This window comes from Acipenser ruthenus, chromosome 6 (genome assembly GCF_902713425.1).
Source record: "Acipenser ruthenus chromosome 6, fAciRut3.2 maternal haplotype, whole genome shotgun sequence".
NCBI lineage: Eukaryota > Metazoa > Chordata > Actinopteri > Acipenseriformes > Acipenseridae > Acipenser > Acipenser ruthenus.
In genome coordinates, this window is record NC_081194.1 from 31,613,791 (window position 1) to 31,674,738 (window position 60,948).

The following is a 60,948-nucleotide window of genomic DNA, read 5'->3' on the forward strand; positions in this document are numbered from 1 at the left end:
TAACCATTACAAAAGGAATCCCTCTGTCCCCCTTTGTATCATCTATCATGACCCTTGGTTAACGAGTGCAACAGCTCCTCCAATCCGCGACTGCCACATCGTTAACTTTCTGGGTCGATGATTTAGTGTACCGGAGCTCCGCCCCCTTTCTAGATGACCACCTTCCTCTTAACCCTGGGAATGAATTGTCTGGCCATCTAGTCCAGGGTACTCTGTTCCCTTTACACAGTGCCTTCACAGGTCAGGAGGGAGATGTATCACCAAGAATCACTTTGTCTCTGTCACAGTTTGATATACATATCTGTTTGAATTCTGTTACTGTGAATGGTAAACAGAACATCAAGAAATGGAATATAGGAGTCTTCAATGTTATTATTACATGTGAATTTGATAGTGGGGTGAAGGGTGTTAACATAGTTAGTAAACTATTTTAAAGATTCCTACCCTTTTGTCCAAATCATAAAGATATAATCAATGTATCACCACCAAACCAAGGGTTTATGTCTTGATTCAAGAAGGATGTGTTTTTTCTATTTTTTCATGAATAAGTTCACAAAACATGAATAATTTGCAAAACAAATTAGTGAAAAACAATGTTGTTGACTATTATTTGATAAGCCATGGAGGAATTTAGTTAACTGACACAAAGGAATATATTGTAAAATGTCTTTAGTTTAAAATCCCACCTACAGTAAATGTATTTGAGGGCATGTCAATGCAGGACCTTCTTGATAGTGGAAGCCGCACTTGGACACTTTTTGGCAAACTATACGCGTGTGTGTATTTCCTCTCATGCACTGTACCATAGTTGATACAGTCACATTGCTTGTCCCTGTTTAACATTGTCCTGTTGATACCATTACCCTAGCAGCGGCTGTCTGCCACTACAACTTTATCTGTAAATATTGTTAATAAACCTTGGATGCCTGTGTGGTGTTGCAACATCACTTCCTGTGTCTCTTACGTCTATCACTGGATACCCATACCTCCTTTCATAGGAACACACATAAGAACAACAATGAGTAACTGGATTGAAAATTAGCTCTATTCCAGCAATGAGCATTTCATAAACATATGCATAGACAAAAGACATAAATAAAACCTTGAATTGTAATGTTGACAAAAGACCAACCAGGTCCACCTAATAGTCACTTATATCCTGTTTTATAAGGATGCAGATATCCCCAGAGAAAGTCTAAGAAAGATTGCAAACACATGTTTAAAAATAATCTAGTGAATTTAAATGGCCTGAGGTATCACTTGCAAGAGAAGCAGAAAATACAAGTGATCAGCTGTTTGTTGACTGCATGTTTGCAAAGATTTTTAGTTAATGCAAAAACTATATATGTTTTGTGATGTGCACCAAATCATCAATATGCCTCTTCAGGTTAGTGATGCAGTAAGGACTGATTTACCGGCACTGGGCAGTTTCAGGCAATCTGATATATTGTTTTAGATATGTATACAGTGAATGTTTGTGCTATGATTGCTTACTTTTTTTGTTCTCAGTACATGCTTTTAAGCAATTGTATGACAAGTGGAACGAACTGCTTCATTGAGTTGCATTAAGATTCATTGAGTTGCAGATTATTCTGCGATAACCAGACATTTGATAAAATGTATTGCTGCCACAAGGGCTCACCACAGCCCAGAATGAGATATTGACAGTCAGCTAGGCTTTCTAAAAGGCAACCAATAGAAATGTTAATAGATTTGTCTGACTCTGTAAAACTATGTAATATAAACATAAGTATATATAACCTAAATGCACTGGTCATTTTATTAGGTTCCCACATTAGATACCCCATTCCTTTGCATATGCAAGGAGCTGGGTTCTTTAATTTCCCAGGAAGGCCAAATAGTGTCCAGTTTGCACCTTAACATGTTGCTGATCAGTTCCACTTCACAATGCTCAATGTCTACCCTGACAGAAAGGACACCCTTCAAGATGCTAACCCTACCATTCACATGCTGGTATTGTACATAAATGGGGCATGAGACTGACTTCAATACAAACTTCCATTCAGTTCATCCATTCAGAATACAATTATGTTATTGCTTATATACCTTTAGTAATTACCATAGATTACATTTTTTGTCAGGCATCCATAATCAACACACCTGTTTGACAAGTATCATAGATGGTGCCAAAGTAGCCTTGAGTGCAGAGACAGATTTAATCAGTTAACCAATGCAACACAACTTGAAAACAAGATGTGTTAATGGGCTGTGTAAATACTCACTCGCCACTTTACAGCGTGCCCCAGGCTTGAACTTGTATCACTTGACACCAGGATTAAGTGGCTTCAAGTGGTATTTAAATATTCCAAGGGATGGATGCACAATTATCCATCAATGGTGATAATTTGACCTAATTCTTCATTCAACTAATGTTCTCTGACAGAGACTGTTGTGATTCTCCATAACTTAAAAAGGAGGAAAACCTCTTTTGAGACTTACATGTTGCCCTAAGTTAGCATTCTTTTGCCATTTGAATTCCACGTGTAGTTAGACTTTGTATTGTTTATTATTATATTTGGGTAGCATTGTACAGCGTGTTCTGTATTACTCTGTTTAGTGTTCTTTCTTATTTTGTTGTATAGGAATGCTAGTTGAAAATAGTTGAGAAAACGTGACAGTTAATTAGCAGCTCATCAGGATTAATATGCTACAATCCCGATTAAGGCTAACTCACAAGCATCTGGATATAAATAAAAAAAGTGCGCTATTGCAAATATGGAACTTATTTTTTTCATTTCTCAGAAACAGTTTTCGCTGTGCACCGTTATAGCCTGATAACGGAAATCCTGCTATGTAAAAACAATATATAAATTTAGTAAATTATGATGTTTCTTCCTTGTGCAAATCTGCACAGGGATGTTGCAAACAATGGGGGGGTTCACAAACCAACACACATCATGACCCACAGACTTATTAGCACAGTTACCAGCACTAAGCACTCAACTGGAAACATACAGAACGAAAACCCTAGAAGCACTACAGCTTTAAGTTATTTATCTTTTACATAAATAACTGAAGGGATGTACTGCCATGTGAGTCATTCCTTAATGCTTTCAAAAACATTGTGTTGAAGCACCTGCTCTTGTTCATGCAAGCAGCTTGGCAGATGTTTATTCACATGTGCAAAACAACACCATCCGTGCGTGAAAGGGGGGAGTTGAAGGCCCTGTTGAACCCACCTGCCAATCATGGTGATGACACAGAGAGGTTGGGTGAGGGTGTGTCGCCTGGCTCTCTCTGAGTGGTCGGGAGGCATTTCTTGGGCGGGCAATCACAGCAATAATGTGCTGTGATTCCCTCTGTCTTGACTGTCAGGAGAAAAAAAATCCAGAGCCTGGTTCGGGGAAACTGAGTAAGAGAACCGAGGGAAAACAACAGGCAAGACGGGACACAGAGAATAAAAAAAAGAAAACAAATACAATTCCGCGTACACAGACTGACAAGAGGATGGTAGCCGGGATGGATACAAATATCTAGCTCTGGGGGAAAAACGTGGGCACCCTGGTATAAGTCTAGTGAGGGAAAACCGGACTGTAATTAAGTTTTGCGCTTTGCGGCATAGAGGAGGCTGCGAGCCAAACTTTTAGTTGTAGTTTTGAATTAAAAAAAAATGTTTTCTAGTGTTGTTTTGCCCTTTGAATTGTAAATATTGTTTAAACTACAGAGACTGTTTCTACATCTGGGCTGGGATACCATTGTTGGTAGACCTCCCAGGCATCTCCACTGAGGTACAGAACAAAATAAATCTGGTGCACCTGAGCGCCATTTTCAATTACAACTCTCTGTCTCGTGTGTTTAGTGAATTTCCCACACCCAGATCAATCAAAGGATCTATAATATTTCAAAGTAAAAAAAAAAGATAATCTAAAGCACATGAGTTGAGAAACACTGACATCCATTATTATTATTATTATTATTTATTTCTTAGCAGACGCCCTTATCCAGGGCGACTTACAATCGCAAGCAAATACAAATACATTCAAGTGTTACAATATAAGTCATACAATAAGAACAAGAAATACAATAATTCTCAAGTGTGACAAACCACAATTCAATAATACAGCAGATAATAGTGAAAGTTACATCAGGATATGATTAAATAGTGATAGTTACATCAGGATATGATTAAGTACAAAATACTACAGATTAAACACTTGGCAGATTACAATATTCTGAGGTACAGGATTAAATGCAGTAAAATAGGGGGCAGATAAGAGCAAAATAAAGCATATTTAAATGAAGGGTGATAGTGATCCATCTTTTGCTGACTTTTTTTTTTTTATTGAAGACTGAAATGGACCCCCACAAAATACTGTAATAAAATTGTCTCTTTAAAACCTTCATTGTTTGCTGCCTCTTATTTAGATGGTTCACTGTACTGTCCACTGCTGGATGTCTTTTGGGATGTGGACCAGGTAAAATGTTTAATATTTTGTATTGACTTCTGGATGTATTCAGAGTACTATTAGCCATCACTGGATGTTTTTCAGTGAAACTGACCCAACACACATATACTTCCTAATACCCATGGCAATACAATGAATTTAAAACAATTATTACACAGTGGTTTTCTTATGGCAGCACACTGGTACTTAATGGGTCATAACTAATGATATGCAAAATATGAAAATGATAGCATTCTTAGTACAGAAGCATTGAACTGGAATTTAAGTGAAAAACAATGTTGTTGACTATTATTTGATAAGCCATGGAGGAATTTAGTTAACTGACACAAAGGAATATATTGTAAAATGTAAAATGTTAATAATTGGGCATATTTCAGGGGTCTGTCAACCACCAAATACATTGTGGCTAAATGTTTTGGACCGATATTGTATGTATTAGATAAGACCACTAACAGTGTAGCAATAATTGGGGGATTAGGTGATGATTTAAGAAAAGTGTAATGGCTTTCCAGTTCCTTTAACAAATAAAGTGGAGGTGCCAATTACCCTTTTGATCCAAAATCCAGGACTTTATTGATGTGCTGATGGAATATTCCCTAAAGGCGAGCTTGTGGGTTTGTCTCCATTAGTGGTTTCATTCACAGTGCCTCTGTGTGGTAGGTTTTACTCCCAATGAATTAATTAATTTGGTTTTAACAAGAGGTTTAACTACCGTACAGCAAATAACATCTTAGATCTCTCATAGAGGAATATTCACACACTAGCAGCCTGAACAGAAGAAAACAACCTCCCCCGCCTAAAAAAACAACTACAAAAAAAAAATCCTAAACAATGTGCATAGAAAACATGAAGCAACTTTTTAGATTTATGATGCCTGTGTGGAGACCACAGCAACTGGGTTTGTTAATGTAGGCCCATAAAGATGTGTGCCTGCAGGACATGACAAAAAAAGAAAAACAGTGCCCTCTGGTGGTTTATTATGATAACATCAGGAAATACGCAATCGGAAAAAGTAGGAATCTTTACCTAATGTTCTTTAACAGTGCTGCAGTGGTTCAACACTAATGGTAGCACATGAAGAACTGAAAATGTATGAACCACCGGTACAGTAGAATAATATTACAGTGGAAACAATTTCAGAATTGACAGCTCGCTTGTTTTCTAATAGTAATACTGTTTTTGTTTTCCTTGGAAAAAAGATGAGATCACTACATAATGTATTTTTGGGTTTGATCATACTGTAAACGGTTGGTATTTTATATTTGTATTTTTTTTTTTTATATAATACTTTATTAACAATTAAATCTGCAACCAGGTATGTATTATTATTTTAGAAAGAAGTGTGATAGATATATACCATGCCTGGGGTGGTGATAAGGCCCGAGGTGTTAGCTGACTGCAATAAGTTATTTTGAACATTAAAATAAATAAATACACTGGTTTGCATTTTTTTTTATTCCAAAATAGAAGTCAGCATTTCTATTGAAGTTTATCCTCTTATTTCATTCGTTCATTTGTTAACTCTGCCGTCTGAATGTATGGAAATACGCAAATGAACCAGAGGAAATAAAACAAGAACTCAAATCTTGAAAAGCAAATCATGCTGTGGGGAATGTTATCAATGATTTCCATTACATGAGAGTAGATGTTAAAACTTCATGCTGATTTGAACTCGGCTCTCGCCAAGATAAGCACCAACTAAGACGTAGCCACAGTGCGGTCTCCCCAGCGCATCAGCATGACAACCATCTGGATTGAGCTAAGTAGGGTACATCTCTGGGGTCTTCAAGTGGGCACCTTCCATCCTCGGTGTTTCGTCGACTAGCCCACGACACCTCAAGCGGGCTCGACGGTGATTCTGGCATCCCAGCATCACCCCCCTCCATAACGGAGAACTTAAATGAGCTAAACTAGGGAGCTGCCCATAAAACATACTATTTATGGGATACCATTAAACCTTGTGTACCAAGATACCAAAATGGTACCAAACACAATGGATTGGAACAAATGGTTCTGTTACTGGTATCGATATAGTAGCACGGTACAGCTGTATTACATACCATTGTGATGTTATTGTTTGGTCAGAATATGTATGTCTTTATTTATATAAAACAGTTATACTTCCTTGTTAAATTATAATGTCAAATGTAGTTTGCATAGGAAGTAACCCTTTAAATAACTACTCTTTTATTACACAGGTTTTATAAGTAAAGCATTCCAGAGTGAAAAGGCATTCTAACAAGAAGGGCTAGGTGTTGAAAACTAGTTACATCCTATTAAAAGAATATGATTCCTTTAAACACATGATCACAATTTTAAATGCCTTTCTTCCAAGGCCACAACCTGGCACTCTAACAGAGAAACTGTATGCTGTTTGAGGTCAGATATGTGCAGGTTTAATGCTCTATTCACTGATAAATCTTTTTGTGTCACAATGGGTTGTCATTTAAGCAAATAACCTGCTTACTATGCCATATAATGTGCTTTTACAGCAACTTTCAGTACTGTAGCTAAGCACCTAGCCTCTCTGTTCACACAGTATTTTTACAGACAGCTTAAATGTCTGATGCAAAACTAGTCTAGAAGCCTATTTCAAATCTCTGTTTTCACAGACAGTCAGTAATGTTCCAACTATTTTTAATAACTAGCGTCAAAATCTTATGCAGTGAATAAATATATTATATAAAACTGGAATTGTCAAACTTTTTCCCCAAAGTCCTGGTACAAAACTGGACCAGACAGAATCTTTGTATAAAGGTTTGCCTAGAATTCTATTTCAGATATCCATATACCGTTATGTTCACCATAGCAACCCACTTACTGATCACAAGGACTGAAGATCAATGGGCAACCTCCATTCCTGCAGTCAAGCAAATTGCCTCATTTCACCCGCTGAACCCAAGCAATCGATGTTACAAAGCAACTGGATCCTGGAGATGAGGACCTGGCTAGTCTCTGCAGGACCTCATTAGGTACATGACCAGCAGGGGTTGCTGAAGATTAACTATCCGCAGAGGATTTTTTTCCCCTAACCTACAGGTGCACAAAGGCTAATGCATCAATCCCTGTGAGACCAGCCAAGACCATTCAAACCATGCTTCCATGACTCACCCTGCACTCCAAGCAGTGGTGCTTCTACTACGTAGGTCACCCTGCTGAAAATTCCGGCAACTCCTGGTGCCCAGCTAAGTTGGAATTGGAATATTTACTGACTTCTTACTGGGCACCCCCTAGTTATATAATATTCCAGAAAGGATTTACAGCAAATAGCTTCAGTGACTGTAGAATGTTACCGTACAGGGATTTCTAATGGACCTACTTTTTCTTGGACCAGCTTAACTATCACCAGGTGAAGGGTTAACACTACAGTGTACGCCAGTGATTGTAGACTTCCAATTGAAGTTGCCTGGCATGCATCTGGGCTCCATTGGGAGGTCTGGAGGGACAGATCTGGCCTTTGGGCCTGGATATCTGGCCACCCCCAGTCAACAGCCTTAGGTGCCGCAACTGTGGACTAGTTTTACAAATGTTTAAATCATAATGAACATAATCCATTTAGGAATGGGGTCAGGTGGGAGTTTCAAATATGTTATGGCAACATGTGCCGGCACAGAAAGGGTTACTGTATAATACCATGGTAAAGGCAAGTTTAGTACAGTAGGAATGCATGGTAATACAGACGAGCTTTGTGAAGATATGAAAAAATTGCATAATTACTGTGCCAATACACCATGGTAAACTTTTATGCAGATGTTATATGAAGCCATCGTTCAAAATTAAGATAGTATTATTACTGGTTCTCCATATTCTTCAAATACTATTCTATAGATGAATTGCATAAACTGCTTGTTGCTCCATTGGTCTAGCTGCAATCAGACTTACAGCACAGAAAGTGATTACCTACTTGTATGTAAGTAACAGTTTAAACTTCAATATATTATTGAAAAAGAGCTAAACTAGGATATCAGTGACAATGTTGCAAATGATAACAAGAGAAAACATTCTGAAACTTTGGTTATGTTTCTTTTCAGGTCTGTAAATCCTTTATGCATGAAAATGTCCAGACCTGGAGAAACAATTAGCAAGACATGACCTTTGCTCTTTTTTAAATGATTATTTTGTCTTTTTTTTTTTTTTTACTTAGTCGCCCTTTTACATATCAGCATTTATCAAAAAGAGACCTTCTGTGTATTTTGAAAAAATGCCCAAACAAGTATTAAAAATAAGAGCAGCGACACTGGCACTTCCACTTTCTGTAGCGTGTCCTGTGGCGTTGACAGATTTCTGTTCTGCTTAATCATGCAAGACATTAGGCAGCTGGACGTCTCTCTGACTCCATTTGATTTTCCAGACCGCTTGACAAGACAAGCTGAAAATTGCTCAAATGGTAAAGAAAATACTGTGTGTTCAATGAAGTATACATTTTTGTTAGAATTAAACAACAAGCTTATGTACACACATTATCTATAGCAGTATGTCTTACTTTAATGTTAGACTACTAAGAATATAAGATGTTTATATATACACATACTGCCTATTATTCATATGCATTACATTTAGAACATTTCAAAGTCTATTAAACCATGAACCTTGCTAAAAACAAAAGGCTGTAGACAAAAAAACACTTGAAATCAAAATGTGAATATTCATCTTCCACCCTGATTTTCTGTAATTTATATATTTTGTGAACAATTATATTTATTTTTTATGTTTTACACAGAAAAAAAACAGACAAACTACATATATAAATGCAAATCAAAATACAATACAGTACTAGAAATGAAAAATGAAAATAAAGTATATAAAAAAAAAACAATAACAAATTGCAGTAATATAAAGTAACATAGACATACAGTAATGAATGAAAATAAAAATACATGTCATAATGCAGTGTGTGTGTGTGGAGCAAGTGGCCTAATGGGGAGTCCCATTAATAAGCTGGTCAGCGATAATATTAGCTGCCGCCGACCAAGAAGTTAACATGGCCTAGCTGTGGACCTTTCAAATATAATAATTTTGTGAAAGAAAATGTAACCCTGTGTTTAGAAACGGTATACCAGGCTCCACCCATCCCCTCAAGATCACTTTTTTTGGCTGCAGTCAACCCAGCAAGAAACAGATGCTTTGACATTCTAAGAATATTGAGTTGGGAGTCATGTGCCAAAAGGAGCTCTCCAGAACACAGTGGCACCTGAACAGCAATCGTCCCAGACATCACTGAAACTACAAATTTCCAAAGGGCCTGGACCCTGGGGCGTTCCCAAAACATATGAAGATAGGTGCCAACTACACTGGGTGCACCCCTGGCAGAGTGGGTCTTCCACAATTCTCATTTGGTATTTTCTATGTGGGGTCGCATAAGCTCTATGGGTGAAATTAAAATGTGCCAAATTTTTGGAGGCTGTAAAAATATTGTCCCAGATTTGTTCCCAGTCCAGAGTAAAATCAAATGTGTCTAATTCTATATTCCATATGCTGGTGATTATAAAATGATTATAAAGTGCGGAGCCCAATCCCCTATTTGGGCGTATCAGGAAAAAGAGGGTGAGTGAGCAAAACTGAATATGTATGAAAAAAATGTGATACATATTTCATTTATTTATTAAAGAAAGCAATGCAACACCCAATGCCCCGTGTGAAAAAGTAATCGCCCCCTTAGACTCAATAACTGGTTACGCCACCTTTAGCAGCAATAACTGCAACCAAACGCTTCCTGTAGTTATTGATTAGTCTCTCACAGCGCCATGGAGGAATTTTGGCCCACTCCTTCATGCAGAACTGCTTCAAATCAGTGACATTTGTGGGTTTTCGAGCATGAACTGCTTGTTTCAGGTCCTGCCACAACATCTCAATGGGGTTTAGGTCTGGACTTTGACTAGGCCATTCCAAAACTTTAAATTTCTTGTTCTTCAACCATTCTGATGTAGACTTGCTTGTGTGTTTCGGATCATTGTCTTGTTGCATGACCCAGCTGCGCTTCAGCTTCAGCTCACGGACGGATGGCCTGACATTCTCCTGTAGAATTCTCTGATACAGAGCAGAACTCATGGTTCCTTCAATGATGGCAAGGCGTCCAGGTCCTGATGCAGCAAAGCATCCCCAAACCATGACACTACCACCACCATGCTTGACTGTTGGTATGATGTTCTTACTGTGGAATGCAGTGTTTGGTTTTTGCCAGAAATAATGAGGCCCGTTCCACTTTTGACTCATCTGTCCATAGAACATTGTTCCAGAATTCTTGAGGATCATCCAGGTGCTTTTTGACAAACCTGAGACGAGCATTCATGTTCTTCTTAGTGAGCAATGGTTTCCACCGTGCTACTCTGCCATGAATCCCATTTTTGCCCAGTGTCTTTCTGATTGTGGAGTCAGGAACACTGACCTTAGCCAAGGTGAAAGAGGCCTGCAGATCCCTGGATGTTGTTCTAGGGTTCTTTGTGACTTCCTGGACGATTTTATGCCTTGCTCTTGGAGAGATTTTGGCAGGACGGCCACTCCTGGGAAGATTCACTATTGTCCCAAACTTTCTCCATTTATACAATATAGCTCTGACTGTGGTTCGGTGGAGCCCCAGAGCCTTAGAAATTTCTTTGTAACCTTTTCCAGACTGATAGGCATCAACAACCTTTCTTCCGGAGGTCTTCAGGAATTTCTTTTGTTCGTGGCATGATATGCCTCTAGAACCTGTGCTGACAACTTCACTCTGATGGTAAGGGCCAAAATTAGTCAGATTTATATTGGGCAGGGCTGGCCCAAATCAGGCCTGGTTGTTAACCAAAGTACTCAAACAGCTGACCCTAATTATCCCTTTAATTGGGTTGAGTTAACTAGGGGGGGGCAATAACTTTTTCACACCTGAAGATTGCATGTTTGATTACCTTGCACACCAAACAAATGAAAGAAGCACCAAACTTTGGTGTCATTTTTTCTCTCAGACTCCCTCTATATACTACTATAACCGACAAAAAAATCTGACCAAATACAATGTGAAAAATGTGCAAAAATGCAGAAAATCAGACAGGGGGCAAATACCTTTTCACGGCACTGTATACACACACACACACACACACACACACACACACATACACATATACACGTGCATAGAACATACACAGATGCACATACCCATATGCACACATATCGTTTTTGCTTCTTATTTAACCATATTTAACCCTTAGCGGTCCATTTATTCAGCGCGTCTCAGGCGCGTCATGCCCAATTTATTTTCACACGCGCAGTTTATTTCAGACGAGCTGTTTAAAAGTATTTTTTCCACAGTAAAACAGGCTTAAAAGGCACTGCATATCAACAGGACACTCAGTACTGCATCTCCAGCCCTGCCCCACCCCTCGTTCGCTGTTTTTTTCCACATACCTCTTGATAGTAGTGCTTACCAATAAATCATCTCCTGATCACTCGTTTTATCATCAAACTCCTCAATAATGCGATCCAAGTCATTAATTTATTACTATAACATCTAAAAAAAGCTCTGCAAATGTCTGTGATATTCTTTGAGCGCTGGATGCAGAAGCAGCTATCTTGTTTGTTTATGTCTGTATTATCTATGTGGTGCCGGGGATATCTGTATTCATGAGATACGCCCCCTTTTTTTCCGGCTTCTCTCAGTTCCTATCAATCTCACTCGGCCATTGAATGGTTTTCCTGGCTTTTTCTGGACAAAAAACGACTAGAGACCTGTTTTTTGCATCTTTTTGATGATGTCGGACAAGGTCCGACATTGGACTGGAAAGGGAAAATTGCAATGTCGGACCAGGTCCGACATAGGACCGCTAAAGGTTAAGCCCTTATCTGTACAACTGTACTATTACTCACGAATGGCTGCACCTCGTGGTGAGCGGGAGAGTTGATGAACACTGATTAAAAAATTCAGGATCTGGATCAGAAAACCAATTAAAGTTCCACAGATTAAAGCAGCAGCCAGCTCTAAATAGCATGCATTCCTCTGCGAGCATGAGATAAAGGCTGCAGTTAACGTAATTTAAAAATCGCTAGCCCATGGGGGAGGGACGTTGCTTCTGCAGATTTGAAAGAAAGGCCTGAGCTTTCTCCAGTGTGTTGCACAGGGGCTGAACCCCCTTGCGTATGATTCTTAAACGAGCTGGGTAGAGTTGAAAATTCTACACTCCACCTTGACGAAGTGCCATTTGAACCTGTGAGAATGCTTTCCTGCAAAGTGCGGTGAAATTCGAAAAAGTCTGGAAATAACAACAGCTTATCTTGGCCGTATGTGTTGACTTGACGAAAGGCTTTCATGATCGCTTGTCTATCTGTGAAGTTAAGTAGTTTGAAGATTAGGGTACGTGGTCTATTCCCCTGTATCTTGGAGCTGCCATATATACAACGTGCCCTCTCTATTTCCACAGGGCTCTGTGCAGATAAGGCAGGGAGCCATTTTGGAAGTTGTGTTTGGATAAACGATATGGCATCATCTTTCTCTGCACCTTCAGACAGACCAATCAAGCGGAGGTTAGATCTCCTGTTTTGGTCCTCAAGCTCAGCCAGACGGGACTGCAAAGAAGAGACATCTTTGTTGTACTTCTGATGTCACTCCTGTTCTGCCGTTGCACTGTCTGCATAATGTATACTCGCTTCCTGATCGCCTCCATTTTGTGTTCTGCCTCCTGCATGTTAGTGATAATATCCATATCAGAGCGCAGAGCCCTAATGTCAGCAGCAAGTCCAGACAACGACTTTTTCATCTCAGACAGCCCCAGCGAGCAATTCCCCCATCCCCTCTTTCAGCACAAGTGAGAGAAACGTTGAGATTCCTCTGTCTGTGGCTCTGGAACTGAATCTGCCGCGTGTGCATCCCCCAAGGAAAGTTTCCTCCTTGGTTTCTTCTTTATTTTTACTCGATGGAGAAGGGGTATTTGCATCCATCACAGCTGCATTTCAAGTAATATTGCTTATAAACTGTTTTCAGAGAGTACAAATCGAGAATTTTTAAAAGAATTAGGCACGACTGAGAGAGCTCAATGTTTAACCACTTCAACACCATGACGTACACACGTACGTCAAATGAAAACCCACTTACAGTACCATGCCATACCTGCGTACGTCAAGTTTCCCATTCTATTCTATGATCGGTTTCTCAGTCTAGCGTTTCAGGTTTCATTCTCTAAGGCAGTGCTAGTACTGTGGAATGTGCAATGAAAGTCGGGGGAGGGTCAGCTGACATTTGTATCCAATTGCGTGTCATGTAGCGATTCCAATCTAGCTGTGGGCGTTTAGAAGGCTAAGATATATTGCAGGAAGCCATTCAACTTTTACAAGTATATATTTAGTGTTTTAAATTATTATTTTTTGTTTTATTATTAGTTTTACTTGTTTAGTTGTAGTTTATATAGTTTTTAGCGAAAGCTAATCATGGCAACGTACGTGGTCTTTCTATAATGAGCAACGGGAGTGAAGTTGGTTCGGAGGATTCCGATACCAGCGACAGTGATGCTGACTTATCACTCAACTATTATGATGAAGAGGATGTGGAGCCAAGAACAGTACAAACTGTACAAACAGAAGAGCATGCAGCTACTTTACAGGTAAGCCAGCTGCAAATGGGAAGCTGTTTGGTTTGAAATGGCAGTGCTGTGATGAAATACTATCAAAACACAGCACTGGGTACAAGGCAGTGCGGCAGGCAGATCCATCACAATGCCTGCGCAAAGTAGCTGTGTAAATGCATTTATGACTATCCCTCTGTGATGGGGTGCCAGCTTGCCCCTATAATTTGTGTTATTATTATCATTTTTACTGTTGTTTTCATTATGATTTTCATTATAATTCTTGTTTGTTTTGGATCGGCAGGGAGGGGGTTAAATTCCTCCTTGCAAAATACATGTGAGAATGTGGCTGGAGCCTTAATTGAGTAATTGTTAATTATTGATTAATTGGGCTCCAGCCACAGAACACAAAAGCCAGGTGGAATCATGTCTGGTGGAATGGTTTGGTTTAATATTTGTTTAATTTGATTTATTTTGTTCCAGTGTTTTGTTGAAAGCCTTTGTTTTGTGTTTATACCTTTTGTTTGGCCCTTGTGCCTTTTTATTTTGTGTTTTCTGTCAATTAAAAGTATTTTGTTTCACTGTATTCTCGGACTCTGAGTCTTCCCTCTGTGGCTATCCTGCCACACCCTACAATACAAGTGACGCAGATACTGTAAAAAAAGGTACAGGGTCTGTTATGAAAATGATAACAAAAGAAAAGACACAAGAAAAATGTGCAGTGGTTGCGAAGGCAACCCCGGGGTCTGTTGTATTAAACATTTCGATAATGGCACACATTTTGTTATTTGATTTTTATTTGATAATTACTGTTTACTGATTATTATTAGCAGCGTTTTTGTTTTCATTGTTTAAAAAAAAAAAAAAAAAAGTGTTTTTATCTCTATGTTAAATATGGGTATGTAGTACACTGGAGCATAAAAGGGTTAATGAAAAAACAGTTTGTGTCATATATTTGTGTTTTATTCATCATATGTTAACATTTTATAGCAATTACAGGTTTGAAAATATTATTATCATTTTTATTATTTTGAAAATCTGGTACCTGGGCCGGGGTTTCATTTTTACATCTGGAGTTGAAGTGGTTAAGCGGCTATCTTATATTTACACCAACCGGAAGCGTTGATTTTATGTAATTATAACATTTGACATTTGTACTGTGACCTAAATGCTCTGCTTGTCATGTGTCCATATACTTAATAAAAAAAAAACATCAGGAACCATAAGCAGTTTACAACATTTAATGTACAGAAGTTTGGATCAGCATCCCCCAAGAATGCATTATTCTTATAACTGATCCCAGAATTACATAAAGCGTTAAGACTTGGAACAAGGCAAAGCGTGGATCTAAGAATTACTAACATGGCAGACCACCATATGCTATTTATACGTAAATATTTTATTAGGAACTCTGTGTGTAGATATATCCAGCAATTATATAAAAGGCAACGGTCTATAAGATGGGAGAAATGTAATATTTACTATGGTTAAAGTAGTTTCAACTATGTTTAAAAAATATCCTTTAATATTCATCACAGCTCATATTGCTAAAGAATATACTTAATTGGTTTAATAATGCTGCTCACATTAAAAAAAAAAAAAAGAAAAACACAGATACAAAGTTGGAACAAATACCCTTTAATGATTTTAAGCATTCCTAAGTTATGATCTTTCTCATTTTATCATTTTATCAAAAATATATATTTCAAGAGCTGGAGTAAAATGGAAGGACCAATGTGACTGGGCTTTTTATTAACGGTACTTTTTTTGTTATTCACCAACATTAATCAGTGTAGACATTTGTATTTACTTATTAATGCTTTATCACAAACCTAACTACTAACCAACTTGTGCTCTGCTTCCACGGTTGAATACCATTGGATATTTAAGACACTTTTTTCTATCAATGGTCTGTTCATCACATGAATGTCTAATTGTGATATGCAAATTGAATCCCTAGCATGTATTTTGCATTACATTAATGCCCTTTGTTGCCAATCAGTTTTGTGACATATTTTGATACTGATTGTAGAAGCTTCTGTATCAAAAATTGCTCATATTAGTAAGGTTTCATTAAGAATAGACTGATTACTCTAATGGTGAGCCATTCTAGAAAACTTCTATGAATTAATTAAATGTTTAAATGGGTATTAAATTAAATGTGGTAATAATTGAAAAATGTATCACATCAAACACGCTAACACCATGAAGTCAGCCATCCCTGCTGCCTACATTGGCCGTACATCATATTGCAGTGTAATGGCAGGTGTTTCAGTTTCTTTGTCCTATGTCTGCATTACCTCACTGAAAAAGTAAATTAGCTTTAAATAGTCTTCACAGCACAATATAAAAACATTGCAAGCAATAACTGATTGGTCAGTAACATAACAGAGAATTTTGTGGTTTTATAGAATGACTTATAATTAGAAACATAGCATTACTACAAAAGTATCGAGACACGGATAAAAATAAACAACTTCAAACTTCACAAGACTTAAAGTAGACTTAAAGCGAATGAAAAATGTAATCTGTAATGTTACTGGAAAAAATGAATTGAAAAAATAACCCACAATTTGGAGAGCATCTTGATGCAAGAAAACAACCAAAGACTGAACTAAAAAATATACTTTGTGTGTTTCCCCTCCATATTGGAAAAAAAATAATTAAAGAGAAATGAAACTCAGCAGGTGACAGCACCAAACTTTAAGCAACAAGATTCAAGAATTATCGCATTTGGTCATAAAGGGTCCTGTAACGCAGACAACACATCATCTGGACTGCATCCAATGTCCCTGACAGATGTGCCCTGGAACAAAGCCCGCAAATTATTTATTTCTTAGCAGACACCCTTATCCAGGGCGACTTACAATTGTTACAAGATATCACATTATTTTTACATACAATTACCCATTTAAACAGTTGGGTAAAGTACCTTGCTCAAGGGTACAGCAGCAGTGTCCCCCACCTGGGATTGAACCCACGACCCTTCGGTCAAAAGTCCAGAGCCCTAACCACTACTCCACAATGCTGCCCATTAAACCTCCAGCGAGGGACAATGTCCTTCATAGGTGGCCAAAGCAGCCGAGCTCCCTTTAAAAATTGCCCCGCCAAGTAATGCGCTCATGGGGAGACTGAATCAATCTTAATATGGCTGCCAAACAGACCTTTAATGTAGAGGGGGATTTTCCCCTCATCAAATAGGTCTTGTAAAAATTGCAGTATACCCGTCATGGTACAGGTTGTGTGGTCAAAACCCTTAGCAGACACCACATTTGAAAAACACCCCACTTGTACCCATACTGGGAACGCGTGGACACTGCTCTGGCATCCTGTAAGGTGTCAATGACCCTATTAAATAACCCCAGATGGCTCAAATGTTGCCGTTCAGGGACCAGACCCAGAGCTGCAGGTTCGATGTGTCGAGATGCTAGTGTCCACCGCGACTGAGCAGGTAGCGGTGTTCCGGCAAACTCCATGGCTGGCTGCTCAGGAGCTGCATCAGGGTTAAAAACCTGGGCCAATAAGGGGCTACTAATAACACTCACCCAGTCCTGCCTGACCTTCTCCAGGCACAGTGGTAACATGGCGAGTGGCGGAAATGCATACAAATGCTGCATGGGCCACTGGTGGGCCAAGGCATCTATTGCCAGCGGGTCCCCAGCTCCTGTTATAGAGAACCAGAGAGGACAATGTGTTAATTCTAGGGAGGCAAAAAGGTCCACCTGTGCTCTCCTGAATCGTTGCCAAATGAGGCTCACCACCTCTGGGTGAAGTCTCCATTCTGTGGCACTGGGGACTCCCCATGAAAGGAGGCCTGCCTCCCAATTCATCACCCCTGGCAGATGTACTGCTCGCAGTGAGAGGAGATGGTGCGCCCCAAACAACAGCTTGCAGGTAACCAGGTGGAGACTGGGGGACCTGAGGCCGCCCTGGTGGTTTATGTAAGCCACCACTGTAGTATTGTTCGTCCAAACAAGCATGTGACTCCCCCGAACCTCCTGTAAAAAATTCTGCAACGCTAAAAACACTGCCTGCAGTTCCAAAATATTTATATGGAGCCCCTGCCAAGGGGGGGGGGGGGGGGGGGGGAGAGGGGGGTTTCCATATTCCTTGAGCTCCCTTAGCCAAGGCTGGATGCATCCGTAGTGATCACCTCCCTTCTGGTAACGCTGTCCAGTGCTACAGCTAAGTGCAGGTGGGCAAGCAGTGTCCACCAGGATAGCTCCTGCAGACAGTGCAGAGACACTGTCAACAGGCGACCTGGGTTCAATGTGGGCTGGAAAACCCTACTGTTGAACCAGGCATGTGCAGAAGACCCAAAGGAAGGGTCTGGGAAGCTGCTGCCATCAAGCCCAGAAGCCTCTGAACTGTCACTACTGTGAGCTTTTTGTTGAGCTGAAAAAGCTTCAGATAAGCAGCTAGTCTCTGCACTCTGTCCTCCGACAGAGCGGACAGCATGGACCTGGAATCCAGATGCACTCCTAAATAGGAGACTGTGAGCTGGCTCTTTGTACGGTTCACTGACCGACCCAATCGGTGAAGGTGGTCTGTGTTGTTCCGCGTGAGCCACTGCCTGCACTGGAGAATCTGAGGTCCCTCCTGTGCCCTGGTCTTATGGGGATGTGAAAATAAGTGTCCTTTAAGTCCACCCTGGTGAACCAGTCGCTTGGCCTTATTGACTGCAACAGCAGCTGCATAGCGACTCAGATACAGGTTGACCTGTCTGAGATCGAGGATTGGTCTGAGGCCACCATCCCGCTTGGGCACCAGTAAGTACCGGGAGAAAACCCCTTTTTCCAAATGAAGAGGATGAACTGTGCAAATAGCCCACTTCTGTAGCAGGGCTGACACCTCCTGAGACAATACCATCGCGTCTCGACGGTCCGTGACTAACGCTGTAGTCACGCCCCGAAATAGAGGGGGACCATGTCTGAATTGTAGAGAATAGCCGGTCTGTAAAGTATTGTCGCCAGTACTCCAGGTGACTCCCTGAAAAGGGGCAATGGGCCTCTGGCAGCAAATTGCTAGAGCTCCTGCTTCGCTTGGGTCTTAGCCTGAGGCTTTTGCCTTTGCGCTTGGTGGTGGAACTTATTGAATTTTCCCCTTTGTGCAGCCGCAGGTCGGTTGTGTAAACCCCCTCTGGGTTTAGGAGGAGCCGGCCGTGCCGGTCTCTGAGGCTGCTGGAACCTTGGCTAGTTTGCTGCTGGTCTACATACTAGAGGAGGCTGCTTGGGAAGCAGTCGCACCAGTTCCTTCATAGATTCTTGCGCTCAGAGAGAGCGCTGCAGCATATCATCTACTGTAGGACCAAAAGTATGTCCTGGAGTAATGGGAGCATCCAACAATGGTGCCTTGTCCCCACCCGCTATACGCGCTTGGCACAGCTAGAGCTGTCTTCTTGCGGCTATCAGTGCAGCAAGGTTCCTGCCCACTGCCTGTCCATTGTTCTTCGATATATGGAGCAGGTTCTTATTCACCAACCGCAGTTCCTCAAGCTGCTGTGGTGTGGGTCTGTGGCTCTCTGAAAGAGACTTCAAAAAACAGTTCTGGTAAGCTACCAAGACACTGTTGTAGTTGCCCAACCATGACGACAACACATTGGCCGAGTAAGAACAGTCTCCGAAACCCTGCATTGTTTATTTGGGCAGGTAGCGTCTTTTTTCAAAAGCGCTAACTTTGGAGCTTGCACCAGTGATGCAATAGCGGCATCTACTGGAGGAAAATTAGTTAATCTAAGCTTTTCTGTAAGCTGTACAGTATCCCCAAGGAACCTGAAGCAGCAGGGGTTGTAGTCTGGTGACCCCAGGATGAATGGACCTCAAAAAGAAAAAGTCCAGGTGTATTGGAGGAGACATCTGAGAGGGAGCGGGATCATCCTCGGAATGCTTCCGCTTGTCATCTATAGGCCATGGAACCTGTAAGACGTCAGTAGCCCTCTTAATCGGTGGCAAAAGCTCTGCCGACAAAGATATATGCGCTACTGTGTGCTATCTGAGTCTCCCTCCTCAGAGAGGGGAACTCTTGATCAGCCATTTCCTCTGAGCCAGGCAGGTCTTCTTGCTGCCATCCTACGTGTGCTACTCCCTGTTGCTCTACTGGCAGAGGAAGCAGGTGGAGCAGTGCGCTCACGCAATAGTTGAGAGACCACCTCCCAGAGCTTATCCAGCTGCTCAGAGCTCTCCGATCTATGAGACCGGCGACACTCCAAGAGGATAAAACCTTCTCATTTTGTGCTGAAGATGGAGGGGTGCCTTGTCCAGGTGGAATGGACAATGATTACAGCAAGAGTTGGGAATCTCGTTTCCATGTTTTTCCAGAATTGTAAACGTTGTATTTCATTTTACTGACAATTTCGTAGTAAGCACGGCATTCATGCTGTGCTACTTAGTTGTCTTTAAACAATAGAATGGCCTCAAAAGCACTGATTTCTCAGCTACGCCGAGATACTTCCTTGATTTTGGTCAAAGACCCGACAGATTGAAAAATGCAGCTGCAGGTTGACAAAATCGGGCAGTAGAGTTGCACCTGCATGTATGTTTAAATCAACTGACAGCGCTGAAAAAATTCCAAAGTGTGAATGGCTACATTGCAAAGTAAAGCAACCAAGCTAGTTCAACATCATTAGCTAAATCGTGAAAGCGTCTTTTTTTTCGTTATTTCAAGTTGTGTTGATAAAGTTCAATGTTCTCTACTAAAATCACTGAATCCGTGGCCACAGTGACTTAATCACAGCCTTACTGACAAGCAACCAAGTAAACGTGCGATTGATAATGACAGCAAGGCGACATTTAAGCAACCCAGCTCAGAGCTTTTAGTATGTCAGTTAAAATGCCACAATAAATTGTCAGTGAAATATAGTATTATTTAAGAACCATTATTTCGTTAATTAAAAAGGAAAACAGACACATGGTATTGAAATAAAATTTCATAAACATTCAGGGACTATCCATCATTTATTTATTTATTTAATAAAAATCAGTGTTACACCCCTTCAACGTAGCTGCTATGTCCAAATTGTACCAGTTGGCATCTCTGCTCTACAGAGCTGTGGGACACTTGTTTCTCCAGTGTGCGCTTTTTTATTATTATTAGTTTATTTAGCAGACGCCTTTATCCAAGGCGACTTACAGAGACTAGGGTGTGTGAACTATGCATCAGCTGCAGAGTCACTTACAACTACGTCTCACCCGAAAGACGGAGCACAAGGAGGTTAAGTGACTTGCTCAGGGTCACACAATGAGTCAGTGGCTGAGGTTGGATTTGAACCGGGGACCTCCTGATTACAAGCCCTTTTCTTTATCCACAGGACCGCACCGCACAACTGTCCTTTACAAGACACACAAGTATCTCAGTCACGAACATATTTTTTATATTCTCATCTAGATGCCTTAGTTTGTTTCAGATTCAGTCTGTCTCACCACCACTTGCTGAGGGTCACACAATGAGTCAGTGGCTGAGGTGGGATTTGAACCGGGGATCTCCTGGTTACAAGCCCTTTTCTTTAACCACTGGACCACACAGCTTAGTAAAAGACACACAAAACTCACAGGAGTTGACGTTGGCAAGTGCCTCCTTTGCATGCTCCGGACCCAAACAGGCAGTGCATCTGCCATGCCTGTCCTCCAAAGAGAGACTGGTCTTGCATGTATCGCAAGAATGAAACCACAGCATAATGTAACCACAGTGGTGTACAATTTAAACAACCGCTTGGCTGAAATTACTGTAACAGATAATGTATAGTACTAGTAACCAAAAAAAAAAAAATGTTAAACAGCACACACAGCAATGTTGCTATGCAAGAAGCAGTAACACTGTAACGTAAACAGTGGCAAGTGACTCTGACCAGATCCGCTGATGATAAGAACATAAGAAAGTTTACAAATGAGAGGAGGCCATTCAGCCCATCTTGCTCGTTTGGTTGTTAGTAGCTTATTGATCCCAGAATCTCATCAAGCAGTTTCTTGAAGGATCCCAGGGTGTCACCTTCAACAACATTACTGGGGAGTTGGTTCCTGACCCTCACAATTCTCTGTGTAAAAAAAAGTGTCTCCTATTTTCTGTTCTGAATGCCCCTTTATCTAAATAACAGTGATGGGGAAATAGAGCTGTACAGGTGAGGGACGCAGAGCTCTCTGTAGAGCTGCAGGAGAAACATTTCTTCAGCATACAGGAGAATGGTAAACTCGCAAAAAATGCAGTTTACCAGTGCCTACTTTGCGTGCTGCTGCCTCAGGCAGGAAGAGCATCTGCTTGTCCACAGGCAGGCTGGCCTTGCATATGTCACAGTGATAAAACCCAGTCATTATGCAAATAGCAAGCAATGTACAGTAAGAATGTACAGTTGCTGCCTCAGCTTGCTACTAGACAGGCAGGCGGGCTTTGCATGTGCCACAGGGATAAACCCAGGCTGCAGTAAGAATGTACAATTGCGGTTTTGTACCGGTTTGGTGCCTGTAGCACAGGTTTGGTACATTAGTGCGCAATGGGGGTTACCTATCCCCTGCACCCCCCGCCTGCCATTCTAGACCATGCACCAGCCACAACGCTGTGTAACAGGGCGGGTGCAGTGTATAATACTGTAAAAACTGCTGGCTCAGTTTGCGCAAGCTGCATCTCCTGTATACAGTACTTACTGTAACAGGGCTGGTGCAGTATAAAGTACTTGTAACAAAAGCCCTGCTGTCTCGGACAACACAAGCAGCAACGCTACAATACAGTATGTTACAGGTAAAAGTATTGTAAAACAGATAAAAAAAAACAGTGCAAGTTGAGACTCAAACCACGTCCGCTGTTACTGGACCAGGGATGTTATCACTGTTTAAACCAAAGTACCGACTTTGAACCAAGTCTGAACGGTGAACACACAGTATGATATCTTTAGTCTGTGTCTGCAGTCCAGTTATGCCCTTGGGGGTGGGCACGACTGCGTCACAGGCTCGGATGTGTAGCTTTGATGCATCTTATTTAGGTTATCAGGGTCTTTATGATAAATACCCATTAGGTAATGGTTACATTTCGTACTTGATAGGGAACTATAATAATTACAATACCAAGGACTACAGATGCACAGATTTTCACTCTGACTGCCCGCTCTCAATCACACTGTTACAATGTCAATGTTTTAGTGCATCAATGTTTACTCACCTTTTCCTCATTAGGTGCAATATATTCATGCTCTTTCCTGTGACCAACATGGACTAAAAACAACTTCCCCTTTTAAGGTATTTTTGTTTATCTTTGTAAACACACTTTAAGTAAATGACACCCTCTCTTAAAAGGAAAGTCAGATTGAGGTTTCCTGAATACCCTTAACCAATTCCTTCAATTCTAGCTTAGAATCTATAGTTAACCCTACAGTAAAAATGCTAAGAATCTGTAGTTTTTTTCCTATATATAACCCTTCATATTTCTGAACAAAAAGGTAACAAGAACAACGTGCATTACACAAGAGCAATGAGAACAACGGTCATGAAAAACAAGATATGTTGCAAGGCATGCTGCTTCAAAACACAACTTCCTGCCTCTTGGTTTTAAACACGGTATAGTTTGTTCAACATAAACTGACGCACATGAAGGGAGCAGCAAGCCAGGGTTCATTTCAATGCAATATTTCCATTAATATTAAAAAAAAATTAAAATTACTTTTGATAGCATTACACCTGCCTGGGAATATCAACTCTGTGGCAAGTTCCAATTTAACTTTAAATGAGAAGCAAATCATATGGAAAGTACTTTTTTTATTAACAAGATGCAAACTATCCACAGACCTATATTAGTCCTCTTTTAGTGGACTGGCCCAAACTTCAGTGCCGGAGTGGTAGAGTTCAGATTTTTTTATTTATTTTATTCCTTTTACAAAAGAAAAGAAAAAAAAAAAAGGTACAAACTTTCAAGTTACTTGCACAAGGGTGAACAAGCTTGTGATCTAGGATTGCATTCCACAGGACAAATTCTTACTACAATACACAACTTAACACTGTCGATACACACACAATAGGACATTTATCTGAAAACACCTTGATCAGAGCTGTAAAAAAAGTTATTTTTTTTATATTCCATCAATAAACACAGAAAAACAGGCAAATCATTATCTTGGGAGGGCTATTCATCTCAAGGTTTTATTTGGTAAAAATAAAACAATTAACTACTTCAGGACCTGGTTCAATAACACCATTTAGAACAGGAATGGAACATGACCAGGACTGGAAAGGTCAACTTCGTCTAGATGATGTAGAACCCATCATATGAGGAGTTCTCACTGGAACTAGAGGTGTCAGAGCCCCAGCTGATGCTGCTGCTGCTGCTGCTGCTGCTGCTTTCTTCAGTGGATATTACAGAGGAGATGCTGCTTCCTGATGAGAAATCACTGCTCTCGTTGCCGTCATGACCATCACCACTGACTGAGCTGCAAAGAAAGAACAGAAATGTCTCAAATTAGAGAAAATAGCAATGATCTATGCACAGCTGTAAATTATGTTTCACTTCCGTATAGATTGTACTTGTGATCCAGTTGCATTGAAATTACAATAATTAGTCTGTGTCCGCCCGTCATATATCAGCCATGATCAAGCTCTACAGCAATGTTAGTTTATTACTGAACAGAGAAGATTAGTTCAGAGATTGTAGATCCTACCAAAGTTTTCATACACTATGGTGTATGTGCTCCGTGTGCTACCATTGCTGGTAGTGTCTTGTGAGCTGTTCAGTGTGATATGTAAATAAATCCTGCTCGCCTGAGGGGTGTATCAACTTCAACCTCTGTCTCGATCTCCTGCCTGTCACTCAGCAGTGAATGCACACACCCACACGGCAGACAGCTACTATGTCACAAGCATTAATACCCTGTATCTTTAAAACAAGAGATTTAGCGGAGCTCCCTAATAAAAGCTGAATTGCAAAACTAAAATTGTGTGAATACAGTAATTGTTACAGTTGTGTATAATGGTATTTAAAACATGATTCATTTATCCAACTTTTTACATATCTGCCCTTAAGGACTTCACACACCAGACGCGACACGATTTTTACTGGGGCGACACAACAAATTCGCTATGAAAAACACTGCACACCAGAAGCGATCACAGACACGACAGCTGAAAATTTGTGGTGCGTGTGGGTGGTGCCGTCAGACCAGGAAATGAAACAATAACAATGGTGTACGGGCAAAACGGCACTGCTGCGCTCGTATTTAATAATTAACAAAATAAACAGTTTAAACAAAAGAACACACAAAAAGCAAAAGGGCACTCTGGGCAAAGTAAAACAAACACTAACAATTCTAAACAAGTATATTTTTTAGATATAGCAATTGTTTCTTTCATGTCTCACCTCGACATTCTCTTCTGGAGCGCAGAAAGGTGCAGGTTTTTATACAGGTGACCATCTCCCGATTAGCAATAATTAATCAATGAATTAACTCGGGAGATGGTCACCTTCTGCACAAGGTTTTTAAATAAATAAACAAAACGCAGTCATCTTAAATAATAAATAATCATATCGGATGGCTGTATCATATTCGTATGATATTCGTCTGTCCGCACATAAACACAATATGGCAGTAGTAGTAGTTATAATAATAATAATAATAATAATACCTACATAAATAATAAAATACACACAGTGGTGGGCACCAGTAACAAAATGATACAGGTCTTGATTTCAAACCACATGACATGAAGCTGTTCTCCGATTGCTCAGGTTGTGTAGTTGTCACACGACGAATTTGCAAAAATAGGACCAGGTTCTATTTTTTTTTTCATCGCTTGTGCTGGAATTTGTGTCGCGGCAACGTCACTTGTCGTGTCGTCTTTGGTGTGAAGGACGCTATTAAAAAGCATAGGTTTTATTGATTTTCCCGCGTCGCTTTGTCGTGTTGCTCTTCGCGTCGCATCTGGTGTGTAAGGGCAGTCGGATACGTGACGGATTACTGTAAACGCTATTTGCTGCCAGCAAAGAATCTAACCCCTACTCTGTCATACATTTACTTGTTAACTACTGTTTTTAATAATTAAACCGGTAAATACCCCCACCACAGCAGCAAACAGTTCCCTTTCATGGACAAAATGTAACCATTACCAAATGGGTATTTACCTCCTAAAGACGGAGCCTATCAGATAAGTACTTTTTGCTTATGACTATAATTTGCTAATTATTGTGTTTTACATAATTTATGCAATCATTTATTTATGCTGCAATAGTTTTTTTTAAAAAGAAATATGCCGACTTATGTTGCTCACTGGTAAATCCATCTCAGTTACATATGTGAGCAGGGGAATGATGGGAAATGCAGTTCTGAGAGGTCCATGCGGGTACATGGGAAGCCATCTTGAGGCAGGGAATGCAATTTAAAAGTTTAAAAAAGTGATCAAAATGTAAAAAAAAATAATAAAAGAAATTTAAACAATACACACACACACACACACCTTACGTAAACAGTTACAGCAACACATGGGAACATGTAATACAATAAAATAAAAAGTTTCTTATGTACTCTAAGTCCATTTTGCAGACTATGTTATGACCGAGTCTTAACCGTTTGTGGTCCATTTATTCAGCGCGTCTCAGGCACGTCAGGTCCAATTTTCACATGCGCAGCTTATTTTAGACAAGCTGTTTAAAAGTATTTTTTCCCCACAGTAAAACAGGTTCTAAAAGGCACTGCATATCAACAGGACACTCAGTACTGCATCACCAGCCCTTCCCCACCCCTTGTTCGCTGTATTTTTCATATACCTCTTCATAGTCGTGCATACCAAACTCCTCAATAATGCGATCCAAGTCATTATTTTATTACTATAACATCTAAAAAAAGCTCTGCAAATGTCTGTGATATTCTTTGAGCACTGGATGCAGAAGCAGCTATCTTGTTTGTTTATGTCCATGTTATCTATGTGGTGCCGGGGCGATCTGTATTCATGTATTCGGCTTCTCTCGGCTCCTAATCGCTCTCACTTGGCCATTGAATGGATTTTCTTGGCTTTTTCCGGAGAAAAAACGACGAGAGACCTGTTTTTTTACATCTTTTTGATGATGTCGGACAGGGTCCGACATAGGACCGGAAGGGAAAATTGCAGTGTCGGACCAGGTCTGACATAGGACTGCAAAGGGTTAAGCCTCCAGGGCAGTCTTAAAAGTTAAGACCAAAATTCCATTAAGACTTGTTCGTGAATAAGACTTGTCCAAATTTGTTCTCAAACTTTTTGGGTCGCACCCCCCCTTCCTCTTGTTTGTGACTTATTTTGAACTTTTCAGTTTTAGTTCCTTCAGTAAAAAGAAAGGGAATTTAAAAAGAATGTTAACCCTTTGCGGTCCATTGTCGGACTGGGTCCGACATTGCAATTATTCCTCACAGGTCCTTTGTCGGACTGGGTCCGACATCATTATAGCAACGCAATAAACGGGTGTTTAGTCGTTTTTTCTCCGGAAAAAGCCGAGAAAACCATTCAATTGCCGAGTGGGAGCGACAGGAGCCGAGACAAGTCGAAGAATAAAAATAATAATAATAAAAAAAAGGCGTATCTCATGAATAGTCATACATGGTATCAGGTATCAGATAACGGGGCGGTCATAGTAAACAAGCTGGCTGAGTGCGTCAGCGCACAGAGACTATCATGGACATTTGCAGAGCTTTTTTCAGATGTTATAGTAATAAAATAATGACTTGGATCGCATTATTGAGGAGTTTGGTGATAAAACGAGTGATCCGGAGATGATCGATCGGTATGTACGACTATTATTATTATTATTATTTATTTCTTACATAGGTGAACGCTATAGCAAACGAAAGGGTGGGGCGGGGCTGGAGATGCCTAGTGAGTGCTTTGTTGATATGCAGGGCCATTTAAACCCGTTTGACTGTGAAAAAAAATACTTTTAAACAGCGCATATAAAATTAACTGCGCGTGTGAAAATTAATTAGACCTAGCGTGCCTGACGCGCAATTAATAAATGGACTGCAAAGGGTTAAATATCTGATATTTTATGCACACACAACATGCTGCTTTTTGTTCTCTTGGTCGTTCAAATGATTTTAAATTTGTAATGACATTACAGGTGTTTTTGCAAAAGCTTCTACAGAGAACATATAACAAAGACACATTTTGCTCAATTATTGCTGTAGCATTTAATTACAAGTTTTAAGAGCTGTATTGATGAGTATACAACAAGTATTCAGGGATGGAAATAAGACCCCTATTGCACAGCAATTTCACCCATTCCAGATTTTACTATGAGCTTGATTAGCCCCGGTGTAACAGTAACAAGCTCAGGAGTGTGTTATTAAAAACTCATAGTAAAACCAAGAATGGATTTCAAACTGCTGTGCACCGGGAGTCTTATTTTCATCCCCGGTGTATTATTGTTGGTTTGCTTTTGAAGACTGTTACTGTTGGACAAAAGCATATCATATTAATATCCACCAAGAAGTAAATATATGAAAAAGGGATACTTGCCATTTTAGTGTTTGACATATAAAAAAAAAAAAAAAAAAAAATTAAAATCGCTAGAACATTCGATTACAAAAGTAACAGTTTGGCACAACCCTATTTTTTTCTTTAAGTTATGCTCAACTTGCATAAAACAAACAGATTAGGTACCGAAACATATCCTAAATCTGTCAGTGTTCATCTAAAGTTTTCACATGCAAACAATTTCAACCACTTATCTGCTACATTTGGCTCCACCAAGTGGTAAAACTGTGTAACAGCACTGCTGCAACAGGGTTTAATACATGAGAAAAATACTTGAGGTTCTGCAGCACAAACAACGGGATGAAATATGATAAAGAAATGTAAAGAAATTAGGAGAGTTTAAAAGCATAATAAAGTAAATAACAATACCCAGAAGAGTCATATGGCACAATCTCCCAAACAAAAATAACCGGATGAACAGCATAAAATAGATGAATGGAAAACATGCGTTAACAATATTTTTTATTTCCCAGTTTAAGAACAAAACCACACCATGGTAGAATACAACAGTTTACCAAATAAAGACACACTATATATATATATATATATATATATATATATATATATATATATATATATATATATATATATATATATATATAGACACACACACACAGAGCTTTGCAAAAGTATTCAGACCCCTGACCAATTCTCTCATATTACTGAATTACAAATGGTACACTGAAATTTCGTTCTGTTTGATATTTTATTTTAAAACACTGAAACTCAAAATCAATTATTGTAAGGTGACATTGGTTTTATGTTGGGAAATATTTTTAAGAAAAATAAAAAACTGAAATATCTTGCTTGCATAAGTATTCAACCCCTGTGCTGTGGAAGCTCCCAGTTTACACAGATGAAAGAAATTGCCCTAACGAGGACACAATTACCTTACCATTGGCCTCCACCTGTGAACTATTAAAGTTGCTGTCACATTTTCTGGATAAAAACCCCACTGTTGAAGGATCATTGGTCAGGCTGTGAATCTGAAGGAAAATGAAGACCAAAGAGCATTCTACAGAAGTTAGAGATAAAGTAATACAAATACATAGATTAGGGAAAGGGTACAAAATAATATCCAAGTGTTTGAATATCCCAGTGAGCACAGTTGGATCAATAATCAGGAAGTGGAAGCTGCATCACACCACCCAGGCACTGCCAAGAAAAGGCCGTCCCTCAAAACTCAGCGCTCAAACAAGATGGAGACTTGTGAGAGAAGCCACAGAGAGGCCAACAATCACTTTGAAGGAGCTACAGAGTTCAGTGGCTAGGAGTGGAGTAATGGTGCACCAGTCAACCATATCAAGAGCTCTGCATAACACTGGCCTGTATGGGAGGGTGGCAAGAAAGAAGCTGTTACTCAAAAAATACCATCTGAAAGTACGTCTGGAGTTTGCCAGAAAGCATGAGTGGCCCAGCTGCGATGTGGGAAAAGGTTTTGTGGTCAGATGAGACCAAGATAGAGCTTTTTGGCCAAAACTCAAAGCTCTATGTGTGGCGCAAACCTAACACTGCCCATGCCTCAAGACACACCATCCCTACAGTGAAGTATGGTGGTGGCAACATCATGTTGTGGGGATGCTTCTCATCAGCAGGGACTGGGCATCTTGTTAAAATTGAAGAAAGAATGGATGGAGCAAAATACAGGGAAATACTGCAAGAGAACCTGCTTCAGTCCGCTAAAAAACTTAAGCTTGGGAGGAAATTCACCTTTCAGCAGGACAATGATCCCAAGCACAAGGCCAAAGCAACATTGGAGTGGCTCAAGAACAAAAAGGTTAAATGTCCTACAGTGGCCCAATCAAAGTCCTGATCTCAATCCCATTGAGAATCTGTGGCACTATTTGAAAATTGCGGTCCACAAGCGTCGTCCAACCAACCTGAACAACTTGGAGCAAATCTGCCAAGAAGAATGGGCCAAAATCACTCCGACACTGTGTGCAAAGCTGGTACATACTTACCCCAAAAGACTTAAAGCTGTTATTGCAGCGAAAGGTGGCTCTACCAAATATTAATGTGTGGGGGTTGAATACTTATGCAAGCAAGATATTTCAGTTTTTTTATTTTTTTCTTAAATATTTCCCAACATAAAACCAATGTCACCTTACAATAATTGATTTTGAGTTAATATATATATATATAGTACTGTGCAAAAGTTTTAGGCAGGTGTGAAAATGCTGTAAAGTAAGAATGCTTTCAAAAATAGACATGTTAATAGTTTATATTTATCAATTAACAAAATGCAAAGTGAGTGAACAGAAGAAAAATCTACATCAAATCAGTATTTGTTGTGACCACCCTTTGCCTTCAAGACAGCATCAATTCTCCTAGGTACACTTGCACACAGTTTTTGAAGGAACTCGGCAGGTAGGTTGGCCCAAACATCTTGGAGAACTAACCACAGTTCTTCTGTGGATTTAGGCAGCCTCAGTTGCTTCTCTCTCTTCATGTAATCCCAGACAGACTCGATGATGTTGAGATCAGGGCTCTGTGGGGGCCATACCATCACTTCCAGGACTCCTTGTTCTTCTTTACGCTGAAGATAGTTCTTAATGACTTTCGCTGTATGTTTGGGGTCGTTGTCATGCTGCAGAATAAATTTGGGGCCAATCAGATGCCTCCCTGATGGTATTGCATGATGGATAAGTATCTGCCTGTACTTCTCAGCATTGAGGAGACCATTAATTCTGACCAAATCCCCAACTCCATTTGCAGAAATGCAGCCCCAGACTTGCAAGGAACCTCCACCATGCTTCACTGTTGCCTGCAGACACTCATTCGTGTACCGCTCTCCAGCCCTTCGGCGAACAAACTGCCTTCTGCTACAGCCAAATATTTCAAATTTTGACTCATCAGTCCAGAGCACCTGCTGCCATTTTTCTGCACCCCAGTTCCTGTGTTTTCATGCATAGTTGAGTCGCTTGGCCTTGTTTCCACGTCAGAGGTATGGCTTTTTGGCCGCAAGTCTTCCATGAAGGCCACTTCTGACCAGACTTCTCCAGACAGTAGATGGGTGTACCAGGGTCCCACTGTTTTCTGCCAATTCTGAGCTGATGGCACTGCTGGACATCTTCCGATTGCGAAGGGAAGTAAGCATGGTGTGTCTCATCTGCTGCAGTAAGTTTCCTTGGCCGACCACTGCGTCTACGGTCTTCAACGTTGCCCGTTTCTTTGTGCTTCTTCAAAAGAGCTTGGACAGCACATCTGGAAACCCCGGTCTGCCTTGAAATTTCTGCCTGGGAGAGACCTTGCTGATGCAGTATAACTACCTTGTGTCTTGTTGCTGTGCTCAGTCTTGCCATGGTGTATGACTTTTGACAGTAAACTGTCTTCAGCAACCTCACCTTGTTAGCTGAGTTTGGCTGTTCCTCGCCCAGTTTTATTCCTCCTACACAGCTGTTTCTGTTTCAGTTAATGATTGTGTTTCAACCTACATATTGAATTGATGATCATTAGCACCTGTTTGGTATAATTGTTTAATCATACACCTGACTATATGCCTACAAAATCCCTGACTTTGTGCAAGTGTACCTAGAAGAATTGATGCTGTTTTGAAGGCAAAGGGTGGTCACACCAAATTTAGATTTTTCTTCTGTTCACTCACTTTGCATTTAGTTAATTGATAAATATAATCTATAAACATGTATTTTTTAAAGCATTCTTACTTTACAGCATTTTTTCACACCTGCCTAAAAAATTTGCACAGTACTGTATATATACACAGACACAAAAACTTTACATACCCCAATGGATATTAATACTGTAATTTCGAGAAATTTCTGGAAATAAAATTAGGAAAAATCTTTTGTAGCAAAAGTTTTGCATTTGTGGATGAGGAAAAATTTACATGAATAGATATCTACAATTTTATTTCAATTTTTTTTTTTGTTTTGCAAAACTCTAGAAATGCCAATTCAAAAGTATTCATACCCTTTGATACAGTGATATTATTGTCTACAAGGTGCTAGAAATTTCAATATAATAATGAAGAACCAAATTCTAGAAAAGTCCTGGATGAACATTCTTAGAGTATAAAAGGGTTAGGCATAGGATGACTGCTGTCATTACCAATGAGTCAATATGGGGAAAATGTAGACTCATGGTACTGTCACAACACTCCCTCAATCTGGAAGAAAGAAGGCTCTTTCACCAAGAACAAGTAGAAGAATTGTGAGATTGACTGCCAAAGATATTCAAAGTGAATTGGCTGCAAATGGGACTCAACCATAGGTCGAGTATTGCATGGTAAAGGTCTCAATGGTCGCAGGCCAAGGAAAAAAGCCACTCTTAGGAAAACGTCACAAGGACAATTGCTTTAACCCTTTGCGGTCCATTGTCGGACTGGGTCCGACATTGCAATTATTCCTCACAGGTCCTTTGTCGGACTGGGTCCGACATCATTATAGCAACGCAATAAACGGGTGTTTAGTCGTTTTTTCTCCGGAAAAAGCCGAGAAAACCATTCAATTGCCGAGTGGTAGCGACAGGAGCCGAGACAAGTCGGAAAAAAAAAAAAAAAAAAAAAAAAAGGCGTATTTCATGAATAGTCATACATGGTATCAGGTATCAGATAATGGGCGTCCATAATAAACAAGCTGGCTAAGTGCGTCAGCGCACTGAGACTATCATGGACATTTGCAGAGCTTTTTTCAGATGTTATAGTAATAAAATAATGACTTTGATCGCATTATTGAGGAGTTTGGTGATAAAACGAGTGATCTGGAGATGATCGATCGGTATGTACGACTATTATTATTATTATTATTTATTTCTTACACAGCTGAACGCTATAGCAAACAAAAGGCTGGGGAGGGGCTGGAGATGCCTAGTGTGTGCTTTGTTGATATGCAGGGCCATTTAAACCCGTTTGACTGTGAAAAAAAATACTTTTAAACAGCGCGTATAAAATTAACTGCGCGTGTGAAAATTAATTATTCCTGGCGTGCCTGACGCGCGATTAATAAATGGACCGCAAAGGGTTAAGTTTGTAAAAATTGCATCTGAATGACGGATATGAGTTCTGGCCAAAGGTTTTGTGGAGTGATGAAACAAAAATCAAGCTATTTGGTCACGCTGATAGTTGTTACGTTTGGAGAAAGTCTGGTGAGGCATACAAATAAAAGAACACCATACCTACTGTCAAGCATGGAGGTGGTAATATCCTTCTATGGGGCTGTTTTTCCTGTAATGGCACAGGAAATTTAGTTCCAATACATGGTAAAATGGATTCCATAGCATAACAAAAGATATTGGCCAATCATCTGAAACCCTCCCCTACACTACTTGGTTTAAACCGCAACTGGACATTCCAACATGACAACGATCCAAAGCATACATCAAAATCTACTTCAGAATGGTTAAAGAATAAAATCAAGGTTCTGGAATGGCCTAGTCAAAGTCCCAATCTAAATGTGACAGAGAATTTTTGGTACGAGTTGAAGAAGGCTGTGCACAAGAGAAGTTATCGGAATTTGAATGAACTAGAAAAATTTTGCATTGAAGAATGGACAAAAATGAACTAAAGGGACTCCTGAGTGGCGCATCCAGTAAAAGCACTCGCTAGAGTGCAGGATGCGCTCTATAGCCTGGATGTCGCGAATTCGAGTCCAGGCTATTCCACAGCCGACCGTGGATGGGAGCTTCCAGGGGGCGGCGCTCAATTGGCCGAGCGTCGCCCGGGGGGAGGGAGGGTTAGGTCGGCCAGGGTGTCCTCGGCTCACCACGCACCAGCGACCCCTGTAGTCTGGCCGGGCGCCTGCGGGCTTGCCTGTAAGCTGCCCAGAGCTGCGTTGTCCTCCGACACTGTAGCTCTTAGGCGGCTGCACGGTGAATTCGCAGTGTGTAAAGAAGCGGGCGGCTGACGACACACACTTCGGAGGACAGCGTGTGTTCATCTTCGCCCCTCCCGAGTCAGCGCAGGGGTGGTAGCGGTGAGCTGAGCCTAAAAAATAATTGGGCATTTCAAATTGGGGAGAAAATAATAAACTATATTGGCAACGACTAAATTTAAAAAATAAAAAAAAAAAAAAAAAAAAAGAAATGGACTAAAGAATCATGCCAAAAGCTCACTGACAAATAACATAATAGTTTTAATGTGGTTATTATTGCTAAAGGTGCCTAAACTAGCTATTAATTTAAATTTTCCTTGTCAGGGTATGAATACTTTTGAATTGGCATTTTTGGAGTTTTGCAAAAAAAATTAATAATTGTAGACATTTATATATATAAAAAAAAGTTTTTGCTCTACGCACCTCTCACCTTTACGTTCACGCATCAGGCTTTCACGCCGCTCTTTCATCTCCGAACTCAAGTTCTCCACCATTCTATCAATGCAGTTGTCGAGAACCAGGGAACGAGTCTGAGCAAAGATACCCTGTCTGCAAATGGGGCACTCATCCTTCCGTTTCCTCCACTGGTTTATACAATGCGAGCAGAAGCTATGAGCGCAGTTCAATGTGACAGCCTGCAGAAAGCAAAAACACATCCAAACTGTTAGGTTGTTCAGTAAGTACACCCATGATGATAATCAAAATGCACTGGAGAATATCTGGGAATGTACTGGGGTAGAGGCCCAGTGCTTGCTAAGCTGCCCTTCTAAAGACATATAAACTAGAGCGTGCCACTTTTAACCCAATCGAACATTATACATTTATACCCAAACTATTGTATAGCTCTGTTGACTTCCCTGATTAAATTCCCTTGAAGCAAATTACACAAAATACATTTACTTTTGTATCCCCAAGCATGGAGACAGGAGTTCTGTAGAAACAACAATTTATGCCCAAATGGTAATGTGAAAAGCATGACTCACAAAAGTGCTCTGGCACACTGCTCTGGCATTCTGCAGAGTGTCAATAACCCTGTTGTAAAGCCCCAGATGGCTCAAATGTTGCCATTCAGGGGCCAGACCCAGAGCCACAGGCTCGATGGGTTGGGGTGCCACAATGTCCCCAGCACCTGACTGAGCAGGTTGAAGCGTGCGGCCAGGGTCCGCGGCTGGCACCTCAGGAGCTGCATCAGAGCTGAAAACCAGTCTCCTGGGCCAGTAAGGAGCTACTAATAGCATCCCGGCCCGGCCCTGTCTAATTTTATTTGCCAAGGCATCTATCGCCAGTGGGTCCCTGGCTCCTGTAATGGAGAACCAGCGGAGACAATGGGTCGATTCCTGGGAGGCAAAGAACTGTTGCCAAATGAGGCTCACAACCTCCATTCTGAGGCACTGGGAACTCCCCTTGAGGAGGAGGTCCGCCACCCAGTTTATCACCCCGGGCAGGTGTAATGCTAGTAGGGAGAGGAGGTGATCATACGCCCAGAGCAACAGCTTGCGGGCTAGTCGACGGAGACTGGGAGACCTGAGGCAGCCCTGGTGGTTTATACAAGCAAGTGTCTCCTTTGAACCTCCTTTAAAAATTCCACACAGTGCCCCAGGTGAGGCTTGATGCGTCCATGGTGATGACCTCCCTTCTGGTGACGCTGCCCAGCGCTACGCCTAAGCACCATGTCGCCCATGAAAATGCCTTCAGACAGTGACGAGACATTGTCACCAGGTGGCCACGGTTCAACGAAGGCGAAAAACTCTGTTGTTGAACCAGGCTTGGAGAGGGTGCATGCGCAGGAGACCCAAGTAAGGGTCTGAGAAGCTGCTGCCATCAAGCCCAGAAGCCTCTGGAATGTCACTACTGTGAGCTTTCTATTAAGCTGAAAAAGATTCAGACAAGCGGCCATTCTCTGCTCCCTGTCGTTCGACAGAGTGACCAGGGGTCCAGGCACACTCCCAAATAGGAGGCTGTTTGCACGGGTTGAGCTGACTTTGTATGATTCACCGACAGGCCCAACTGATGAAGGTGGTCTGTGGCAAGTTCCGTGTGGGCCTCTGCCTGCACTGGAGACTGAACACAAATTAGCCAGTCGTCCAGGTATTTGAGTACTCTGATGCCTCTGAGTCTCAATGGGGCCATGTGACACAGATCGAATGGCGCTTGGTGTTAGATCTCCCTCTCGACCTGTGAGGGCATTGTGTAACAGGAACAGAGTACCCTTAACTAAATGGCACGACAATTTATTCCGTAGATTAGGTGGAAGTTGGTAATTTAGGAAAGGGGCGCAGCTAGGGTATCCAAACTCAGTGACCCAGACGGAAAACAGTGTGGCACCTGAGGATTGCAATGTACCGTAAGAATGTACAGCTGCTGCCTCAGCTTGCTAAAAGGAGGAACTGGACTGTCAACAAGGCCTGCTTGGTACCAGATTGGGGATCGTAAAACCCCAGTCGTTAGCAGGTTGGAATCGGGACTGTACTGGAACGGTATGGGGTCGGTTTGGTACTGGTTCGGTGCCTGTAGCACCAGGTCGGTACAGTACTGTTGCTGCCCTCAAGGGGGCATTTGCACAAGCAACAACGCCACTGTGCAGTAATGCAATAAGTTCAATCCCGGGGAGGGGGCGACGGCTTCGCGTGTGGGCACAAGGCCGCTGAAGGACTAACGAAAACCACAGCTGAGTGCACAATACATGCAAGTAGTAATTATTATAATAAGCATGTAACAATAAATCACATTAATAGTGTAATTACACAAGTGAATAAGCAGATATACAGTAAATGAGACTTCTCTTTGTAGATCTTTCCCATTCAGGTCGGACGAAAGGAAGAATGACTATGTTTGTGTCAGCAGTATTTTTATGCCCTTGGGGGGCAGGCAGGACTGCATCACAGGCACTACGTGCAGCTTTGATATATTTTAGTCAGGTTTCAAGGTCTTTAGGTTAAATACCCACTAGGTAATGGTTGCATTTCGTACTTGATAGGAAACCATTACACAGTACCTAGCTACATCTCGATACCTAGGAGATCGGCGTTGGAATCCAAGCTATGCCACTACAGACTGAGGTCGGGAGTTCCCAGGGGGGTGGCGCATAATAGGCCAAGCGCTGCCTGGGCGGGACAGGGGTTAGGTTGGCTGGGGAATCCTTGGCTCACCGCACACCAACGACCCATGTGGCTGGCCGGGCACCTGCAGGCTGACCTGTATGCAATTCAGAACTGCGTGGTCCTCTGACACTAAGTTCTGGATATGGCTGCACAACGGGCTTGCAGAGTGAAAAAAAAGCGGACGGCTGACGGCACTCATTTCTCAGGACAGAAGTGCTCATCTGTGCATCCCGAGTTAATTCTGGGGTTGCAGCGGTGAGCCAGGTTGAATAATAATTGGACATTCCAAAATTAAGAATAAAAAATAAATTAAGAAATATGTTATACTAAAAGCCACAATCAGCAAGTCTCTCAGCAACATGGGTACACGCTTTATTTATACACGCAAGGTGTTGGGACTCTTAGGTTTGCAGTTGTCTACGTCCCCGGGATGCGCATCTGTCTGTCTGACGCGAGCAGCCTCACAGATTTAACCCTTTGCAGTCCTACGTAGGACCTGGTCCGACACTACAATTTTCCCTTTCCGGTCCGAATCATCAAAACGATGTCACACACAGGTCTCTAGTCGTTTTTCTGCGGAAAAAGCCGAAAAAACCTTTCAATGGCCGAGTGAGACCGATCGCATTATTGAGGAGTTCGGTGATAAAACTAGTGATGATTTATCAGTATACATGACTATGAAGAGGTATGTGAAATACAGCGAACAAGGGGTGGGGCGGGGCTGGAGATGCAGTACTGAGTGTAAGCCTTTTAAACCTGTTTTACTGTGAAAAAAAATACTTTAAACAGCACATGTAAAATAAATAGTGCGTGTGAAAATAAATTGGACCCGACGTGCCTGAGAGGCGCTGAATAAATGGACCGCTAAGGGTTTAAAAGAAAAAAAAAAATAATAATAATGTTGGCTGGCTCAACCTCTGCGTTGTAGGTCCCGCTGTGGAGAACTGGAAAACATAGAACTCGGTACGTCTTAGATCGGAGCAGACTGAAGAACTGAACACCATACTGAGCTGAGCCCATTTCTTGGCTCAGAGAAGTTTACTAGAAAGTTAACTAGAATGGCATAAAACAAGACTGTACATTTGTTTATAAAAAATAATAAATGTATGTTTAACCCTTTGCGGTCCTATGTCAGACCTGGTCCGACATTGCAATTATTCCTATCCAGTCCAATGTCAGACCCTGTCTGACATCATGAAAAAGACGCAAAAAACAGGTTTCTAGTCGTTTTTCCTCCGGAAAAAGCCGAGAAAACCATTCAATGGCCGAGTGGGAGCGACAGGAGCCGAGACAAGCCGAGAAAAAAAAAGGGCGTATCTCATGAATAGTCATACTTGCCCCTGGCATCAGGTAACGGCGGCCATAAGGAAACAAGCTGGCTGCTTCTGCATCAGCGCTCAGAGAATATCACAGACATTCGCAGAGCTTTTTTGAGATGTTATAGTAATAAAATAATGACTTGGATCGCATTATTGAGGCGTTTGGTGATAAAACGAGTGATCAGGAGATGATTGATTGGTATGTATGACTATTATTATTATTATTATTTATTTCTTAGCATATGTGTATTCAAAAGGCAAGAAATAAGATTTTAGATATATTGTCGCAGTGGCCGGCGACGGGATTTACTCTGCTGGAGCCGCTGCTCGCTTTCCCTTGCTTGTCACCTACTTGCCATTGTCACTGCTACTGCTGTGAGTCAGGAGCGTGTCCTGCCAGCACCCCATTGGCAGGCACGAAGCAGTGGAGGCCGTTCTCCTGGTGTGCTCTGACTTGCAGCTAAGATCAGCCACACTCTATTAGATAAATAAAAGAGCTATCTAAAGCCCCTTTCACACCGGAACTCCTACCAAGGTCCCGACCCGGGTTCTGGCTACCCAGGTCACAATCCTGCGTAGTGTGAAACCACATACCTGGGTCGTACCCGGGTTGACCTGGGTCCCAGCGACCTACCTAAGGATGTGGGTCGACACGCTTTGAGCAGGGTTGAGCGAGACACAATGTATGACGGCCGTTCGTAAACCAACGAAAGAACAAAGAGCCACGTCTGCGTTAAGGTTTCACTTCCGGGTTTCTGTCTGCAATATGATACAAGTCATACTTGCAAAACAAATGACTCTTATAGTAATCAATCTTTTAATTTTCATTCATGAAGCAATCCTAGTTTTTGTTAAGTGGAATGCAAAAAAAAGAGAAAAAAAGAATATAGTTGTTTTTTTCATTGTACAACGCCCCCCTTTTATTTTATTTTAAGTGGTTATTCAAAACATGTTATTACTTTTATGAAAAAGTGTCTACGGCCACTTTGTTTATTGCAAAAACACAATAATGGCAGGGATTATTAAAAAAAAAAAGTGTTGTCTACTTTGTTTTTACTTGAAATACACATAAGATTTAACGACTACCGCTTTTTTTGTTTTGGAGTTAATTCACAAGGGTAAAGCAAGGTCTTTTTTACTTCTGGGATTTTTTCAACTTTAATACATATAATGTGTTACATATAACGGCTTTGATAACGTTTTGAAAACAAATATCCGAACGAATATCTAAACCTTGAACGAATATCCAAACATGAAAATTCCATGTCCGTTCCAGCACTAATGTTTAAAAACCCGAAGGTTCTGGAGCATTTGGTCTCCTTTATTATAGAGAGCAGTGGTGGTTGCCTGGTTGAGTAGAATGGTTGACTGTCCTTTGATCTTTATGGAATTTTGCTTTTGTGGATTCCATTGCTACGCCTTTTTGTTTTTAGATAGAAAAAAAGTGGCTTTTAGTGTTGCAATACTTAAAAAATGTACTACAGAATAAATTTAACTGAAAAGCTTGAAAGAAGTGGACTTCCAAAGAAAATGACGGGTGCAGCAGGTAGAAGAATTGTCCGAGCTACAAAAAAAAAAAAAAAATATATATATATATATAAGCTTTACCAGCAAAGGACTTAAAGAAAGATTCAGAAGCATCAGGCGTAGTAATGCACAAATTAACTATACAAAGGCACCTGAACACAGGAGAGTTGTATGGACGTAGACCTCACTGCAAGCCACTTTTGAAAGAAAATTCATAAAACAAACCATCTAAAATTTGCCAAGAAATATGATCAGGAATCTGAATCACCCTTCAACAAAGTTATGTGGTCCAATGAGATTAAAATATAATTTCTCAAAAATGGACCACATTATGTTGTGAGATAAAAAGGGAAAGCCTTCAATGAAGAAAACCATGTACAGCTATGGCTAAATGTTTTGCATCACCTAGAATGTTACGATTGAGACATTATACATTTTTATATAAAATATAAAAATGTTCACACTATATGAATATGATTTCGATATTTATTTATCATATAAATCAAAGAAACTACAAAATTATATTGCAAAAGTCTCCCGGAATTCATAATCGTAGTACAATATTTCATGTTAGATTTCAAAATGTCCTATTTTTCAATGTGTCAGTTTTTCATAAAGTATATGGGAAAACTACAAAGCGGTATGTAATTCAAGATGTTAACGTAACATTATTCAACAGATTTCATTCGACTTTATGAAGCAAAATTAGTTAATTCTATAGGGTGATGCAAAACTCTTGGCCATAGTTGTACAGTTAAATATGGAGGTGGTCCGATCATGATATTGGGGTGTTTCAGCAGTTCAGGGACTGGAGACATTCATGTGATTGAAGATCGAATGAATGCATCATGTACCAAAACATTCAATGATACCATCTGCTCGTAGGCCGATTGGCAGACAGTTTATCTTCCAACACGACAACGACCCAAAGCATACGGCTACGTCAACTCTGGAATTCTTGAAGAAAATAAGACAATAGTTCTGGAATGGCCTTCACAATCAACAGATTCCAATCCAATAGAAATGCTTTGGACTGATCTGAAAAAAGCTGTAGCCAAGCTGTACCCAATCCGTCTGAGCTGAAGGAAATATGCAAGACAAAACGGGCCCAGATTTCACCAACAAAATGCAACATACTGGTTAATAATTATTATAAATGTCTGAAAGTCATACAAAAAAAGGGGGCTCAAACTACTGTTAAAGCAGGGGTGCCAATACTTTTGTCATGAATAAATGATTGTTTAATTAAAAAGTGGTTAAAAGTTCACAAAATTCTTGCCCTTAAATCGGTTACCTTGAATGATATGATATTATAAGCATAGGGTGCCAATACTTTTGTCTTCTTTACACATTATATCATGGTACTATTATGAATGTAAGACAATGCTGTCCTCAAATCAATCAGTTAAAGATAAATAAATAGTTGATAGAAATTATTTCAAAGGTTCGACAAACTAACCTGTGACCAGTTCAAGTTTTATAAACACTGGCTTCCAGACCATTAATATCTGGAAAAATGCGACTTGAAAAAAATTTGTACTGTGGTCAGGGTAGCGAACAACAAAATGCAGCCAAATAATTTACCTCAAAGAAAAGCTCTGAACAGATGATGCACTGCAGTTCATTCTCCAACACTTCAGTCATTTGAGTTAAAACTTCTTCTTTCTGGGCTTTAGCCTTCTCCTTCTCTTCCTTCAAAATAAATCATAATTCCAAACATTTTTTGTAAAGATTATGTTGATTTGGTATACATTTGTGTATCCCATACAGTTCTGACAAAGCTGGTTCCCATCTATAATAGTGCTGCAAGATTTATATTGAATGCAGATTACAACCAGCACCACTGTACTCTCTATGAAACTTTAGGGTGGCTCAGTTGGAGAAAATAAACCTTTTTCGTGTTTAGTCCATAAGGTATATACCATAAATGCAAGTTACCTTAGATCTCTGTTAGACATGTAATTCTACCTATGCACTAAGTGCAAATGATGTGCCTTCCTCTGAAATTCCTAAATTGAGATCAAATATGGGCCTTCGTATATCAGGATTCTCATCTTTGGAACTCATTGCCTTCAAACATAAAAATGGTCTCTTTACAATGCCTTTTTAAAATCACTCACATATTTACTGTAACTCTGACCAGTGTTTCAAATCCTGTAAATATTGACTATGACCAGGATCATGTAAATTGAAACTGTTTAACTTTATGTTTTTAATTGTATTAATGTTTTATGATTGCTTGAATAGTTCTTTATACTGTTTGAATTGACTTTATGTTATTTCTTGTCGCCTTCTCTTGCCAGGACCCCCTTGTAAATGAGATAATAAATACATTTGATTTGAATTTGAAAGCTATACGTAAGCACATTTTAAAACTAAGGCAGGATAACAACATTAGACCTTTAAGGACACAATTTGCTATATTTTAGGCCTACCACTAGTGTTCTCCAAATATTGTTTATGAATGGAACAGCTCAATTTTAAGTCTATAAGTCTTAGGCACCTATGACCTCTGTCTAAATTTGAATACAACTTAAAAAAATTGATCAGTACCTTGGTTTCCTCAAGTTCTTTATCTTTGGCCTGGATGATCTCTTCAAAATCTTTTCGGGAACGTCTCAATTCTTCTATCACCTTTCGATGCTGCATCAAAATTGTATTTTTAGCATTTACAAATTTCATTCCTGTTCCACTTCCTCAGTTTTCAAAGTGTTTAAATGTGTTAAGTGAAAATAAAATACAGTGGCTATCCATTACAGTTTTATTGATGTTTTTACATTTCTACACTTAGGGGCACATTCCTTTGTTTGGTTTTTATCCCAATAAACTTTCTCAGTAAATAAATTATAGCACAGCATTGAAAAAAGTTAAACAAAAGAAATCCACTACTACATTTGTACTTCTGATGAGTTAAATGTATTTCTTGTAAACATGGTAAGGTGTTCTATAACCCTTTAATAGCTCAATTTAAAAAATGACAACTATTTTTTGGGGGTTAGGCGCCATTGGCGTCTGCAGTGGTGTACTGTTCCGGTACTTATTTCTATAGTCAGAACCTTGACTTAAGAATTAACTTAAGAATCTTTATCAATTTGTTATGAAAATGCTTAAATGGCACCCAATAGCTCTATTTTCGGTGCCTAGGCACCAATGAAACAATCTTTTCCGTAGGGAAATCAAATTAGTCTTTCTATGCCTTGCCACTAGGAACAAAAAAAAAATAAAAAATCAGTGTCTGGTTCCCTACATACCAGTTTTGATGGTACACTCCAAATCAGTCTGATAACCGGCACTTATTTTAAATGATTGCAGAGTCAAGAGTCCACACTCCTCTCAAACAACAGTCCTCCTTGTTATGTAATGAAGAGAACATTAGGAACTTCTACTACAAACTAGTACTACTTTAAGAAGGCTAACAATTTTTTTAGTAAAAATGCTGACGAAGAAGACAGCAAAAGAGCATCCTACTGTGGACATAAACATGGGTTTAAAACTGCTTTGTATATTGGTCAGTGCAGAGACCCACAGTCTGCAAGGAATGACTGCCTTGCAAGTGGCTTAGTAAGGCACTTTGTGCCCTGGTGGTAACACTGTAAATGTGCAGGGGAAAAAAGGTGTATGATTTGGTGGGAGAGGAATGAGGTGCCAGTGGGCTGGAACGTGTGTCCATGTTTTTCCTGCGTTTCTTAGCTGGGGGAGGTTAATCAAGCTCAGCCCACCAAATTTTGTAAGTAATCGGCCAAAAAGTAGACAAATTGTGTATTTTAAACCAGCCAAAAAACACACTTAGGATTTAATATATATTATAAAAGCATAAATAAGTGTTACACATTTATTTAAAATACAAAAAACACAGGTAAGTAATTAGGGATGTCACAGTATGACGGTATACTGCGATATTAACTCACCACAGTATTAATAACGTAGCAAAAAATATTACTGTGATAACCAGGGGATCACAGTATTGTAAATAAGAAGTCAGTCTGGAAGGCAGACTTTAACACATAATTAACCTGTATTGCATTACTAGATGGATTGACTAGTACTAAGGAAAAGAAACAAATCGTTTTAATGTCATTTATACACATTATTTATTAGAAAAAATACAAATGTTTAAATAAATTAAAACTAAAAACCAGATACAGTATGTGTTATGCTCTGTTGAATTTTATAACTCATCCAGCGTTCCAACTTAACTTGTATTATGGATTTACACTGCCGTAAAACCACTGTCTAAACTAGTCTAAAACTGGGTCTAAAAATAAATTAAAAACCTGTACAATTATAATATCCGAAGCTCACCACAGCTTGGAAGATTATAAAAATAATACATTTAAATACAGGGGCAGCTGTAAAAACGAAAAAAAAAAAAAAGTTTGAAGCCAAATGACTAAATGTTTTAAATTTTGAATCAAATATACATTTTTGGACTTAACAGCTAATATTTTACTTTTCCTTGCCAATACTAAACTCATCAATACATATTTGTTGGCCGTAATTTGAACATTGTGGAAGCATGTGTGCCTGCGTAATGTAGCTATGAGTGGCTGACAGGCGGTCCATGGGGGATTGCTGACCTTTTAAGATAATGCTCTGTTGTTCCCTCAGCCTGCCCCTCTAAGATGAAACGAGTCAGCTGGCGGAAGCTCTGCTGCCGGACCGAGCATGGCAGGAGAAGAACGAGCACAACAACTAATTAAAAATAAAAAGAAAAGGAATTTTTAGGAGTGGGGAAAAACTTGGGCAAAACCCCGAACAGTACGAGCAGGTTGAGGGAACGGGTGAGCGTAGGACAGAGACCTGGGCTGTGCAGATAACGATGGTCGGGGAAACGCTGCCGAGTGCAGCACCTTTATTTTGTAGTTTTATTACTGTGTTTTATTTTCCTTTTTTCTTTCGCCTTTTGTTTTCATTATTATTTTTGAGCACTTGTATGTGCACTGGACTGTATACTGATACATCGCGATAATTTCTGGACTAATATCGTGATAACGAAAAGTTCATATTGTGACATCCGTCTAATAACATTGTTATAAACTATTTATCTGCTTTGCTAGTTTATTTCTCACAATTTACAGTACCAGAACCGCAGTTTTTGTATCTGATGAGATACAAATGCAGAAAGTCCAGGGGGAAAACAATGTTTTCAGAATGTAGTGTAACATTAAATTGTTGGAAGACAGTCTTTAAAATGCATTTAAAAGCAATTCTAATTGTACCGATAGTTTTTAAATTGGTGATGAATAAAAAATAACTGTTGTGTAGGCATAATTAACAACAACAACAACATTTTAGCAGCTTTACTTATCTATGTTCTTTAGGCTTTTTTTTTTTTTGGTTATCGATTAAACCCAAAAAATTTATATTGTGTTTTTTTTTTTGTTTTTTTTTTTTAAAGCTAAGCAAGCAGCACACTCAGCATTCGAGTTGTGCAGTAAAAATAGTCTATTTTTTTCTTTTTGGAAAGAAGCTATGTATTGACTTACTCTGTATATAAATCCCACTTTTTTAAGCTTGGCTAGTAGTTTTACTTAATTGAAGAGTTGTGTAATTTTCTGTAATTTTAAATCAATAGTTACTCATGTGTGAGCTATGCTGTTTCAGAGCAGCATTCAGTTTGCACTAAAATAAAAGACACTTTCTTTTATTTCACAGCGCTGCAGTGTTCATAGTTTGAAGTAAAACTATTGTTTATGGAAAGAAGCATTGTGTGTGTAATATAAATATAGTAAATATGGACTGGAGAGGAGGCCAATAGTGGGAAACTTCACAGGAGTCCATTGAGTTTGTGAACGTTTTATTTACATCGAATTGGATTTGTTTGAATTTTAGAAAGTCCGAAAATAGTGAAAGCAAAGGTTTGACGATTTTACTGTTAGCAGTCTTTGTTTTGTAGTATATTTTGTAATTAATTTTCTGTTACGCCACAAAAACCGATGACGTAATTTGAGGGAGTTTGTAAAAAAAAAATAAAAAAAATAAAAAAATAAATAAATATATATATATGTATATGTATATATATATATAAAAATCTAGTGGCCATAAGCAGCATCACAGAGATAAGTTGGATCTATTTTTGGCCATGTGATGATGTTTTAACCATCAGGAGTTTAATGATTATTTAATTGCATAGCAGATTCCTTAGTTAGATGATGAGCTGATAATATCTCTTCAGCCAAAGAAGCAGACAATGTAATTTAAGACGTTATTATAATGAAAAACAGTAATGTAGTGTGAGTTTTGTACTAAAGCAGGGTCTGCTGTTGCAGGGAAAACTAAGTATTTCTCAAACTGACCATTTTAAGAAAGGTGAAAGCAGAATGACTAGAATGCACATATTCTCTCTCCATTAAATATATATGTAGGACCATAAGAGTATGTAAAAAGGTGAAACTTTGATACAATTGTGCAGCACCTGGAAATGTACAAGGGAGTTGAGAAATTTGTAACATAGTTTGAAAAGGAATAGGGCACCAGTCGCCATAACCACTTAGTGATAAATTAGTGAAATGGCCTGATCACAACAGTAATACCGATAAGTTTGGGGGGGAGCCTCTCGGATTCCTTAGCTTTCGGGGGCCCTGAATAAATAAGATATAACCGAGCAGTGTGTAATCAAGGTCGAATGTCTTTATTTCAGTGAGTTTGTACTAGCTGATGCGAGTGAATCTGAAACATGTTTCAGCTTTGTGAGCCGACTAAAAAAAAATTTAAAATTGGCAAAGCATAATACACTGCCTGCTGCGTCTGAAAAATTGCATCGCTATTGATAGCAGTGGGCAATATATCTTGGGCTTTAGGTGGGCATCTCGGGGGGGTTCTTACTCTGGTAAATAAATAGTAATGCATTTGAAATCACTTTGACAGGCAATCCCTCTATTATTTTTTCTCTACCTCTTGCAAAGCCAAATCCAGTTTATTTTCCAAACTCTCTTCCACTTGAAGCTTCTTCTCATCCTGAAAGACAAATCCAAAGATTAGCAAAATTTTAAAAAAAGATCTACATGATAGAACACCAGTAGTAGAAGAAACCTTTGCATGACATCTATATGGTATTTGTTTAGAATTAACCCTTTGCGGTCCTGTCGGACCTGGTCCGACATCGCAATTTTCCCTTTCTGGTCCAATGTCGGACCATGTCCGACATCATCAAAAAGACGCAAAAAACAGGTCTCTAGTCATTTTTTCTCCGGAAAAAGCCGAGAAAACCATTCAATGGCCGAGTGAGACCGATAGGAGCCAAGAGAAGCTGAAAAAAAAAGGGGCGTATCTCATGAATACTGATAGACCCAACACCACATAGATAACACGGACATAAACAAACAAGATAACTGCTTCCGCATCCAGCGCTCAGAGAATATCACAGACATTTGCAGAGCTTTTTGAGATGTTATAGTAATAAAATAACGACTTGGATCTCATTATTGAGGAGTTTGGTGATAAAATGAGTGATCAAGAGATGATTTATCGGTATGTACTATTATTACGAGTTATTTGAAAAATATAGCGAACGAGGGGTGGGGCAGTGCTGGAGATGCCGTACTGAGTGTCCTGTTGATATGCAGTGCCTTTTAAACCTGTTTTACTGTGAAAAAAAACACTTTTAAAACAGCGCGTCTAAAATAAACTGCACGTGTTAAAATAAATTAGACCTGACGCGCCTGACACGTGCTGAATAAATGGACCGCAAAAGGGTTAACAGTAATTATTCAGGATTTCAGGGGTCAAAAAGTGGTGTTGGTTACTTCTCTTCAGATATCATTTTAAAGCTGATAATTCTACATTAACTGGACAATCCATTTAAAAAGTACACAAAAATAAATTCAATGATTTTATTGTAATTAACAGTGTGAAGACAAATGTTAAGCCAGATAAACAGGGAAAAATGATTGCATCAATAGGAAACCACCAACTGGATTCCTTTTAAATAAACCAATCCCAAACCTGTGCAGACTTACCTCCAGCCGCTGCTCCTCCTCAAAAAACGTTTTCTCCAGCAGCTCGACTCTCAGCAGCTGCTGTTGCTGTTCGACGCGCAGCTGTCCCCTTAGAACATTTAGCTTCTCCTCTACTTGGTTAAGCTGTGGTTCAGGTGCCTGCTGGGCATAAAGGGAAGCTGCTTGCTGCTCTGCCTCCTTCACTCTAATTTTCAGTCTTTGGATCCGTTTCATGTTGTCCTGCAGGCGGGCAAGCTCTGCACTGCTCTGTGAAATTGGCTGCAGCTTTGTAGGGTCCTGTGTGTCTTGTAGAGGGAGGGCTTCCTGGGGATCCCTACTTGGTCCAGGGGTTGCAGACTCACAGTGGTTAGGTTTTTGCTTGGCCATTTCAGTAGCCAAGGAAGAACTGCTTCTGGACTTGTCCACGCTAAAGCTCAGAGACACTTTTTCTTTTGAGTTGGAGGAGTCCTCAGAATCAAATTCCCCAGAGCTGTATTTCCTCTTAGTCCTTTTGACTCTGGGAGCAATCTCGGTGTCTTGCTCTGTAGTTTTGTGCAAAAAAGGGGCTACATTTTGTAGCTGATCCTTAATCAGCACATACTCATACTCTACTCCCTTGTCTTCAATAGGCACTCCAAGTTGAACGGTGTCTCCTTCATTCAAAAGGTGCGCCTTATAGGGCTCAATTCGCTTTCCATTAACCCACACTCCATTCAGACTCTTAAAAAGGAGGGGAACGAATTTAGATTGACAATTCATGAAATACCACAGATATGCAAGATAATTATGCTGAACTATAAATCAGTAACTGACAGTTTTTTTTCTACAAAAAGGCTGCAGGCATGAGGCAGGATAGGACTGTAGCACATTTTAAACAGTTGTCAGTAAAAGCAGAACATGCAACAGGAATGCATCACAGGTCCACCCTGAAAACAGGTTACTGTTTTTGAGTATGCATTTATTTTATATCCTGTATTTGTTCCCTGTATTCAGCACCTCAGTAAGATCAAACAGTGTCTTGATAACTATTTAAAGACCAGGCTTCAGTATTTGGTTTAAAAAAATAAATCATAAATATAAATGTATCTTTCGTGGTACACTGTCAACCTGCGATTCACCTTCAGTAAATAGACTTTGAAAGATCAGTTGTAAAACTAAACATCAAATATTCAATTAAAATTTGAAAGATTAATGACACAAACTCTCCGACATAAAGCATAGTTTTACTTGTGTACCTTTTTGTCAGTCACTGTCCACTGGCTCTCTTCATTCTGCTTGAATACACAGTGGTTTCTAGAAATCATCAACGGACAGGCCAAAGATAATATCCGATATGTGACAGCAAGCCCACGTCCAAGAGTCACCTTTAAAGAAAAAATGTAATTAATAAAAATATTTTAATTTAGCCACTGAAACATTAACAGATAGATAACTTACAGCAGAATCCTTAGTAACTGAATAAAAGTAATTTTGCCCTAAACTTGTATTCAGCTAGTCTACAGTGTTAACTTAACAGTGCCAGTCTAGTGGTCAAATCCAAGTACAACATTTTGTTAGGGGTTTTAATCTTGACATTTTCTAAAATACGAAGAAAATAAGATTGACTCCAAAGAGGGATGCTCTAGAAAAAAAATGTGCTGCGCTAAAGACAATGAATTAGACTCTGCTTTATTCGTTTGGTTTCTGCAGGAACATCAACAGGGAGGCGGGGACATGAAAGCATATAGGGGGATGCCCACATCAGCGCGGGCAGAGGCGAGTGAGACAAGCTGCTGTGTGAGACAAGCTGCTGTGTGAATGTGCTGCTTTGAGTGCAAGGCTTTTGTTTTTGGTGTGGCCCAGGTACATGGTTTCACACTAAGCAGGATTGTGACCCAGGTAGCCAGAACCTGGGTCCAGACCCAGGTAGAAGTGCCAGTGTGAAGGGGGCTTTAGTTTTTAATTGATGTTTGTGGCGTTTCATGGGTTGAGAGAGAACATTTAAGGGGTGGGGGAGGGAGGTAGGGATAACTAAAAATGGAGGGGTTTTCTTTTTCTTTTTAATCAAAGGTCCTGAGGACGGGTTAAAGAGTATAGGGCTTTTAAAGCAAAAAAGGGGGAAAAGGGGAATAGGTGTGAGTTTTTTTTGGAATGTCAAGATGTATTTGATTCTCTTTGCCGACCGAGGACGGGAGCTCCCAGGGGGCGGCGCTCAATTGGCCGAGCGCCGCCCGGGGGGAGGGAGGGTTAGGTCGGTCAGGGTGTCCTCGGCTCACTGCGCACCAGCGACCCCTGTAGTCTGGCCGGGCACCTGCGGGCTTGCCTGTAAGCTGCCCGACAGCTGCGTTGTCCTCCGATGCTGTAGCTCTTGGGTGGCTGCATGGTGAGTCCGCAGTGTGAAAAACAGCGGTCGGCTGACGGCACACACTTCGGAGGACAGCATGTGTTCGTCTTCGCCCTCCTGAGCACAGGGGTGGTAGCGGTGAGCTGAGCATAATAAAATAATTATGAATTATTAACACTATGAAGTCCGAGAACCTGAAGAGTGGCTTTGGGAGCACCGGGATTTATCCCTTGAACCCTGATCGAGTGAGCAGCGAGGTGACGGAGAGTTACACGCCATACACTGAAGTGGCTGCTGGCAACGCTGATTCACTGGAGGATCTTACCATACAACTGCCCCTTCTCAGAGCCATGCTAGGGAGGAGCACAGCTGACACCTCAGTTGTGTCCCCCCAGCACAATCATGTTCATTACCCTTGCAAGACGACAACACAGAAAAAAGGAGATGCGCCAAAACCAGTTGAACCAACTGAGGATGGCAGCAATGAAGATGCAAAATCACATGGCGATCCCCCCTTCACCATCAAAAATGATGTATACTATGCTGTAATGTTTACATCACCTGCAGCTTACTACATTGGAAGATCCATTAATGAGGCCACACCCCCTCAGGGAGAAAGATATGTGATGAAGTTTCTTAACAGAGGGCCAGACAACACATATTTTATGCCTCCAAGGGACAAAACTGAAGATGTGGAGAGAAGATTCATACTCTGCAAAGGCAGAACTTGAGGGTGCTGGACCATTCCGCTTGAAGAACCATCATGAGATTGAAAGTCACTACAGAAATATGCTTAAAGCAATGAAATAGAGCAAGTCAAGATGTAGCCTAGAATGGCAAGTCAATGCTAATAAAAGCTGCCACAAAAGCAGAGATGCTGTAGTGCAAATGATAAAGAATGACTGTCTAAATGATAGGTGACTTCAAAGCCTGCCTACCGTTAGACATATTGTGATATACTGTAGTTTTAAAGTTTTATACTAAGGACTATACTGTTTTGTTTAAAACAGTATAGTCCTTCACAGAAGGACGTAGAAAAACACAAAATGATTCTGAAACAGAAGTAAGGGACTGATTGAATTGAGAGAAGACGGACAAAACAAAAGTGGGCAAAATGGAATAGAATACTTGGTAGGCCAAGAATAATTAAAGATTAATGTTACTCTACTGAACCTGTTATTTTATTTTAATGTTTAGACCTATTTATTAATTAATTAATTAAAATAGATTTATTGACAAAAATCATGTAGTGTGCTTATTTGGAACATACATGGTCTTAAATGGTACATCAGGTACCCATTAAGCCCAGTCGGGACTTATCACATTTTCACTAATATATATTTTTTATTTTGAAAATATAAAAATGGAGTAATATAACTTAACAAGAGAGATTAATCTTTCATTTTCTCATCACTTCTCTTCCAGAAACCAGTGAATTATATCTTTAAAGTGTCTCAACTTAAGCCAATGAAAAGATGTACACATAGGCACATTCAGCAGCTTAAAAGTTTCTACATTCTTACACCAAACATTGGCATTTTATGGACTAAATGTGATACAGGTATAATACATTTTATGAAAAAGTAGCATTTTGTTTACAATAGCAGCTGTACTTTGTGACCAAAATAGTTTGCCAGGAGTATCTAAAAAGGAACATAGGAATAGTAATTTTGAAGTAAAACAGGCCCAAAATCACATAATGCTTGTAGCACTGGGTGTCACCTGGGCCTCAGCAGAGAAGGGGTTAAGGTGGACGTGCGATTTATAATAAGGCGACATCTGCGCATCATGAAAACCAAATGAACAGTATAAACCATAAGGTGACTAGTTACTAAGCAACCCAGCTCAGCGCTTTTAGTATGCCGGTTATAATGCCACAATACTGTCAGTGAAATACAGTATCAAGAACAACTAAAAAAATGAAAACAGGGAAGCACAAACATGGTAACTGAAATAATATTTCATAAACGGTCAGGGAGTATTCATCATTTAGTTATTTACTAAAAATCGTAGTATTATACCCCTTCGACGTAGCGCCATAGCAGTTGGCATCTCTGCGAGTTGGTATAATACACTGCCCGATGCGAGGGAACCACATCGCAAAATATTAAACATGTTTAAACTTTGCGATCGATCAGCTGATCCTGTAAAATCACATCGCAAAGCATAACACACTGCACAGTGCGACTGAAAAATCGCATCGCTATTGATCGCATCGGGCAGTGTGTCAAGGGCTGTAGACAAGATTGACTGATCCTTCATGGCCATTTTGGAAAAATAATTTCTAGAGCAACATCCCAATAATTCACAATTTTACTTAACCCTCAGAGTACTATTGGGTCGATTATCAGCCCAGTGATTTATGCTGCCAAAGCACTAGAGAGCCGATGGTCAGCTCTAGATCGTCCCTCCCATTTACTGCCAAAAATGTATTTATTGGACTATTCTACCTAGCAACAAAATGTGCCAACAAATAGCAGATCGTTTTGCTATTAATATTAGCCAATTAAATATTTGTAAAACAAAATCCAGCTTTTTAATTGATTAAAAAAAAAAACTCCCGAGCTGACGGTTGAGATATGACGAATTTAGTGAGTGTGTTTTGTTGCGAGTCTGACGAAGGAGAATCATTTATAGGTTTTACGGCTTCGGAGGCCGATAAATCATAATTGGGCGAGCATATATAGGAATGTGGATGGGGATGACAGCGATATCAGTTTAAATGAAGAGGAGGATGGAGAAGAGGACAAGGACAAAGATGAAGAAAAGCGCAGCAGGGAGGGTAGAGATAAAAGTACAAAGACATGCCTTTAATTCAGCTGCTGAATTGGATCTGACTAACAGAATTGCCAGAACAGAAAAAAACACCAAACACAAAGAATTACAAAGAGGTTAGCGGTCCGAGAAAAAAAACAAAGAAAACACTAAATTCAAAACATACAACAGGCTATTTCATGGTGGTTGCAATCTGGCGGTATGACAAGAAATAGATTATGTACTGTTTTAGGGTTGTGGCTGAATATGTGGTTAGTGAGGAAGCCCGACATGAAAGAATACTAGGTTACGAATGATACAATGTAAGCAATGCCAGGAATCGCGCGAGTAATGTCCCCATGACAAGTTTCTATTTTGTCTTGCAAACCTGCACTTACTTGAATGACAAAAACTTTTTTTTACCAAATCCAACAACTAGAAATATCACACATAAAAACTGATTTATTTTGATCAAACCGTAGAACTGGATTCATAAAACATTAAAAGGGACTTTATTGCATATAAACCGAGAATAAGCTTCCCTGTGCTAACCCTGTCTCGACAACTCACCTTGCTAGATTATATTATATATGGTTTATACTGTTTGTTTGGTTTTCATGATGCATAACAATGCAGGTAAAGATTGTGGTTATTTTTTTAAAAAAAATTTATTATTCATGTTTTTTTTTCTTTTTTTGTAAAAGAAACTAGCTGATACAGTCAACAATCACATATCCAACCCTATAAAATGTTGACTTCAGCGACGGTTAAATGAGTGTGACGCATATCTGGTTATTTTATTTTGGTCTGTTTCAACCCATTTTTTCAGGGAACACAGAAAAAGACACAAATGTCAAAAATGCATACCTGGAAGGACTGTGTTTTAAAATAGGCTTCCATTTAGATGTACTGTAGTTGGCTTTATTGGTACAGTACTATATTTCTTTTCAAAAGAAGTAGTATTAATTCAGTACGATAGGATTCTGAAAATATAATTTGCCAAAAGAGACTAATGTGGACACGTGGACTGTAATACAGTACATATTGTAGCAGTATGCAAAAATCCCCATTAACGACCCAAAGGCAAAATGAAATCAAAATGTTACCCATGCACAGAACTGCGTAAAACGTAAAAGGCAATGCAATTTAGCAAAAGATAAGGCCCTAAGGTCACATTTCCCTTGCAAATTAAAATGCACAAAAGCAACCAAAGAACATATTTTTTTTCTTAAATGCATCACAGTATCTAGAACTGTTTAACGATTAACCTTTACATTACTATAGTTTGTCTCTTGCTTTGTTTTTGCTGCATTTTTGTCATGCAATGCTTAACCCTAATGAGGTGCCGACCATATAAGGCAATTGTATATTAAAACAAAAGAAAGTCTGTTTGGGCTTACGCTCACTTCTCAAATTACACTCACTTTACTGAATACATTACAGTTTAGAGAGGTTAGTTACAAAACCTGACTTTCCTTAAAGCTTCCCGAGATTCTGAAGCCTGTTGGCAACCCTACTCTCAGATCAGGTTACACAGGTTGAAACGTCATTAAAGAAAATAGTGGGTTATGGCAAAGATGCAGCTCTCCTTTCTTGTAAAGGTAAAGTAAACAGTTTTGTCTTTTGACGTTTCTATTGTGGTGGGAGGGGGCTAGAGATAAATTGTGTAAGTTTCAAACTGAAATCTTATTCAGGGATATATTTCCATTCGGTAATAAAAATACTATGAACTAAAAGGCTAAAAAAAAAAAAACAGATTATGTGCGTCCCTTGTTAGTAGCTGCCAGTCTGTTTTTCATTCATCAGTTTCCTCCAGTTTTTCTTGACAGTTTTTGTATATTCGGTATTCGGACGAATCTTTTGAGATGGATTCGGTATTCGGCTGAATCTCAAACTTGTATTCGGTGCAACCCTACTAAAAACAACATTATGGTTAATCTACTTCTAATTAAGAATGCAAGATTTCCATTACACGAGAGTAGATGTTAAAACTTCATGCTGATTTGAACTCGGCTCTCGCCAAGATAAGCACCAACTAAGACGTAGCTTTACAGTAAACTAATGTGATCCATATGTGTCTCCATCCATTTGTTTCCTTCCATATGATGATGTAGATATCCTTCTGTCTGAGTTAATGGCTGAAGTGTAATGCTGGCTCCAGGGATCAGCTTATTGCCTCCCTAGCGCATCAGCACACACAACTGCTGCGATGCTGGCTCCGGGGATCAACCACAGTGCGGTCTCCCCAGCGCATCAGCATGACAACTGTCTGGATTGAGCCAAGTAGGGTACTTCTCTGGGGTCTTCAAGTGGGCACCTTCCATCCTCGGTGTTTCGTCGACTAGCCCACGACACCTCAACAGGGCTCGATGGTGATTCTGGCGTCCCAGCATCACCCACCTCCGTCCCCCACTCAACTCAGCCCAGCTTACTTACCTGTACATCAGCGTTTCTTTCTTTCTATTGTGTTTGAGATCCCCAGCCAGAATCTTTCTGTCTCAACCACAGCCAGTTGCTGCTCCTCTCTGCTGCTTCAGATAAGTTCTTCACTGTGCGACGCAACTCTTGGCCACTGAATCCGACGTCTCTGAGAAACCGGGTTGTAGAGTGTGCAACAAATCCTCGACAACCCACCTCCACTGGGTAAACCCGGACTCTCCATCCTCGCTGTTCCGCTTCAGTGGCTAGTTGAGCATACCGCAGTTTCTTCCTCTCATACGCCTCATCTACAGCATCCTCCCATGGCACTGTTAACTCTACCAGGTGAACAAGGCGTGCTGATCCAGACCACAAGATAATATCTGGTCGAAGGTTAGTGGTGGCAATCTCGGGTGGAAAAATAAGCCGCTGACCAACATTTGCCAGCATTTTCCAGTCTCTAGCAGCTTCCAGTTGTCCTGGGCGAGGATTGGTTTTAACACCTTTTCTTGGTGGTTGCTCTCCTGGGCGGAGGAATGTTGTCTTTTGTGTGTAATGTTTTGATGGAACAGGTGGCAACTTATTGGTCATGTTCCGCTTGTCTTCCAATGCTAAGGCCAAACATCGCAGCACCTGGTCATGGCGCCAAGTAAACCCGTCCTAGGCTAAGAGCCACCTTACATCCTGTCAAAATGTGCCTTAATGTTGCAGGTGATGAACACAAAGGACACGAGGGATCCTCTCCTACCCAGAGATTTAGGTTCTGTGGTGATGGGAGAACATCATATGTTGACCTGATGAGAAAACTGATCCTGCTCTGTTCCATTGACCATAGGTCTTGCCAGCCAATCTTGCGTTGTTCCACACTCTCCCATCTCATCCATTCTCCCTGCTTGGCCTGGGAAATGGCCTTTATACACCTCATCCTCTCCTCCTGCTTTTGCACCTCGTTGACTACCAGCTTCCTCCTTTGAGCTGGGGCTGCCTTGTGCCATGTAGGAGGAGCTGAACTGAGACCAAGACCCCCTCTTCCATGCTGAACTTGCCCCATGATATCACCAATTCGAAGGGCAGCCTTTGCATCCTCCACAGCTTTCTATGCCGCCCACTTTCTTCCAGTTTTCAACACAGGTGCTGCCTATACTACAACTATAATACAAATTTGTACTTCAGCAAATCGAGGATACGTTTCATTTAGTCCATAAGATTCCATAGTTTTTAGTGTAAAAATCCAAAATGATTCTCTTTTTAACAATTGTTTAATTACATTACCACCTCCAATATGAGCTGAAACTTTTTCAATCGCTACAAACTTTAAACTTGAAGCAGAGCCATGATTAATGGTTTTATAATGTCTCGCTATGGCATAATCCATATTGTTATTTCTAATTGCAGCTTTGTGTTCTGCTATGCATATTTTAAAATTTATTTTTGTTTGTCATATATACGCTAGCCCACAAGGACATTTAAGCATATATATGACATAAGTTGAATTACAATTAATGAAATCACGAATCTCATACTTTTGACCCGAATGTGAATGTGGATGGTTAAAGAATTTTGTACTGTATGTATTGGAGCAATGAATGCATCTCCCACATTGATAATTCTCATGTAATTCTCTCGTTAGCCGATGGTTTGTACATTTTAGAGACTACTGCATCTTTAATATTTGATCTTGTTTAAAACAAAACCTAGGTGAAGAAGTAATACACGTTTGTAATTGTGGGTCACATTCCAATATTTTCCAATGCTTCAAAATTGTTCTCTTAACCTCATTAGACATATGGTTATATTCAGTAACAAAAGTAATTCTGTCGTCACTAGATTCATTAATTTTTGTGGTTTCTAAAAGTACATTGGGTTGTATTGTTTTTTGGTATGCCATTTCAATTGTGTTTCTTTTTTAACCTCTGGATCGAAAACGGTTCTTTGTGTCTTTAGCTTGAATTTCATAATCCGACTCATTGCTACATATTCTTTTTAGACGTATAAACTGGCCATATGGAATGTTTTTGTATCATTTATATTACAAGAACGTCATCAATGTGCCTTTTCCACAATAAGATATTCTGCAGGAGTGGACTGGAGGCAATGTCTTTAATGTATTCTTTTTCCCCAATACCTCATGTATAAGTTTGAATAATTTGGGGCAAATGACGAGCCCATTGCTGTACCTTATAGTATTTATTGTTAAACAAAAAATAATTTGATTTTAAAATTAATGTAGTTAATTCTAATAAATGCATGGGTAAATCATTTTGTCTTTTCAAAATATATAATTTATATATCATTTCTTAGCAGACGCCCTTACCATATTACAGTACAAAACATCACATTATAGAATATCTCATTACAGATAAGAGCAGTTATAAAGTACAGTAAAGTCAGCAGAAAATAAGAATTCAAAATAAATATACATTTTACTCATTTTTCTACTATTATTTATTTCTATACATTGGTATGATTTGCATTTATTCATATATATTTCGTTTTGTGTCTTTGTTATTGTGCGACCACACACCCTGCTTTCATTTCGGCACGGCTTTCTTCCTTTAGAAATGTAGTGATTCAAAATGGGTTATTTTTGTTAAAGTTCTGATGCCACTTCTTTTTATGTAACTCCACCCCCAAAAAACATTGTTTGGCATGAACTTTTGACATGCTCTCTCTTACATTCAAACCACTCAAGAACGTCGTTTTAATAAGTGGCAACGTTTTATTATTTCAACTTCCTTTCTCCTGTTTTGTTTCTCATTTTGCTTTGTGAAAAACGCTGATTTCTCAAAGGCCATGGTATTATGAAACATGCCTGTTATTTGCTGGTACTAAGGACTTCGTGTAGTTCCAACTCACTCCAATGTTTCAGCTGCAAATCGGACAATACAGCAACGGTATCAAGATGCAGCTTTTTCGATTAGTAAGATTTGGAATCCTAGTAAGAATGTAAATAAAGCTGAATTTAAAAGGCATGGATATTGTTTTTAGGTCACAGGTGTAGAAAGAAAGGCCAGTTGAGAGAATTGAAATACTGATCTTAAGATTTAAATCATTAGTCTAACAGTAACCGAAAGAATGTAGTTTACATTGGCCCGTCTCTCTGCACCAGGTAATGAGCGTGGCCCGTCTTGCGCTATACGTTTTCACGATTTCGAAATCCATCGTGATGATATGGCATCCCCTGATTAGCCCTGATATTAATAACCATAGCAATGTTTATTTGATTACATTGTACCTTACTTCGAATTTTCTTAGCTATACTGCCCGTTTGTGTCACACAAATGGTCTAAATAAATAAACCCTTATCAGTCATATTGCTACAACATAATTTGTGGCATTGATGCGTTTTTGTGTTTCTACTTAACAAGTTGTCACGTGCTGTAAATACCGTATTGCCAGGTGACGCAGAAAGCACTTCTACCAGAATCTTTTTTATTCTTGAACTGCTCTGACGTATTATTCACATGTAACACTACAGTTATCACGTAGTGTTGTTCAATTTCAAATCATGGCTCTGTGTGTAATGAGACTTCTGCCAGGGTTAACTACAGGTATTTTATTTATAGCAGCTGTATAATTATAGACTCTTAATCACGTAGACCATATACATTTTTAATTCATTAATTTACCTCAGTTTCTTCGTTCAGAAGCAGCCATTCGCATTTTTTACCGACTCTCCTCAAGCACCAAATCCCTTCTTTCTCCTTGTCTTCTTCCTCGACTGGAAGGTTCACTTCACTTTCCTCCGCCATTTCTCTCACTCCATCCATAAATACTTTAAAGTACTGTAATGGCTGTTAAATGTTAGTTTAATCATTTTGTTTTCTCTTTTTTTCGTTGGGCCATATTTCAAGACAGAAACAATAGCTCGCCTTAAAAAAAACAAACATATGTGGGCTACCCAACATGCACTGCTCTGTTTTGGCTTCCGCGATAAGTTCCGTTTTAAAACTTTTAATAAGGCCGCTGACACATTCAAAAATAGCTACAGGGCTAGAAATAGTTTTGCTTTAAGCATTAATTAAATTTCATTTTCTTACATGTTTAATCATATTTGAATTTAGTTTGCAGTCATCTTCTGTTTTAGCGACAGTTAAAACCCGCCAATCAAAACACTGACAATGGTCTGTGATGTCATAATGTAGTCGTTCTTCAGCATGTGCGTTAACTGAGGCGGAAGTATGCATTACCATTTTCATATTTTTTCACTTGTAAAATGTGAAGTTGCCTAAATATTAGTTAGTAAATAAATAAGATACATAATATTAACATTTGTGTCGTGGTAATGTGATATTTTGTAATAATAATAATAATAATAATAATAATAATAATAATAATAATAATAATAATAGTATACAATTACGTGACCTGTTGAGTAAAAATGTCCCCAACCCTTTTTTCATGTCATTAACCAACCAATTTAACCTAGATCATTCAAAATGATCTAGACAGCATTCAGAACTGGGCAGACACATGGCAAATGACATTTCATAGAGAAAAGTATAACGTATTGCATGCAGGCAATACAAATGTGCATTATAAATATCATATGGGAGATACTGAAATTGAAGAAGGGAACTATGAAAAAGACCTAGGAGTTTATGTTGACTCAGAAATGTCTTCATCTAGACAATGTGGGGAAGCTATAAAAAAGGCTAACAAGATGCTTGGATATATTGTGAGAAGTGTTGAATTTAAATCAAGGGAAGTACTGTTAAAACTTTACAATGCATTAGTAAGACCTCACCTAGAATATTGTGTTCAGTTCTAGTCACCTTGTTACAAAAAGGATATTGCTGCTCTAGAAAGAGTGCAAAGAAGAGCAACCAGAATTATCCCGGGTTTAAAAGGCATGTTGTATGCAGACAGGCTAAAATAATTGAATCTATTCAGTCTTGAACAAAGAAGACTACGTGGCGATCTGATTCAAACATTCAAAATCCTAAAAGGTATAGACAATGTCAACCCAGGGGACTTTTTTGACCTGAAAAAAGAAACAAGGACCAGGGGTTACAAATGGAGATTAGATAAAGGGGCATTCAGAACAGAAAATAGGAGGCATTACTTTACACAGAGAATTGTGAGGGTCTGGAACCAACTCCCCAGTAATGTTGGTGAAGCTGACACCCTGGGATCATTCAAGAAGCTGCTTGATGAGATTCTGGGATCAATAAGCTACTAACAACCAAACGAGCAAGATGGGCTGAATGGCCTCCTCTCGTTTGTAAACTTTCTTATGTTCTTATGATAGAAAAGGCACAGATTTAATGTTTGGACCTTAATACTGTGTATACATAGGTTCACAAATGTTTTAATATTAAA

General features: G+C 39.8%; 1 protein-coding gene across 2 annotated transcripts; it reads right to left on the bottom strand.

Annotated features, from left to right (window-relative positions):
* Positions 1–23,769: 23,769 nt before the first annotated feature.
* On the bottom strand, positions 23,770–59,674 carry LOC117410525 (E3 ubiquitin-protein ligase rnf8-like). Of its 2 annotated transcripts, none has more exons than XM_034017134.3 (8): positions 59,256–59,674; positions 49,367–49,495; positions 48,153–48,851; positions 47,089–47,151; positions 42,748–42,837; positions 41,779–41,886; positions 34,671–34,882; positions 23,770–24,356 (listed from the first exon to the last, which is right to left on the bottom strand). In XM_034017134.3, the coding sequence occupies exons 1-8, from the start codon at positions 59,394–59,396 to the stop codon at positions 24,173–24,175; spliced, it is 1,626 nt and encodes a 541-aa protein (XP_033873025.3). In that variant the 5' UTR covers positions 59,397–59,674; the 3' UTR covers positions 23,770–24,172. The 2 variants fall into 2 exon arrangements, with proteins under 2 accessions (XP_033873025.3, XP_033873026.2); XM_034017135.3 differs by having other exon boundaries at positions 34,678–34,882; positions 59,256–59,672.
* Positions 59,675–60,948: the final 1,274 nt, after the last annotated feature.

Excerpts from the sequence above, each read along its gene's own strand:
- LOC117410525 (XM_034017134.3), bottom strand. The coding sequence starts at position 59,396 with ATGGATGGAGTGAGAGAAATGGCGGAGGAAAGTGAAGTGAACCTTCCA. Across the intron at positions 48,852-49,366 it reads GGACAGTGACTGACAAAAAG|AGTCTGAATGGAGTGTGGGT; the intron begins GTACACAAGTAA and ends CTCCTTTTTAAG. Across the intron at positions 41,887-42,747 it reads AAGAACTTGAGGAAACCAAG|GAAGAGAAGGAGAAGGCTAA; the intron begins GTACTGATCAAT and ends TTTATTTTGAAG.